Here is a 72,089-nt window from a genome sequence, read left to right as displayed (position 1 = left end):
CCTGATGTTCTAGAAGCAGAGGGCAAAATAGAAATGGAGAGAATCCACCGATCCCCCCGAGAAAGAGATCCCAAAAAACCAACCCCTAGGAATATTATAGCCAAGTTCCAGAACTCCCAAGTCAAAGAGAAAATATTACAAGCAGCCAGAAGGACACAGTTCAAATATCGTGGAGCTGCAGTCAGGATCACACAGGATTTAACTACAACTACAATGGAAGCTCATAGGGCTTGGAATACAATATACCAGAAGGCAAAAGAGCTTAGAATGCAGCCAAGAATGAACTACCCAGCAAGGCTGAATGTCCTCTTCCAGGGAAAAAGATGGACTTTCAATGAACCAGGGGAATTTGAAATGTTCCTTTTGGAATGGCCAGAGCTGAACAGAAGGTTTGATCTTCAGATACAGGATTCAGGTGAAGCATGGAGATTGGAGGAGAGGGGGGAAATATGAGGGACTTAATGAGGATGAACTGCATGTATTCCTGCATAGAAAAATCACACTGATAATACTCATATGAACCTTCTCAGTTAATAGAGCAGGTAGAGGGAGCTTTTATAGTTGAAGCACAGGAGAAAGCTGAATTCGAAGATAAAATATGGTGTAAAAATGGAGTCAATAGAAAAAAAAGGGAAATGGAATGGGAGAAAGAAAAAGGAGAGGGGGAATAGTCCAAGATATTTCACATAATAAGATTTTTTTATTACAATGAACTATTGCAATGATATGGAATTGGGGAGGCAAGGGGGAATGAGGGAACCTTTGCTCTCATCAGAGATGGCTAGGAGAGAAAACAGCAAATATACTCAATGGGGTATAGACATCTGAAGTAAGAAGGAGGGGGGAGCAGGGGGAAGGGGTGGGGATGTGAATAAAGGAGGAGAGGATGGACCATGGGGGGGACAGTGGTCAGATATAACACGTTTTCTTTTTTTACTTCTTGCAAAGGGCTGGGATTGGATGGCCTGCCCAGGACCATAGGGCCAGGTGGATTCTGGGCCTAAGGGGTGGTATGGGGGCTCAGGGCTTCTTGGCCCCAGGACCAGGGATCTGTCTGCTGCACCACTCAGCTACCCTACAGCAGAGTCAGAGTGAAAGGAGAGAGAAAATATAGTATATGGTAGTGGAGAAATAAGAAAGGAGGGAGTTGAGATCAGCAATGGCAACGTTGGAAAAATATGGAAGTAACTTTTGTGATGGACTTACCTTAAAGAATGTGATCCACCCCTGACAGAGTTGTTGGTGTTGGAACAAAGACTGAAGCACATTTTTTGTTATTATTATTTGGGGGAGGGTGAAGGGCAAGTGGGGCTGGGTGGCCTGCCTGGGGCCACATAGCAGGGTGATCTTTGGGTGTCTGGGGCCGGATTTGGACCCAGGTGCTCCTGGCTCAAGGGCCAATGCTCTGTCTGCCACCCAGCCACCCCTACTATTATTACTATTTTATTTTATTTTTGGTCTTTTTTTCCCCCCTTCTTTTTGGTTTTTGCAGGGCAGTGGGGATCAGGTGACATGCTGGGTGATTGTTGGGTTTACGAGGCTGGATATGGGCTCGGGTGCTTGTGGCTCCAGGGCTGGTGATTCCTCCATTGTGCCACCTGGCCATACCTACAATTATTACTATTGTTTTTTTTAATTTTAGTTTTTTTCTCTCCCCTTTACTTTTTTCGCCCAAGCAAGTCTATCTATATTCATGGGGGGAGGGGTATTTTGTTTACTTGTAAACAAGAATATTTTAGTAATGGAAAAAAAAAACATTTGTACAAAATGAGAATAAAAAAATAAATTATAAATTAAAAAAAAAAAGTAAGTGAGAGGGCCATTGAGGGGAGTGGAAGAAGAAGATGGGAAGGTGCAACAGCATTTATATAAAAGAGAAATGCCTTTTCTCTGAGTCTGATTCTCAGTCTTCCATATCTTCTCTTCATTCTTACCCACGCCTCCTCTAAGTACAGAGGAAAACATTGTGTCAACCCTAGAGGAAGAGGCATATTGCACCATCTCTGGATCTACAAGCCTACCAAAGCAAACCTCCCTAAAATGAGAATTGTAGGCAGCTTTACCCTCTGGCCTTGGAGATGTGCCCTACTAACTAACCAGCCCTTTCTAGACTCCTCCACTCCTGCCACTTTACCCCAATTCCTACCTTTTCTCAGGAAAGAGACTGCTTTGGGGCAAATTGAACCTTCCCATCAGAGCCAAACATTTGATTGGCTTTGAGCCTTGGCATCATCCTGGCATGTCAGCCCCCATCAGAGAATGTGGCAGAGAGGCTGCCTGGGGTTCCAGCCACATATTAAGTGAATTTAGTGTTTTAATTGCCCAGAATTCCAGGAAACCTTACTCAAAGGCAGCCCTCTGTTTCCTTAGGAGAAGACAACAAATCTTTTGAGACTTCCAAGGAAGGTTCTAAACATGGGCTCCACATTTGGAAAGCTAATAGGAAATCAGGTTTGATGAAGCAGGAAGATTCTAAAGAACATATTCCATGATATTTTCCTCATAAGGAGAAAAATAATGAACAAGAGTCCTTTAGTGTTGATGAAGTAGGGCTTCACATGAAAGGCAAGGTAGTTGAAAGGTGAAGTAGTTGAAAGAGTACTGAATTTTGGAAAAGAGAGAAACATGTAAAAGGAGGGTGGGGGAAGTATCGCCATATATACCAAGAAATAATCATGGCAGCTAACATTTACATAGTACTTTATGGTTTGCAAAGCACTCAACAAATTTAATCTTCATAACAACCCTGGGAGATAGGTTCTATTCTTATTCCCAGGTTAAAGGAAACAGAGATTCAGTGACTTGCCCATGGTCACACAACTAGGAAGTATCTGAGGCAGTATTTGAACTCAGGTCTTCCTGACTCTTACTTCATGATCTGTTCAGTGTGTTACCAGATGCCTTCAGACCTCTTTATGTAAAAAGTTATTTTGTAATGTCTCTTCAATTAGAATGTGAGCAGTGAACCAATTTAACTCTACATTGTCCTACTCTCTTGAATACCTGTCCCTTATCATATTACATCCTTATTAGAAAACTCGACTGAAGAGGGGGCAGAGCCAGGTTGGCGACATGAAGGGATCGAGTCTTAGGAGCTCTCTGATAAAAACTCATAAACTAAGGACTCTAACTAAACTTTCGAGAGACAGAACCCACAGAGGGACCCAGTGAGGCAGTTCTCCTACTACAGGTAACCTGGAAAAGAGCAGAAAGGCTCTGCTCCTGGGATCGGAGAGGCGGCCCGCCAGAGGGGTGGCCCGCCAGAGCCAAAGAACCTCAGCCTCCCAGAGGCAGCCCCAGGGTGCTGGGAGTCACAGCACACAGTAGTGGGGGAGTCTCCTGAGCTGCACCCCAAGGAGCAACGGGCATAAAGTAGGGCAACAGCGGGGGACCTCAGCCAGAGCGAGCACCTGGAGCCCAGCCCTCAGGGCACACAGCAAGCAGCATGGCCTTTCCCCAGCCCTGATCCAGGAGACAGAAGCAGGCAGAGCCTGTAAGCAGGAGCCCCAGGGCATGAGCCCATTGAGCTGAGGGAGGGGAATGAAGAGAGACTGCAGAGCTCTGTCCTCTGCCCCTGGAACAGGACTCTGGGGCTATGACCACATTCAGATCCTGATCCCAGTCTAGGCCCCCCCAATAGAACAGCAGAGCCCCCCCCCCACCTCAGCCCCGTGGCAGAGGGAGGCGCTTATGGTCATTCACAGACTAGGAGGGAGGACAGAGCCTCACACACTGAGACCCTTGTGGGAGTGTCCCAAAAGCTCAGGAAGCACCCCAAAATCAGGCCCAGGCCAGGAAAATGAGCAAGCAAAGAAACAAAAGGAAGACTATTGAGAAATATTTTGCTCATGAGCCCAAGAAGGACCAAAATACTCAGTCTGAAGATGAGGAAGCACAAGCTCCTGCATCTAAAGACTCCAAGAAAAACAGAAATTGGGCTCAGGCTATGACAGAGCTCAAAAAAGACTTTGAAAATCAAATGAGGGAGTTGGAAGAGAAACTGGGAAAAGAAAGGAGAGAGATGCAGGAAAAACATGAAAATGAAGTCTGCAGCTTAGTCAAGGAAATCCAAAAAAATGCTGAAGAAAATAGCATGCTAAAAACCAGCTTAGGTCAAATGGATAAAACAGTTCAAAAAGTTATTGAGGAGAAGAATGCTTTAAAAAGCAAAATTGGCCAGATGGAAAAAGAGATAAGAAAACTCTGAGGAGAACAAATCCTTCAGACAAAGAATAGAATTCAGGGAGACTGATGAATTTAACAGAAATCAGGAATCAATACTTCAAAACAAAAAATTAGAAGAAAATGTGAAATATCTCATTGAAAAAACAACTGATATGGAAAATAGACTTAGGAAAGATAATTTAAAAATTATTGGAATACCTAAAAGTCATGATCAGGAAAAGAGCCTTGACAGCATTTTCAAAGAATTACTACAGGAAAATTGCCCTGATGTTCTAGAAGCAGAGGGCAAAATAGAAATGGAGAAAATCCACCGATCCCCCTGAGAAAGAGATCCCAAAAAACCAGGAATATTATAGCCAAGTTCCAGAACTCCCAAGTCAAAGAGAAAATATGATAAGTTCCAGAACTCCCAAGTCAAAGAGAAAATATGACAAGCAGCCAGAAGGACACAGTTCAAATATCGTGGAGCTGCAGTCAGGATCACACAGGATTTAGCTACAACTACAATGGAAGCTCATAGGGCTTGGAATACAATATACCAGAAGGCAAAAGAGCTTAGAATGCAGCCAAGAATGAACTACCCAGCAAGGCTGAATGTCCTCTTCCAGGGAAAAAGATGGACTTTCAATGAACCAGGGGAATTTGAAATGTTCCTTTTGGAATGGCCAGAGCTGAACAGAAGGTTTGATCTTCAGATACAGGACTCAGGTGAAGCATGGAGATTGGAGGAGAGGGGGGAAATATGAGGGACTTAATGAGGATGAACTGCATGTATTCCTGCATAGAAAAATCACACTGATAATACTCATATGAACCTTCTCAGTTAATAGAGCAGGTAGAGGGAGCTTTTATAGTTGAAGCACAGGAGAAAGCTGAATTTGAAGATAAAATATGGTGTAAAAATGGAGTCAATAGAAAAAAAGGGAAAATGGAATGGGAGAAAGAAAAAGGAGAGGGGGAATAGTCCAAGATATTTCACATAAGATTTTTTTTTTATTACAATGAGCTATTGCAATGATATGGAATTGGGGAGTCAAGGGGGAATGAGGGAACCTTTGCTTTCATCAGAGATGGCTAGGAGAGGAAACAGCAAATATACTGAATGGGGTATAGACATCTGGAGTAAGAAGGAGGAGGGAGCAGGGGGAAGGGGTGGGGATGTGAATAAAGGAGGAGAGGATGGGCCATGGGAGGAGAGTGGCCAGATATAACACATTTTCTTTCTTACTTCTTGCAAGGGGCTGGGATTGGAAGGCCTGCCCAGGACCACAGGGCCAGGTGGATTCTGGGCCTAAGGGGTGGTATGGGGGCTCAGGGCTTCTTGGCCCCAGGACCAGGGATCTGTCTGCTGCACCACTCAGAGACTCTACAGCAGAGTCAGAGTGAAAGGAGAGAGAAAATAGAATACATGGTAGTGGAGAAATAAGAAAGGAGGGAGTTGCGATCAGCAATGGCAACGTTGGAAAAATATGGAAGTAAATTTTATGATGGACTTATCATAAAGAATGAGATCCACCCCTGACAGAGTTGTTGGTGTTGGAACAAAGACTCAAGCACATTTTTTGTTATTATTATTTGGGGGAGGGTGAAGGGCAAGTGGGGCTGGGTGGCCTGCCTGGGGCCATATAGCAGGTGATCTTTGGGTGTCTGGGGCCGGATTTGGACCCAGGTGCTCCTGGCTCAAAGGCCAATGCTCTGTCACCCACCCAGCCACCCCTACTATTATTACTATTTTATTTTATTTTGGGTCTTTTTTTTCTTTCTTTTTTTTGGTTTTTGCAGGGCAGTGGGGATCGGGTGGCTTGTATGTCATACGGCTGGGTGATTGTTGGGTTTATCAGGCTGGATATGGACTCGGGTGCTCGTGGCTCCAGGGCTGGTGCTTCGTTCATTGCTCCACCTGGCCATACCCACAATTATTACTAATATTTTTTTATTTTAATTTTTTTCTCTCCCCTTTACTTTTTTCACCCAAGCAAGTCTATCTATATTCATGGGGGAGGAGGGGTATTTTGTTTACTTGTAAACAAGAATATTTTATTAACGTAAAAAAAATTTGTACAAAATGAGAATAAAAAAGAAATTAACAAAAAAAAGAAAGAAAACTCAGCATTGGATCACTCTCACTATTTATCACCTCACTTATACCAATCCTGATTAATAAAGATGGAAAAATTTTTTTTAAAAATTAGAATGTGAGCAGAGACAGAAGGCAGAGACAGTGTTTTTGGCTTTCTTTGTATACCCAGTGCTTAGCACTCTGCCTAATACATAGTAATAAATGTTTATTTTATTAATGTTTGCTTGTGTTCAAGACCTAGATCTACTGCTAGAGTAGATGGGGTGGGGAAATCTGAGACAGCTGTGGTTCACTTTGAATGATGAAATCACCAGATTCTTTGTCTCAGGAGGCTAAGAAAAGTTTTCCCAGGTTGTTCAGGTTACTACAAAAATTTCACAAGTTAGGTTCTTTGGAGAAGCAGCAAGATAAAGAGTTTCAGTATTGTTGTGAGCTAAAGGGAAAGGGACTAAAAGGCAGGTCTTGATTAACAGAAGTGAGGGAAGGAAAAGTGAAGTGAAGGCAAGAAACCACTGATTCCTTATGAGAAAAAAGATTAGCTACATGGGGAAATATGCTTTGGTTCTTTAGCAAGGTAAAAAAGGAGTGTTTATAAGCTAATAAAGTTAAACAAAGAGAGACAGTTACTGGACTATGTTCTTTAAGAAGGTGAAGAAGGTGAATTTCCTAGGAGATAGTAAGGTTAAGCAAAAGGAGACAATTACAAGCTGGGCTGGGTTCTTTAAGAAGGTTAAGAAAGTTTGTTTCTAAGGAGATAGCAGGGTTAAACAAAGAGATGGTTACAACTTGGGCTAGGTTCTTTAACAGAGTAAAGCAGGTGAATTTCTTGGGAGATAGTAAGGTTAAGCAAAAAGAGAGTTACTGGGCTAGGTTCCTTAACTAGGTAAAGAAAGTGAGTTTCTAAGAAGATAGTAAGGTTAAGCAAAAAGAGACAGTTACAAGATGGTAAAGATTCTTTAAAAAGGTAAAGAAGGTAAGTTTCTAGGAAGATGGTATGGTTAAACAAGAAGAGACACTTGTAAACTGGGCTAAGTTCCTTAAGAAGATGAAGAAGCTGAGTTTCTAAGGAGATAGTAAGGTTAAACAAAAAGACATGAAGGGGAAAAAAGGGAAATTGCCACAAGATGGTACCTGACCTTAGATCAACAAGGAGGATCTAGCCACATGAAGCTGGGACCACATGGGCCCGGTAGCATGGAGCTGGGATCACATAGATTCAGCATGGAGAAAGGAAGGAGAAAGGAAACTGCAGCCTGGCAGAGTCACTTAGAAAAAAGGAAGACTAGAGAACCAGACCCTCTTTAAATACACTTCTGTGGTGGGAGGAAAAGGATGGTGTGGTGTAGGAATCTACTGTACATACTTCAAGGGCAGGCTTAATTAATACCTGGTGTAAGGTAATATTTACTGAATACGAATGGCCTCTGCTGTGCCTGCCCCAAGTCCAGAGTGGTTTAGGATTAAAGACACAGAGATAATTAGAGGAGTGTCTGTAGCTGGGCTTACTGGTAAATGGGGTTTGCAATGAACACTTTACCATTACAGAAAAATTACAAGATTTGTTTCCAATACAAAAGGGTTGTATTTCTCTATGTCAAGAGTTCCCCTACTTCAGCTTCACTGACCCCTAGGCAAATCACTATACTTGAATTTCCTCCCATGTAAACCAGAGATAATTATACTTGTACTACCAATCAATAGTAGAATAATAGGAGGCATAATGAATTATAGCACTGGGCCTGGAATCAGGAAGACCTCAGTTCAAATCCAGCCTCAGACATTTACTAGCTGTGTGACCCTAGGCTAGTCATTTAACTATGTTTGCCTCAGTTTCCTCATCTGTGAAATGAGCCGAAGGAGGAAATGGGGCAAACTAGTATTTCTATTAGCAATAACAACCAGTCAATCAAAAAGCATTTATTAATTTTCTACTATATGCCAGGCTCAATTTAAGTCACTGGGGATACAAAAAAGATAAAAATTAAATAGTTTATATGTTATAATTATCCATAATAATTTGATCACATAATCAAATAATTCACATTTATCAATAATACATACCTACCTCACAGGGTCAATGTGAGGAAAGCATGAAAGCAGGATTCTATGATTGTATATTAGAGTTGGAAGGGACCTCAAAAATCCTTAATCAGATTCCTTTGTTTTACAGAAACTGAGACCCAGAGAGGTTAAGGTGTTTGCCCAAAGTCATGCAAGTAGCAGAGTTTGGATTCAAAATTCAAGTTATCATTATGACTACTCAAAGCATGACCATATAGATGATGATAATTGGTTCCTTCTACAGAAGACTTTCCCCAACCTTCGATTGTTCTTCCTCTTTATTATTTCCTACTTTTCCTATACATAGCTTGCTAGGTAAATTTTTGTTTGCATATTATCTATCCCATTAGATTGTAAGCTCCTTGAAGGCAGGATTGTCTTTTGCCTCTTTTTGTACTTAGCATAATGTCTTGTACATTGTCAATGTTTAATGGTTATTGAATGAATGGATGAATAAATGGTTGTTCTCCACCTATCCTAAGACTTACTGCCAATCTTAAATTGTAAGAAGGAAAAAGGAATTATGAGAATTTGCTTCCTTTCCTCCTTTGTGGGTGGTGACTGGTAGCTCAGTGGATAGAGCAACAGACTTCGTAACTTTTTGGCTGTGGACTTTTTGGCTGTGCTTTAATTCATTGGAAAAGATACTCTGATATCTTTGACAAGAAAACCAGACCTTGCTTTATTAGGACAATTTCATGACATGATTATAACAGCCTCAGGCTTTTTTTGGTTTTTTTTTAAGTTTCATATATTAGGGTATATGCTGATAACAAAGTTTTCTTATTCCCCGAACAGTTAAAGACATGATAAAGAACCTGTTTGTTCTGAGCAGAGGTCACCAAAGGAAATGAGTAAAATCTTCCATAGAAACTTTTAAGAAGAGGGGTCAAATCATTAGCCTGAATTGGTTTAGCTACATCCCCCCCCCCCCCCTGCCCCAGACAGGGAGATAGATGGAAGTAAGACTGGAGAGTGCTTCTCCTTTCTATCAATAATTGAGAATTTGTTCAATGGGAAGGTGATGCTGTTTGTCTTTCATTCTTGAAGAAGACCATGACTATAGGGAGGTCATGCCATGACTTTTCTCATGAATTGGATTTGAGTGAGAGAGTGCTATGCTAAGTCACCAGCCTCACTTTCTCCTCCAGAGTCATCTGGGTGCAGTAGCCAGAAATGAATCAGGATGACTGGAAATGGCCCTGGATGCTGGGCAATTAGGTTAAGTGATTTGCCCAAGGTAAATGACAGTGATAGCTTTTGAAATGAGAATGTGGGGGTAATAACTTCAGGAAGACCTAGGTTTAAGTCCTGCCATTGATACTTACTAGCCATATGTCCCTGGACAATTCATGCTCTTGATATTCTAAATCCTCAACTGTAACTTCTAGAGGAGGGAAGTATCACCCTGGGAGTTCCATTAGTGATGATGTCTTAGATATGGATAGAAAATTAATAACTCATGTTTAAATGTTGTTGTTGATGCTTCATGACCCTGTTTGAGGTTTTCTTGGCAGAGATACTAGAGAGGTTTGCCATTTCCTTCTTTAGCTCATCTTACTGGTGAGGAAAGTGAGGCAAACAGGGTTAAGTGATTTGAACAGGATAACACAACTAATAATTCCTGAGACCAAATTTGAACTCAGAAAGACTTCAGGCCTATACTCTAGCCACTGTGCCACCCAGCTACTCTGACATTTAAATAGTGTCTCAAGGCAGCTACAGAAGGACCTGACTTCAAATCTAGCCACAGATACTTATTAGTTGTGTCACCTTGGACAAGTCACTTGTCCCTATTCTTAAAATGAGCTCTAGAAAGAAATGACAAATCATTCCAGTATCTCTGCCAAGAGAATCTCAAAAAGGTTCACAAAGAGTCAGATATGACTGAAACAACTCAGCAACAACAATATACTATCTCATTTGATGCTCAACCTGTCAAAAAGGTACAGTAAGAATTATTAGCCTTTCTGCCCACAGCTAGTAAATGCCAGAGGTAGAATCTAAGCCCAGCATTCATTCTGTTAAACCATGCTGCCTCTCTATAGGATAGAATGGACCTCTGGACATTCTTGTGTCACCCCATACTCTCCAAAGTGACTCAATCTAGGGAGAAATGTATTGGAAAGGAAATCAGGGGAACCTGAGTTCTAGTCTTAAGATTCTGTAACTAATTAACCTGGTCAAGACTCTTTCCTGCTATGGGCCTCTAAATCATAGGTGCAAAGATTTAAAGTTAGAAGGGACCAAGGGGATCATGTAGTCTAACATTTTCATTTTATCACCAATGATGAAAGTGAGACTCAGAAAGATTAGGTCACTTTCCCAACTTATTATGGCTGGTAACTAGAAGAGGTAGACTTGAACTTGGGTCCTCCTGACTAAGGCTAGCACTCTGTAGCATCCTGGTGTTGTGCACCAGGATGCTAGTCTATCTTGGTCCAAAATCTTGAGTCTCTGTCTTTTGCCTTGACAGAGACACACCTGTCCAGTGGAGTTGGAGAATTACAGTCAAAGTTTCATTTCCCTTTCTTAGCAAGAGGAAGCAACTAATAGAAACGAAATGATGGCAATCTCTACTTCATCGTTTCTGTTACAAAGAGCTATTTTCTGGAAATGAGAGTAGAGTCTGAGTCACTCATCACTGACCTCTCCCCCAGGAGACTTGGAAGAGCAGATTAGATACTTTGATAAGAAATGCCCAGAAGACCATACTAGGGCTCCAGACTTAATATATATATACAGTACATTCTTAATAAATGCTTTTTGTTCATTCATTCAAAGAAAAAGACTCAGATCAACCTAGTCTGTTTCTCAAGTAATTATGGTTCAAAGTTTATTTACCAGGATTTCAAAAGACACAGGGAATCTGTAGGATATAGAACATTATCAGTAAATGATGGGAGGAAAAAAAACCCTTACCTTGGCTCAAATGAACCTAAGAAATTTTCCTGAAGAAAACCAGACAAAGCTTGGAGCTTTTTGGAAAGTGGCCATTCTAGCCCTGGTCTCCTCAGCCTTCTGTAGCTCCACCAAACATCAACCCTACAAGAAAGTCCATGTGTTAATATGAAATGTTATCCCTAGGGCTGAGCTAAAAGTTAGGTGAAGGTTGTGGAATTAGGAAAATCAAGGAATAGTGGAAGAAAAGAAAAGGGAAGTAACAAAGTGGAATAAAGGGGAAGATTAGTGGGGTAAAAGGACATGGCTCCTAAGGTGGGGGAGGAAGGGAGAAGAGCAAATTCGAAAAGAAATCAATCCAAATGGTGCTGAATCAGAGACATACAGAGAAGAGGAGAAAGGGCTTCTTTGAAACAGCCCCAAAGGGAAGAAATGCAACCAGAGGAAACAGATTGACTGAATTTCCCAATTTCTTAAACTGACTAGTCAATGAGTGAGAATTCTCAATAATAACACACCTGAATTAGGATTCCTATTAAGGGAAAAAGAATAGGAAGCAATATCTGGTTTGGAATGTCTACTGTGGAGTGAAGTGTTCAGTGAATAAGGCAATCTCTTACACTTTATGAAATAGTGGTGTGGTATGGTCTGCCTAGTAGTACTCTCTGTGGACCCACAATTCATGACCAGTCATTCCTTTGCAAGACTATAAAGGCAAGGATATTTTCTCTAGATCACCATCAAAAGATCAAAATGCACATTTCCCTTCCTCTCTTGTCCCCCCTCATTTCCTGAGGAAGGGCAAGGAGAAGGTAAATGGGGAATTTTAGGGCATTAATATGGATTGTTGTTGTTAAGTAGTGTCTTGACACTTCATGACCCAGTAGACCATACTTGTCCATGGAGTTTTTTTCTGGCAAAGCTACTTCAGTGGTTTGCCATTTCCTTATCCAGTGGATAAGGCAAACAGAGTTAAGTGACTTTCCCAGAGTCAGATACAACTTGTAAGCATCTAAAGCTGTATTGGAACTTGGGTCTTGCTGGCTCCAAATCCAGCACTCTATCCACTGAGCCACCTAATTGATTCCTGAGCTAATACTTAAATTAACTAACTGTTCTCCAAAAGAAACTAGCTTTGAAGGAATGAAATATAAGACAAGTTTCAGTAACTGATGAGAATAGAAAACTGAATGAGATTACACTTTTGAGAGTGAAGAACTGGGGATGCCAGGTCAGGGAGCTCAGACTTTAAATAATCATAGTTTTAGAGCTAGACCATTTTTCAGATGAATGAACTGAGGCCCAGAGAAACTAAGTGACTTGCCCAGGGTCAACAGGGTAGTCAGTAGCATGCCAAATACATGAATAGAAAATGACATGGGACATAAGGAAACAAGTCAAAGGAAAACTCAGCTTCACAATTCATCACACATAATAAGTTGGTGTATTTGAATTCAATGAAAATTAAGAGGAAGACTTGTTCCTGGACCTGGAGTAGGCACTTAGAACCTGGGTGGGCAAGTTATATAGAATGTCAGAGCTGAAAAGGGCTCTAAAGGTAGTTTTGTCTAACCCTGCTCATTTGCTAGGGAAACTAAGGTGGAAAAAGTAGGACAGTGACAGGGGCAGAAATTGTAAGGAAAAGAACACTACACTTGGAGCCAGATGATTTCCTCTTATAGTCTCAGCCACACTCACTAGCTAGGTTTGAGCTAATCATTTAACTCCTCTAAATTTGTTTCCTTATTTGTAAAATAGTGTAAAAATTTTTAAATAATGCATTGTGTCCTGAGATAAAATTATCTGAAATAACTTTGTAACAGTAAGATGCTACATAAATATTAGAAATTATGGTCAGTGTTAGAACTTAGGTTGGTGCCCTTTCCACCATGCCATGTTGCTATAATCTCACCTGGAAAATGAACCTACTTACCTTAATAATCAGGATCACAGGGGGTGGCTAGGTGGCTCAATGGATAGAGCACTGGCCCTGGAGTCAAGAGGACCTGAGTTCAAATCTAGCCTCAGATACTTAATTATATATATATATATGTATATATATACATATATATATATATATATATAATCAGGATCATAGGACAGTAAATGATCCTTAAATGAGAAATCGAAAGTGAATGTTTTTTTAAAAGCTCTAGAGATGCAAAGCATTTGGATATTAACAGTCTAAATTGTATTGACTCCAAGTATACCTTTCAAATCAAACAGGATGGTTTGAAGGAGAAAGTCTGATGGGGGGTGGGCAAAGCTGGGAGAAGCTTCCATTTCCAAGAAACAGAAAGTGAAATGTGACTAGATCAAGGACCAGTTCCTATCAGCAGCTGTATAATTCTGTAATGGATTTTTTTTTTAGCAGAGAAAGACTGCAAATTGCTCTTTTCTAGAATAATTGGGTGGTTCTCTGTGATATCACAGCCCATCCTTCATCCAACCAACCCCACCCCTTTTCCTCTCAGTTTACACCAAATTACCAGAATTAGTTTTACCTCTTCCTTAAGTTCCTAACTCTTCTCCTTCTTTGTCTGTGAACACTCATTGTCCCAGGACTCATCTATGCCTTCTAGGTATCCTTTTCTTTAGACAAATAGGAAAATACTCATAATTAGAACATACTCATTATTAGAACCAAGGGAACACTCACTGAGAGAAGTTTCTAAGTGTTCCATACAGAGAGGAAAAGAGGAGAGCCCAAATGAAGCTATGTAGAAGAGAATATTAGGTATGATGTTGGAGAGATCTGGGTTCACCAGGATAGGGTGCCAATATAAATGACATGAGATACAAATGGCTGAACAGAGGTCCCTTATATGGTGGCTTTCATTGGCCACATTCTGGTTCTAGAGATTAGAGAGAGAATCTGGAGATCCCAGAATGATGGAATTGATCAGGAATGGAAGTACAATTTAACTTCTGAAAGTAAGCTAAAAAGGAAACGGCAATTTATAGCTTCAGAGACTTCTAGAATCTGTTGGCAGCATGTAGAGATGGTGAAGAGCTGCAGCTGGAATGATGACTCTAAGAGTACAAAGAGGGAGGGGCTCATGGTCACCAGTCAATGCACCATTTCCCCCAACATTGTGAAAGAAAAAGTTTCTTTTCCAGACTACTGTGCTGGGAGATGAAAAGCATAAATGTAGGGGCAGCTAGGTGGTGTAGTGGATACAGCACTAGCCCTGCAATCAGGAGGACCTGAGTTCAAATTCAGCCTCAGACACTTAATACTTAGTTGTGTGACCTTGGACAAGTTGCTTAATCCCATTGCCTTGCAAAAAAACAAAACAAAAAATAGTAGAACTGTATTCCCTCCAGGAATAGTTTCTAAGAGAGTTAGTAATCCTTCATTTTCATCTCTCTTTCAAATTAAATGCATTTAGTAATTCTATGTCATTTGCTTAGGTATGTATCAGTACAAGGACCAAGTGTCTCTACTGAAACAGATCTTACAGGTTCTCAGTTTCATTCTGGGGCAGGGTCCTTGAGTCATGTTAGATGTACTTAAAAGAACACACTATACCTATATACATACATAACCATAAACCTAACTCTGTGAGGAGTATGCTTACTGGCTCAAAGATAACATAAACTAAGAGCAAAGGGGTGATTCACATTATAAAAGGATTCTTAATTTTAGAAAAATATTGATGTTACTGAGCTAATAGCTAATGTGTCACAAATCTAACAGAATGTATAACAAACTGATTTCTACCAAGGTCTTAAAATTAAACAATAGGAAAAACCTGTATTCATTTCTTAACTTCAAACTGACCCCAAATATTGATTCTTTAATGACTTGTGAAATGAACCCAATCCCACTGAACTCATTCTGACTGGAATCCACCCACTCTATATCCCTAAAACTACTAAACAAGAGCAAAGTCAAAATGTCAAAATATTCTCTGTTTGCACTGCATAATATCTAATACATATTTTAAAATGGCACAGTAGAGTGTTAGCTCTGGAGACAAGAAGATCTGAAGTTAAATATAGCCTCAGACACTTACTAGTTGTGTAACCCTAGACAAATCACTTAATAGCTGTCTGCCTTAGTTTCCTTAATTGTAAAATGCAGATCATAACAGCAACTACTTCATATGGTTATAGTGAAGATTGACTACAATATTTTTAATGTGCTTAGCATGTAGTCTGAACTTAATAGATGCTTTTTTGCTCCCCGCCACCCTCCCTTGAATTAAAATGAAAGTGAAACTTCCTTATTTTTTTTAGACAGTCCTTACAGGAAAAAAGAGAGAGCCATCACTACATTTTATCTCAAAGCACCTAATAATGTTCTGTTTCCTGTGGATAACTAGTCTGGCTTCATAAAAGTTCAGTAATAATATCATAAAAGATGGGAACCTCAAAGTTCATCCACTTCAACTTGTAACTAACCAAGAATCCCTTTCTACAATATCTCCAATAAATGGTTTAGATAGGCAGTGAGGTGATTGCACATATATACCTTAAATCAAATTGCTTACTATTTTAGGGAGTGGGGAGATGAAAAAGAGAGAGAGAAAATTTGGAACTCAAATTTTTTCAAAAAAATGAACGTTAAGGGGCTGCGATGTAGCACTGTGAATAGAACACCAAATGAGTCAGGAGGACCTGAGTTCAAATCCAACCTCAAATCCAACCTGTGTGATGTTGGACAAGTCACTTAATCCCCCAAAACTGAAAAAAAAAAAAACCCCACTATTTGAAAAGAAAAAAAAGATAGGCAATAAGGGTAAGCCCATGTTTTCAGGAGCAGCACATACCTCTTTGGGATAAATAATGGTTGGGAAGTTTTTCCTTTATATCAAATCTAAGTCTATTCCTTTGAAATTTCTACCCACTTCTCTTATTCTGCTCTCTGTGTAATCAGATGTCTAATCATTCTTCCATATGATAGTCCTTTAAATAATCAGCTAAACATCCCACTCTATATTCTCTTTTTCAGGCCAAACATTCCCTAGTTTTTAATCAGACCTTACATATCAAAAACAGCATGAGAAGAAGAATATAAAAACATGAAAGGAGAACAGGAAGGAAGCATGAGAAGAACTGTTCTTATCAGAAATAGACAAAAGAGGATTGAATACACACATGTATTATTGTTATTTGTTCCTTGTTTTTTGAAGAGGACCAGTGACATCACAAGGGTGAAGCTTTAATTCGTGGAAATAATGAATAAAGAGTGGTTTATTCCCCAGGGCATTAAAGGACATGCTTTTTAAGAAGCTTCCTTGGTTGATGATTTGCCTGCAAATCTACATTGATGTTTTCTTGCAGCTACCTCTTTTCTGCAATATTAGAATGATTTGAAGTGTCTTCAAAATTTAATTTTTTAGGGCGGCTAGGTGGCACGGTGGATAGAGCACTGGCCATGGAGTCAGGAGTACCTGAGTTCAAATCCAACACATCAGACACAAATCCGACAAATCAGACACATAATAATCACCTAGCTTTGTGGCCTTGGGCAAGCCACTTAACCCCGTTGCCTTGCAAAAACTAAAAAAACGAACAAAATTTAATTTTTTAAACCATTCCTTTCTTCTTGGACCAACATCCTCCAAAGAACTTTAGCCTATAGGATCCAACTCTCTTTCCCAAACTGTTTAAAATTGTTCTTCCAAAAATCTACTTTGCATATCTGTCTTCTTTCAACCTTGCTCTCTTCATCTCTATTACAAATTACATAATAAAGTGGTCACTGCCTCCAATATACCTACCATTTTCCACTTCAACCACCAGCAAATGAGGTTCAGAACAGAAACCCCTTTTTTACCTCCTTGAAATGTTGAACAAAATTATCATTAAGGGAAACCAAGAATGAATCAATTGTTTTGCTTTCTGCAGAGACAAAGTTAAAAAGACAGAGAGACAGAAAGTTTCAATACATTTACAGATAGACTAAATGCCTCATCACCAATATATCATGCCTCTGTCTTTCCCAAACTTTTCATCTATTTTCTTCTTCTGTCTAGGTGGGCTATAGTATATTCCCATAACCATATCACCTCTGTTTCTCCTTACATTGATCTTTACTCAAACACTACCTAACTTATGGTTCCTAGACTTCCCAACACTAGTAAATATTCTTAATAAAGAGGATTATCTTGCACACACATCTCTTTTTTATCTATGCTGTTCCTTTAATCATGTGTACCCTTCCAAAGACTTATTACAGTTATAAGTCTTCTCTCACTAATTCTCACTGATATATGAAGAACAATTTGCTTCCTTGTACAAGGAGCTCTAGTTCATCCTATTTATTACCTTGTGCATATTCAGCTGAGGCAGTGGCTTTTATTGCTAGTTCCTTTCTTGGATTATACGTCCTATAAATTACTGGACCTCTCTCTCCTGCTATTCTTCTTCCTATATTGTAGCTGCTATTCTCTATGCTATTTAGTTTGGCAGACTTATGGAGGCTCCTCTGAGCCCATTTCTTTTTTCATTTTAAAATCTTTTTGAACAGATCTGCAAGACTCCAAATATATATTTATAAATTGGTTGCACTACAATCCTGGTCCAAAACTCCTTGTTTCCATATTTTAAATTATGAACCATAAATCCAAATCTTGTTCTTAGATATATTCTTTTTAAAATTTACTTGTCTGCCTGTCTCTTCTGAAGCACCTACCTTCAAGTAGCAGCTATGGGCTATGTCTCAGAAGTCCTTAATATCTTATCCAAAGAATTTGTGATCTCTTGCATTGTTTTTCATGTTTCCCTGATGAAGTGAGAAGTGATTCTCAGATTTCATCAGTCTACAGATACTTTTTGATATATGCTAGATTTGTGTCCCTCAAGGAATTCATTATTAGCATAATTTTAAAATAACCTACTTTGGTACTTCATGGCCATATTCATTTTTTCTTTCTCCCCCATGTCCATTTCTGGGTGATCACTCTTCTTAAGCCTCTCACTGAACCACATCATCATTCCTTGAAGTATAAGAAGATATTCCCTCACTTATGAGAAGAGCTTCAGTCATTTTATGTATTTGGTGGTGAAGATTAGCATTTTGATCAGGCTTAGCAACAGTACCTGGTATTGCCAGAAAGACAAAATACTCCTTGGAGGTCATTTTACTCATTATTTGCTGAAATTGAGAGCCTATGTCTTGTGTTGTCCTTGCTTGAGGCTTTAGTGGCCGGTTTCCAATTTACCTAGTGGCTACCCCTATTTATTTGCCAGCCAGGTTGGGTTCCCGTTGCTGTCCCAAATCTGCCTCTGAAAATAGACTTAAGTGAACTACAGAATGATCAAAGCTGAAATTTTACCCCCCCCCCAAAAAAAAAGATCCAAAGAAATGAAGCTTTAAATTAAGATTTCTGGACCTCCATTCTTCCTCCTTTCTTTTTTCTTCCCTTCCTTCCTTCTTCCTCTTTTCCTTTCTTTCCTCCTTCCTTCCACTCCCTTCCTCCCTTTGTTTCCTTTTTTCCTACTTCCTTTTCTTTCTCCTTTCTTTCTTCCTTCCCATCTCCTCCCTTCCTCCCTTCCTTCTTCTCTTTTCCTTCCTCTCTTCTTAGAATTTTTGAGCACTTACTAGGTGCCTAATGCTGTGCAAGGTGACATGGAAAAGACAAAACAAATAGGAAATGTAGTCCTTGTTCTCAAGGAACAAGCAATCTGATTATAAAAAAAAAATAATTGAGAGAACAACTTAAATCTTTGTACAGCCACTCCAGTGGATATAGTCAGCATAGTATTGGTTTCCATTCCTTATGTACTGTTTCTGATAGTGAATGTACAGATTCACTAACTCTCACACCAAGCTTCCCACATTCCCATGGGGCTCATTAAGAGAATGTTGGTTTACTTCCTATTTCTTCCCATTTGAACCTTTCTTATTTGAAGCAGGAGGATTAGAGACACAGTGCTTATATTCCAGGCATATCCTGTGGATCAATGTACCTCAGTTTTCTCAACTATAAATTTGGGTTAATCATAATACCACCACCCAGGAGGATCACATGAGATAATAATTTGTAAAAGGCACTTAGGCTAGTTGGGGACACATAGTAGGAGCTTGCTCCTTTCCCTTCCTTTCCTCTTCTCTGACAGAATCTGAGTGGAATGCTTCCCTCTCCTCCCTTCTAATAATGGAATGTTCATGCCTGAAGAATTCTAAAGGCGATTTCTGTCCCTAGGTCCTCCCAGCGCTAAGGAAACATGGCCAGGCAATTTATGACCCTAGAGAAGCTGAAATTTCACAAAAAGATATATGGGCACAAAAGTTGCTAGTCTCAGCAGCTGCAGTCTGAGATAAAGACGAAAAGGAGTCAATGGCCCTGAGCAAGTGATTTAATAATCCAGATGGGCCATTCACAGCACACAGGCAACAGAAAGGCTCTCACTCTGTGGATACCGATTCTTCTTATTGCTTCTTCCAAGTAGCTATAACTGGAGCCTATTAAATGGCAGACAAGTGCAGTTATAACCCCAGGTGACCTAGTATCTCCACCTGGGCTAGCAGAGCCCTCAGGAGTGGTCAGGTCCTTGGGAAAGTCTCTCCACAGCAATATAATACCCACAAAACCTAAAAAGGAGGAGCAGGAGAAGGAGATAGGCAAACACAGACATATGGAGACATGTTTTGAGATTCCAAGGGGCTGAGACAAACCTGCTGATGAAGGATCAGTTATGTGTTTTTAGCACTCCATATATTTGAAACAGGACTAGCCAGTCAGTAATTAATCTGCCCCCCTCTGTTATTATTGCCAACCTAGGGAAAACAAGAGGATTAACTAACTATATATCTAAGAAAACAGAGAGAATGGAAAGCAAGCTTGGGAGCAGACAAAAACTCTTACCTTGCAAGGTTAAAGCTCTGAGATTTATCCTGGCCTAAGAATGACTTGCTCTTCCCTCCACTCCCTCTCAAACAAGGATGGGAGAGGGAGGATTCCCAAATAATGAGGCAAAATGGGCCTCTTTTCCTTTATTATCTCTGCTTTTATTTGATTGAGCCAAGTGACTGATGCCCATTTCCTCTTTGAGAAGACCACTCTCTGAAATACATATAGTCTTATGAACAACCCGCAAAGCTTTGTTTTTAAAGCATGTTCATTATCTCACTTAATCTTGGCAACAACTCTATTAAGTCAGTCAGTTAGGTATCATGATCCTGTTTTGTTTTTTAGGTGAGAAAAAAGAATCCCAGAATAGTGAAGCAATTTGTCTTTGGTCATTAGCAGAGCTTGAGTTAGAGACCAGTTCTCCTGATCCCCTGAAAAGTTATCTCTCCACTATGGAGCCAAGACCAGTTCAGCTTGGTTGCTCTGGGTCCAAAGCTGAGTAGACTGAATCTAGAAAGAGTTTACAAAGCCTAGCTCACCTGGTCTAGTCCATGAGCTCCAGGCAGGAGTAACTTCTGATTCTAGCATAAACTAGGTAAATAAGAATTTTGTGGACCAGAAGTTATTTTCCCGTCCCAGGAGAACCCCACTGTGTCCCTGGCTGGGAGAATTAGGTGTTTGACCTACAGTGGAAGAAGAATGAAACCACTTTTCATAGACAATGATTTTATAATGTCAAGTTGAGTTGAAAGTTACAGATAAGATTCAAAGCCTCCAAGATGGTTTCTACCCATTGGGAGGTGGTAGGGTACATGATAGCCAAACCCAGAGGCGTGCAGCTAGTTGGGAGTCCCAGCCTCCAGAACCAAAGCTGGTTTCTACCCAATGGGAGATGATAGGGTGCATGATAGCCAACCACAAAGGGGTGCAACTAGTTGGAAATTCCTCAACCTCTAGAACTATAGCTGGCATAGGCCAAATGTTTCTTTCACTCCCCTCAGTGTCCCTCTAGCTACCAGTTACTGAGTTTTCTGCTGGCTAACCTCCTGGGCAGGGGGGTAGCAGATGACTTCTTATATTCCTTCCAATGAGTGTGTCTGTATTTTAATAAGGAGTTCAGAATTGCCATTGGTGAATTTACAAGATTCATTTCAATCTATGAGAGAGGGATAGGAAAGGAGAAAGATGGGAGGTGACCCTGCCCAGAGGAAACCACATTATCTTCTTCCCACTCTAACTCCACACAGAGTCATAACTATCCTGGGATAAATGGAAATTTGCCCCAGGGTACCATCATGGAGGAGAGGAAGATGGAAGGAGTGATTATCCTCAAGGTGATTCTCAGGTTCCTCTTCTGACAAGTCAGTACCTTTATCATAATGATGCAGCTTACTCTAGTGTCAGGACATCTCTTTTTTAAAAAGTTTTATTTTTTAATATTTTAATTGTTTTCCAATTATATACAATAGCAGTTTTTTGTAAAGTTTTTTTATAATGTTTTGAATTTTACAATTTTCCTCCACCCTCCTTCCCTCCCCCCATCCCCCCCAGAGAAGGCAGTCTGATAATCTTTACATTGTTTCCAGTGTTATGACATCTTGATCCCCTCTCCCCTCTCTCCAGGCATAGTATTCTATGCTTTTCCTGTCTATTTTACCTGTCCTCAGGCAATAGAACTTCTAATTATAGCCCTGATATAACCAGTCTTGCTTGGAACTCCCCTGTTAAAGTGAGCAAGGCCTGTGAACATATTTTTCGCTATAGAAAAGATGGAAGGAAAGAGGTTGGCCTACCTGTCTGTTTGCTCTAAATCTAGACAGGATTAAGCTGTATGGTATAAAGAAGAGGTTTTTAACATGGAGTTTGTAAGCTTGTTTAAAAAAATTTTAATAACTTTTTCAATATAATTGGTTTTATCTGTTATCTTATGTATTTTATTTGCACTTTTCAAAATATGAGTCTGAGAAGGGGTCCATAGGTTTCACCAAATTGCCAAGGGGGTCTGTGATGCAAAAAAAATTAATATTTCTAATATAAAGCTCTATTTTTCTCTTGGAAAGAATATTGAACTTTGAAACCAGGTGGCATAAGCAGTTGGATGACATCTCTCTGAGCCTCTGTATTTCCATCAGCAACATGAGGGAATAAGAATAATATGGGATATCTTTAAGGTCTATCTCTCATTTTCTATACATTCTTCTTGAAAGGGCACCTATAAAATAGAAATACCTATAAACTCTTCCTCTCTAATCCTTATTGGCTATGTGTAGCACTCTGCTCTTCTCTCTAAAAACATTTAAATTCAAAGCTTTTATTAGTTCCCTTATCTGTACGATGAGGGCAATAATATTTGCACTACGTAACTCACAGGAAAGTACTTAGAACATAAAAATGTAATAAATATGAGTTATTGTTGTTGATCTACTTCCAACTCCACCCTTCAATTGATCTATAACCTTGGACAGAACCATTTCAAATTTCTAAGTCATAATTTCTTCAGAGTCCAACTAGATTCTAATCATTTGGATGACCACACATTTATAGAATGTAAGCTTCTTGAGAGCTTACTCAATTTTTTCTTCTCCTTAGCATAGACATTCAATAAGTCCCTGTTGATTAATTGATTTACTTCTAGCTCCAAGAGCTCCTGGTTGATGATCTAAAGTCTCCATATTGATCTTCAGTTCCCTCTTGAGCACAGTGTGAATTATGTTAAACAGTCCAAAAATTTGGAAGAACTCCAATACTGAAGGGAAAAATCCAATAACAAAAGCCATAAGCAACCTTCAGTCTGTCAACAGTCATATGTGTACAGAACAATTCCTGACCTCCACTCTACACTCAATGGGAAAGTGAAAGTAAAACCACCTCTTAGAGTTTCTCTTTCTTAAGAAACCAGGCTTTTTAAGTTTCTGAGAGAGCTCCATTCTGAGTCACTGCCAGTCACTTAATTGCCATCATTAGAGTAGATGGAGCCAGAATGTAGATTCAAATAATCCATGAATGCCTCCAACAACCTAAGGCACATGTGGGATGTGGAGATGGAGCAATGAGTCACCTGTCCTGGAGAGAGCTACCCCATCTCCTCAAATGAGTTGATTATAGCAGAATGCTTACCTTTTTAGACCAGTTGCTGGGCATGTTAGTAGGAATTTAAAATGGTTAGTCCCTTCCTCTGGTCATCTCTTCCCTAGACTAGAACCCAGAGAGTGTAATGAATATTGAAAAAGAGAAAATAGATATGAATAGCTGGAAATTTAGAGAACTGGCTTAAAATGTCACCTATGACTGGAATCAACTAGTTCTATGTTAGACAAGATCACTTATCTCTCTGGGTCTTCTGGAGAAAAGAAGATTCAGATTGTTACATTACAGTTGTCTTCAAACATATGAAGGAATGTTTTCTGGAAAAGGGATTAGATTTATTCTGTTTGGTCCCAGGGGTTGGAATTGGGAGCACTCAATTAATAAAGCCTATCATCCTAGGCAGTGGAAATACAAAGACAAAAATGAAACTGTCCTTCCCTTTAAGGGGTTTCCATTCTATGAAAAGAAAACCACATGCTCAAGTAAATACAAAATAGAAAAGTAGTCTCTCAGAGAGCTGGTCTCAGAATCAGAAAGGTCTGAATTCAAGCCCTGTTTGTGACTCTGGTAATTTGAGAGAGATCTCAATTTTCTGGGCAATTCTCTGAGGCAAGAGTGTCAGCTTGTACTGGTAGAGAGAGTTTTCTCATCTAAGAGATGCTAATGAAACCACAGGCCCATTCTCTGTAGCCTATACACAAATAAATACAAGATAATTTTGGTCAGGTGATTCCAGCAGCTGAGGTGTTCTTTGCAACTCTGAAATTCTCATGCACAAAATGAGAAAGGGCCTTTTTGATTTAAAATGATCACTGTGCAAAAAGTTATAAGATTGCAGTGGTTGCTCATCAGTGTCTGCAATATAATTCAGTCATGATGCCATCATACCCATATTAGGCTCACCATGAATTGTTGTTGCTGATAAATAGGTAGTACAATGACTGCTTTGGGCTCACTCCACTCTTCCTCCCTCCATTTGCCAATGAGTAAACAATGATCTCATTGCTCATCAGAGTAAGTCTATGGCTGCCCTGTTTCTGAAGCTTTGGGTCATTCTTTGGTTTTAATTCAAGGATCAAATAGTTGTTCTCATCATCTCTTCCTTCACTAATACTGTCTGTTCTCCATTCTTGAAGAACATCAACATCAGGGGAGGTGATGCCATAACAAGCACAGGAATTGGATTTGAAGGGATGTTGTGCTAAGTCATCAGCCTCACTTTCTCCTCTAGAGCACTCTGAGTACAGTGGCCAGATATGAATTGGGATGACTGAAGCTATGACATCAAGATTAAGTGACTTACTCAGGATCACATACATAGATAGTAAGAGTCAAGTGTCAAAGGTTGGATTTGAACTCCTAACCTCCTGATTCCAAGGCCAGTGCACTGAGCCACTAAGGCAGGGGGGCTCTGGAGCAATACAAACAATACAGTACCTGACAACAAACATAGTATGACCTAGTAGAACAGGAATCTATTGTCAGATAGTCCAAGATTCCCCTCCCTATTTCACTACTTAACAATTGCATCACCTTGGAACAAATCACCTAATTGCCCTGGGCCTCAGTTTCTTCTTCTATAAGGATGAGAGGAATGGACAGGATGGGGAGGGGAGGGGAAGTATTGTCTATTGGAAGGGATGCTGGGTTTGGAATCAGCAGACCTGGGTTGGAAGAGCAGATCTGTTCCTCATTTACCTAGGTGACCTGAGCAACTGGCCTCTCAGTCTGTTTCCTTCTGCAAAAATGAGGAGGAGATGATGGATCTGCAATGCCCTCTCCCAGCTCTATTATCTTATGCTTCTGTGACTTGCTAACATCCCCAAGGACCAGACTAATTTAAACAAGGATGAAACACTATGAACTATCTGCACTGAATAGTTTACTCCTGACTCTAGCCTGAGTCTCTTCTACTCATTTCTCCTAATACTTGTTCTTATATTTTATAGGACAGTTAAACCCAAGACCCACGAGCCTTCTTCTGGTTCTTCTAAATCCCCAGGCAAAGTGAATGGTGAAAACAGTCTCAACTGTTTCAACTCCAGGCAATTCCAGTTTATCTGGTCCTTCATGGAGGAATTTTCCTTGGGCAAAAATGGTCTTCCTTTTTACATCCTAGTGCCTCCATTTTCTTTAAATAGAGGCAACAGTGGAACCCTGATGGAAAGGAACAAAGAACACATAACTAAGGGAGGGCACGAGTTGGGGGGGGGGGGGTAGGGGGAGAGACACAGTATCAGAATATAGGACTTCTGGGAAAGGGAGAAGAGAATCATCCTTGATTGGAGGGAAGGGGTGGGGAAGTCTTGGGAAGAAAGGTGATTATTTACATTCTCCCTACCCTTTTTATCCAAATAGAATCAAACTGAGTCAAAAATTAAAGTCAAGGATAAGCCTTGAAGAGAAAAAAAGAATAACAAGGATGTGGGCATGTATGTAATAGGTATCATTAAAGAACATCAAACTGACTGAGGGATGTGATAAAAGGGAAAGAAAGGAGACAGGTGTTGTTGCCAGGCAGCCAGAACCAGTTTTGCCATGATCAACTTCATGATTGACTGAGGGAATAGGTGAAGGAGAGTTCTATGATAAATTTTAGTTTTATAGTGGGGTCTTTTCAGTGTTGGTTTAAAAAAATTTTTTTTAATATTTTATTTTTGTCCCAATTACATTTGTTAACAAGGCAATGGGGTTAAATGACTTGCCCAAGGTCATACAGCTAAGTCATTAAGTGTCTGAGTTCGGATTTGAACTCAGATCCTCCTGATTCCAGGGCCAGTGCTCTATTCACTGCTGCTCCACCTAGCTACCCAACCTAATTACATTTTAAAGCAATTTGTAATATTTGGGTTTTTAACTCTTCTATAGCAACAGGGGTTCCCCCAAATCAGAAACCAGAGGATGATGGACAAGGCAAGTGGCCTTAATTTTTAATACCCAGGTTCAAATCTGATGGAAATCTACAGCTATGTTACCTTGAACAGGTCCTTAACTATTTTATGTCTATTTCCTTATCTATTAAAACAGGAAAATGATTTGATGCCTCTAGGGTCCCTTCCAGTTCTAATCTATGATCCTTTGATTTCTAAGGGTCACTTTCAGATTTAATGTTGCATGAATCAATTTTCCACAACTTTTTTGGACCAGAGGCCATTGTAGATTAGGGCTTCTGGAAAACATGTCCCAACTCTGATACATATTAAGTTGTGTGACCATGGGCAAGTCACTTGACCTCTTGGTGTCACAGACAACTTAAGAATTCATTACAATTGGGGGAACTTGCAATAAAGTTGTGAGAATTTCCATATTGGAAGTTACTGTACACTGATACACTGATTTGGTCTCAATTAAAAGTTAAAAGTTGAATCTTGGGGCAGCTAGAGGTGGTGCTTTGGATAGAGGACCGGCCCTGGAGTCAGGAGTACATGGATTCAAATCTGGTCTCAGACACTTGATAATTACCTAGCTATGTGGCATTGGGCAAGCCACTTAACCCCATTTGCCTTGCAAAATCCTACAAAAAAAAAAAAGTTGGACCTTAAGGACAGTTCTAAGGAGAGAGTTCTGTCCCAACAAAGACTTCACTTAGTCTTAGTAATTTTCCCTAAGAATTTGCTGGTTCCACCAGTGAACCCTTAACTCATGCTCTGGGAGAACAGCCAGTATCAGCCAGTCCCCAGCCCAGTCATTCCATTTTTTAAGTAGGGGGACAGCTCTCAGTCTCTAGGATCAGTCAGTTCCCAGCCCAGCCATTCCATTCCCCTGACTAGGGTGACAGCTCTTAGTTCTTTCCTTCAGTTGAATTCAAATAATTTTAGTTTTTAGCCCTGATTAGGAGGCTAGAAGAGATGCCAGAAACCAAGTGGATTGAGGTTTGGTGAATGCTGTACCCAGAAACTGGGCTTCTTACATAAAGAGAAGAGTTCCAAGGAATGATGACTACAATAAATGACCATTCACATCTGAGAAGCAGTTATGATATAGTGTAGATTAGGGAACCATCCTCTTGTAGCCAGAAGACCTGAGTTCAAGGCTTACCTTTGATATATGCAGGTTGGGAAATCACTTAACTTCTCAGTACTTTAGTTCATTTAAAAATTGCAGAGAAGGTGCCAAACTGTATTAATAAAAGTTTTCTAAACTGAGAGTTCCCTATACTAGTAAAAATACAGGTACAGGACTCAATCCAGGTCTTCCTGGTCCCATGTTAAACACTATCTGACATGCCATCTAAAAACTCCTTACCCACATTTTATTTAAGACTTCTCCCAACCTCCAACCTTTTTTGAATACCACACACACACCTAAAAGGTACTCTCACAGTAGTTATCTTCTCTATACATTTGGCATTAATCTTGGTCTGCTTTGTGACATCTCTAGGATTATTGCCTTATACTGTTAACTTTTCACTCCCCTCTCCTCCCCTTTCCTCCCTAAACCTACCTCTCAAACTATAAGGTTCTTTTAAGGCCTGAACCATGTTTTACATTCATTGTTTTTGCCACTATGAGGAGCCTGAAATTCTTTTACAGGAAAAGGGTCTTATTCCCTGATTATTAATAGGAGTCAGCCCTACAAGACTAATCCTCACCTTCCCCCAAAAGGGGACCTTACCCTATGATTTATGGTCAAACTAAGAAGGAAAGAGAGAGCTGGTTTAGAGAAGTCTTCATAGTCTGAAGGAGGGTGTGGAAGATAAACTAGGGCAACTTTATTGGTTTTGGGTCTTTTCTGGGTAAGTCTTAGGTGGGTGGATGGTATTTGGATAAAATCTTAGCTGTACTTGCAGTTAGTTTAGCCACTTTAGGAAGAATTTAAAACCAACTGTATGTTGAGACTTATGAGTCATTCAAGTAAGATTTCACCTGTATCTCATATATTTAATACAATTAAAATGTTTTTTAGATTTTTTCAGTTCATCTATCTTTTCATTAATTTTTACTGGTGTCTTTTGTTTTATCACCTTTATATCCATAGATATCCATATATATATATATCCTCTAGCCAGAGAACCATTTCCTTTTTGAAAAAATAATTTTTAAAAAAGAGGGAGAAGAGAAAAGCATTTTAGTAAGGCAAATCAAAACAATTGAATTTGACAGCATAAGTGATTTCCACAATCATTCCCCAACTTCTGAAGAGAAGAGGAGGAATGGAGGAAGGTATGTTTTCTCATCTCTTCTTCAGTCAAGCTTCAATCAACATTTACTAAGCTCCTCCTATATATTCCAGGAACTTCAGATACAAAGATAAAAATAAAAAACATGAGAACAGTCCCTACCCTCAAGGAGCTTATACTCTACACAGTTATAGTCAGTTGTACAGTTAGAAAATTTCTGCCTCCCTTTATGGTCTCAGGAGGGCAACCTCTAAATATTTGTTTCTATTTCACTGTAATACTGTAGACATCTCTACCACCCTGTAGTCATTGCTTGCGTCCCAGTGGAGTAGAAGACAACAAATGCAGCTCTTGTGACCCAAAGTAACAAGATATCCTAGTAGTGCTTTGGGAAAGAGGTCAAAGGAATAGTATCATGCTGGATTGGAATTCAGCTCAAGCTTTTTCTCCCTAGAGTTGTGGGGTAAATGTTTGTGAAATAGACATTAGGCTTGAATGAACTGCCAAACCAAGAACGTTTTTAACATATCTCCTGTACTCCACATACCTATCAGCTACTAAGTAGTAGTCCTGGCATTTCTGTTTTCACCATATCTACCACATCCAGCTTCACTTCAGTCTTATTTTTAAAAATTCTAATCCAAACCTTTTCTTCTGTACAGTTGTCAATAGCATGAACTTCCTCCCTTCAGCCTACACTCCCTTAAAATCATCTTTCATACCCTTATAGAAGCAAATATCCTACATTCTGGTCATGTCACTTCACTACTCAAAAATCTTTAATATCTTTCTACTGCATATCAAGGACAATTAACTGGTACAGTGGATAGAGTGCTGAAACTGGAATGGAAGAACTGAATCTGAACTTCAGACATTTCCTTGCTGTGTGATCCTAGACAAGTAACTGTTTGCCTCAGTTTCCTCATCTGTAAAATGAATTGGAGAAGGAATTGGTAACATCATTCCAATCTCTTAGACGAGAAAATCCCAAATGGGATCATGAAGAGTTAGACCCAAATGAAACAAATGAACACAACATTGTATATCAAATAAAGAATAAACTCCAGATTCAGGTATTCAAAGTTCTTCACAGTTTCTTCAACCTGCCTACTTATAATTTCTATTAAATACTTCCCCTCAAGTTCTCTTCTGAATCCTGTTTAAACTGGACTATTTACTCCTTTTCTTGTCTTGGCCTTCTCATGACCTCTGGAAAGCCTGGAATTGTCAATCAGCCAATAAATATTAAGCACTTACTTACTGCACATGCCAGTCACTGAGCTTACTACTGAAGTCCCTTCCTGCCCTTCCTTTAAGATTCCACTCAGGAGACACCTCCTCTATAAAGACCCAACCTAGACACATACACCCAACCCCAGGGTGAAAATGAATTTTGGGGATCACTCTCGATCAATTAATCCATCAGTCAATCCAATCATATAGTCATCTTCTACTACAGTACAATGCGATCTCACTCTTGCTAATGTATTAGTTAGCTATGTGTCCCTATTTGAATGTAACCCTTTGAGAGAAAGAGGCATGTGGTATATATTTTTAGATCATGTAAGTAGGGGTTTAATATTTCTTTATTGAATGAATCAATATTAAATTAAGAAGTAGTATTAGATGGTCATTTCAGATATGAATGCTATAGGCTCTATAATTCCAAATGTAATCCCTATGAGTTTTTCCTTTTTTTCTTTTTTTTAGTGGGGAAGAGGAGAAAATAAATGTTAATTTAAAAAAAGTAAATTTAAAGATTGATTTAATATTCTTTCTTTTTTTCTTTGCCTCCTTCTCTTTGTCCCTAAGGTTGGCACATTATGTCTAGGGAAACTAGGGCATCGCTGTTTAGGGTTTGGCTTTGAATTACCCTACAATGTCTCATAATAGTGAGAGTCAGTGACCCAGTGGTTGAAGGGCAACATAGTGGGGGAAATAATACAAAATTTAAAGAATACTTTAGGCACCATCCTAGGATGGTGAAGCAAGGATTGACTCAAGGAACTAGGGATATATATGTATATATATATATATATATATATATATATATATATATATATATATATATATATATACATATATAAAAATACAGAAGGGACTTAGAGAAGAAATTATGGCAGTTTTAAAGGATTTGAAAGGCTATTAGTGGGAGAAGGATTATGCTCCTGCCAAATCCCAAAGGGCAGAAAAGGAATCCCTAGGAGAGAACTGTACAAAGGCTGATTTAAAGTTTAGGAACTTTCTTTTGTATATTTTTAACATTTTATTTGTTTTCCAATTATATACAATAGTAATATGCACCCATCATTTTTTTCAAGGCTCTGAATTCTACAATTTCCCCCCCCTCTCCTCCCTTCCCTCCCCCCCCAGAAGACTGTCTGACAGTCTCTACATTGTTTCCATGACATACATTGATGCAAATTGGATTTTATAAGAGTAAACATAAGAATAAATATAACCCCCCCCCCAAGAAGATGGAAAACCTCAAGAATATAGAAGGAGAGAAAGAAATATACTTTAGTCTGTGTTCAGATTTCAATGGCTCTGTCTCTGGGGTGAGTTGCTTTCTTTATCATAAGTCCACCAAAGAAGTTGCCTCAATATTTTTCCTTCAGTTGCTATTACTACCTGTCCTCTACTTTATTTCTCCCCACTTGCATTTATTCTATTCTCTCTCTCCTTTCATCCTGGCCCTGTCCAAAAGTGCGTTGCATCTGAGTACCCTTTCCCTCCATCTTCCCTCTCTTCTATCACCTATTCGCCCCCCTTCCCTCCCCCGATTCCCCCTCATCCTGTCCCTTTCCACCCATCCTTCTCTAGGGCAAGACAGATCTCCTCACCCTATTAAATGTGTATGTCATTTCCTCTAAGTGTTTAATCCATTTCTGATGAGAATGAAGGCTCATTCATTCCCCCTTGCCTTCCCTCCTTACCCTCCATTGAAAAAACTTTTTCTTGACTCTTATGTGAAATCTCTCAGCTTCTTCTTCATCTCCTTTTTCCTTCCTCTCAGTACTTTCCCCCATTGCCCATTGACTCCATCCTGTTACCACATCATACCGTTTTATTCCACTCCTTCCTATATCCTGTCTATATACTCCTTCTAACTGCTCTTATAAATGAGAAAGTTCATGAGTTATCAATATAAAGTTCCCTGTTTCATTGAAAGTCCATCTTTTCCCCTGAAAGAGGATGTTCAATTTTGCTGGGTAGTTGATTCTCAGTTGTAAACCAAGATCTTTTGCCTTCCGGAATATCATATTCCAATCCCTACAAGCCCTTAATGTAGATGCTGCCAGATCCCGTGTTATCCTGACTATGGAGCCTCAGTAGTTGAATTGATTGTTTCTGGCAGCTTTTAGAATTTTCTCTTTGACTTGAGAATTTTGGAATTTGGCTATAATATTCCTGGAAGGTTTTCTTTTGGGATATCTTTCAGGGGGTTACCTGTGAATTCTCTCGATTTCTATTTTACCCTCAGCTTCTAGGATCTCAGGACAATTTTGCTGTGTTATTTCTTGAAAAATGAACTCTAGGCTCTTCTCCTGGTCATGGTTTTCAGATAGTCTAATAATTTGTAAATTATTTCTTCTGGATCTGTTTTCATACTCAGTTGTTTTTCCAATGAGATATTTCATATTTTCTTCTAATTTTTGGCTTTTTTCTAAGAGTTTTATTTCTTCCTGCTTTCTTGCAAAGTCACCAGCTTCCTTTAGTTCCATTTTGCATTTGAAGGAGTTATTTTCTTCAGAGAGCTTTTTTATCTTCTTATCCAGCTAGGCAGTTCTGCTTTTTAAGTCATTCTTCTCATCTGCCTTTTGTTTTGCTTTTTTCATTAGGCCTAAACTGGTTTTTAACATGATTTTCATCAATATTTTTTGTATGCCTTTCTCCAAAATTTTTGATATGGTTTTCAAGAATTTTCTGCATTGCTCTCATTTCTCCTACCAATTTTTCCTCCTCCTTCCTTAATTGCTTTTCAAAGGCTTTTTTTGAGATCATTCATAGTCTGAGCCCATTTTCCATTGCTCTTCGAGGTTTTGGATACAGAAGCTTCCATTTTGTCATCATCTGAGTATGTGTTTTGATCTTCCATGGGACTGAAGTAATTCTCTATGGTCAGATTCTTCTTTTTCTGTTGTTTACTCATTTCCTCAGCCCAAGGCTAATTTACAAGGCTTTGGGGTTGTTTTTGGGGGGACGTCCCACTGGAACCTTTATTCCTCTAAGGTCTTAGGCTCTCTAGCCTATGCTTTGATATGGAGATGGCCCAGTACTTCCCTCTGACCTGGAGCTATAAGGAGGGATGCAGGTATCTTAGTATGGAAGCCCAAATGGCAATATGTGAGTATAGGCAAGCAGAGCAGGGAAATCTCTACAGACTCCCCTTACTGTCTCTGGGGGAGCAGGCTGCTTTCTCCAGAATCATGCTACAGGTTCTGTGGCCACGCTCCTCCTTCCACACTCACCCAGGTGCAGCAGAGTTTTCTCACTGCCCCTTCAAGATGGTTGTGGGTGACCTCTGGGCTATGCTGGGCTGTGCTGGGCTATGCTGGGCTACCCAGTGGCTTTTTTCCAACCCCTAGTCCTGGTGAAGCACACCTTTCCAGCGGAACTTCTAAGTTATCTTGGACTGGGAAAATGTATCACTCAGTCTTTCTGTGGGTTCTGCCCCACCAAATTTTGGATAGAGCCATCCTTTGTTGGTTTTTGGGGGGTTTGGGGGATCAGAGTTCTCCTAGGAATGCTTTCTAACAATACCTGCTATATGTCATGGTTTAGAAAGCTGTGGAGTTTCATTTTTAGTTTTTACCATAAGGACTACCTCAAGAGGGACTTGGTTGCTCTTTTCCTGTAGCTCTTCAAGCAGAGAGCAGGTAATCCATTACTCCAGGATATCATAGAAGAATTCTTGTTCAGATACAGTTTGGATTCGATGACCTTTGCAGTTTACAGATTCTATGATTCTATGATTCTATAACTGAAGTTCCTGGCTCTGACAGTTTCTGGCCATAAAGCCTTGGGTAAGTCACTTTTACCCTTTGGGTTTCCCCAGTTATAAAATTTGTTTTTAGATTATTTAGATTATTAAATATTCTTTCTTTTTGCCCTAAGGTCTAGTTCTGACTACCTGGTAACACTTTTGAACTGTTTTTCAATTTTGATGATGATCAAATAAAACATCCTTTCCAAAAATAATTCTACAGCAGATATAACTCATAGGGGCTACCTGGACCTAATCATACAAAGGGTGAGCGCAGATTCTTTCTGTCTTTCTCCCAGCTTCTGCTAAAGCCTGCCTCACTCCTTCCCTGGGCTGGGATTTTGTTCTTTACCATCAACCCAAGGCTGCTTTGAAACCACTCCCTGGGCTAACCATCATACTCATCAATGACTAATGGCTATTTCTCCCTATAGAGTTTACTGGTTCTTCCCTATTCCTGGGAGATGAGGAAAAGAAGAGTGGGGTTATCAACTGCCTATATTCCCCTTTTGAAGATATATGTGCCTGGATATCAGGTGCAGAGATGGTTTATCAGTCACCAACAAAACCCATATACATTTAAAACATTGAATCCTAAATGCAGGAAATTGTCCCACTTTGCAGAAGACTGGTATATTCAAGGAGATAGCTAGTAGGAAGAAAGGAAATTGCTTGTATTGTTGTTAGTAAAAGAGAAGATAAGTTCATATTGAAAATAAATCTGGATTCTGGTCCTTTGCATCTTAAACATCTAGTTATAGGATCTTAGAATGTATGTCATTTAACTTCTGTGGGCCTCAGTTTCTTAATCTGAAACAGGGGTATAGCAATATTTAGCTATTTCATAGGATTCAAACTATTTCATGGGATTTACAGGGAAGACATAATGAAAATAAAGTATAGAAGTGTTTTATAAACTATTAAAAGCACAATATAAAATCAGGGGCTGCTAAGTGGCATAGTAGATAGAGCACTAGAATCAGGAGTACCTGAATTCAAATTTGACCTCAGACACTTAATAGTTACCTAGCTGTGTGGCCTTGGGCAAGCCACTTAACCCCATTTGCCTTGCAAACCACCACCACCACCACCACCACCACCACCACCACCACCACCACCAAAAAAAATATGGTCTTTTTTTCTTTCTATTTTCATCTCCAATACTTAAGAGTGCTAGATGTTTAATAATACTTTATAATTGATTGTTTTGTCTGATGATTATAATGATAATGATAACATTAGTCAATAACATTTATTGCTTTCAACAAAACTACCCAGTGAGGTAGGTATTATAAGCATTATTCCCTCATCAGGACTATAGCCCTCTCCTTTTTCCATCGGTTGCTCTTATATGGACATGAGCAAGGATGATATCCCCATAAGGAGCCTATCAGGGCAAGGCCATTGGGAAGCATCACAATGCCTCTGTTGCCTATAAGAGAGACAAGGGTGCACCCTGACTCAGAAGCCCACACACCTACCACCAGGTTACAGGTTGGCTGGCTCAAGCCCACAGTGGTGCTCCCCCTGCTGTGAACCATAAATTAAAAGATCTTAACCTTAACCACAACCATACTCAAAAATGGCAAGCTATAGAAACAGCAGGAGCCGGAGTAGGAGCAGATTTCGACGCCAGAAAAGAGGAAGAAGCAGAGCTCAAGGCAAAGAGCCAAAACAGGGGAAAAGCGGCAAGAAGAAGAGAAGAGGGAAAGGAAAATCAAATTTGAAAAAGAAAGGTAATACTGGTTTACATTCACTTAAATTTTCCTTACAGCCTTCTTCTCAAAAATGCGGAGACAAGATGCTCCGAGTTTCTTCTAGTTTAAAATTTAAACCTCCCTTTCATTCCTCTCAGGGCGTCGCAGTGGTTCTGGCAAGAGACAAAAATCCCAAGAGAGCAAATAGCAAAACTCCATCTGAACTCCTGCTTGAGAATTTTACCAAATCCATCCGGATCTTCTGATCATCCTGAAACAAACAGCAAAATCATTTCCATCAAGATGCATACCTATGGTCACTGCCACAAGACAACAGGAGCCTACTACTGAACAATGCCACCTGCCAATAAAGTCTGAAAATTCAATCTTTTGACCTTATCTGATTTCCTTGGCTCATGGGATAGGGAGAGAGGGGCCTACAAAAGGGGAAGATTCAAAATCCTTGGGGAAGAGATGACCATGGGAGGGGAAGAAGAGGAAGGTTCAGAAATAAAATGTCGTCCTTTATTCCCACTTGCCCAACTTTATTGAATAATCAATAAACATTTAATGCCTAAATTTCAGGCACCATGCTGGGGATTAAAGAGGCAAAAAACAAATCTCTGCCCTTGAGAAGCTTTACAAGATGATGCGGATACAAAATTTACAGTCAAATATATATACAAAGCAAATTTTATACACAGGACATAAATGACAAACTAGATAAATTTACAATCTCAGGCCATCTCAAGCTAACAAAAGTTGCCATATATGCCCGGGATTGTTTTATTTCTTTTATACAGGGACCCAATAAAACAAAAAATCAGCTATATCCTGAGTCAATTTCCCCCTCTGGACTCCCTTCAAGGAAAATGGAAGATCACTGAAGGCTTATCTGATCAGATTTTGGATGTGTCATTAATGGTACACCTCAAAACAGCAACTCTGTCAAGTTTGCCTCACAACATCTTTAAATGAGTTTTTAGAACCAATCTTTATGTGTATTTTAGCTTGGGGGAAGCAGGGTAGGAGGAGCAAAACACAAAAACATTATCTGAAATTTAGTAGGTTCCAGATAAGGTCCTAAGGAGCATAAATCAATTCAGCTGATTTTTGTTGGACTTATTTTCCTGAAAATCCAGATAAATTTAGTGTTGCTCTTCTGGAACTGTTGCCAACACTATACTTTATAATCCTTTCTTAGTCCTCCCCTTTTTGTTATTAAACATTATCCAGCTTTAACAAGGATATTGATGAAGGCCACTTATGTTAGAGTAACTTGGATTTTCCCAGTTGTTGATTCTGTGCCCCAAATTTTGGCTTAGTATTTAATTTTCTATATAGTTTTCTTATTGGAAAGCAGTAGTAGCTCTTTGAAGGCTGGGAAGGGGGAGGATCTGGTTCTCTGTTGATCTCATTACCTGATAAAACTAATGGGTTTATACCAGTTTTGATCTTATTACACAATGTAGGGATATCAGAGTAATTTGTTTTTCAAAGGAGGAGATAAGAATAAAGGAAATGAGGATCCAGGAATCTCTTTACCTATATAGCAGTTTGAACTTGGAAGGTGGAAAATGCAGTATATTTGTGATCTCATGGAAGAGATTGTTTAACTTGTCTCATATATCTAATATATATATATATATATATATATACAAATATATATATATATATACAAATATATATATATACAGATATATATATTTGAGAGTTATATTTTGACTATTTTAAAGAGTCAAGGCCCACTGAGATTCCACATTGAGGGAGTAACTGTTGTAGCATTCCTGTTATCTGAAAAATCCAAGTAAACTTTTTTGGCCCTCCCTTCCTCTATACCAGAGAAGTCTGAATTGATTTAGTATTAAAAGATAAAATGTTATTAAATAATACATACACTTTTTGCATTTTGAGTTCAAACTTTTTCTGTGTTGCTTTCTGGTCTTCACATGCCTATGACTTTCACAAAATTGTCCAGAAATTCCCATTTAATTTCTTATGCTGATTCAAGATTGAAGATCCATTGAAATCATGATGGGGGGAAGTATTTGGAAGGGAACTATATATGATTTTCATGATCTTGAAGTGAAAGTAGTATAGCTTTCCAGTTATTTACAGAAAAACATTTTTTTTTTACATTTTTGCAAGGTGAATGGTGTTAAGTGGCTTGCCCAAGGCCACACAGCTAGGTAATTATTAAGTGTCTGAGACCAGACTTGAACTCAGGTACTCCTCACTCCAGGACCAGTCCTTTATCCACTATACCACCTAGGCGCCCCTAGAAAAACATTCTTGATTGTAAACTCCTTGAGGAACCAGGACTACTTTGTTTTGTCTTTGTAATCACATAGGTTCAGGGGAAACACATATAATTTGCTTTATACATATACTTGGAATTGAATCTAATTGAATTAAGGAGGGTAATAGTTAATAAAGAACTCTTACTGTGGAAAATTAGAGGGACTGGATTCAAATCTGCTAAGGATTAAAATATTTACATGACCTCAGGCACCCAGCTTCCCTAGCCACTCTGACCATCCTCACTCAGTTTTCTCATCTCAACTATAAAATGTGAAGGGATCTGGTGTAGATGGCTTCAATCAATGATCTATGAATCCTGTTCCTTTGATGATCCTTTGAACTGAATTCAAATGAATCAAATCAAGACTTCAGATTCTGTCCTTTGTATACAAAATGTGTAAACTACAACTCTTACCTCACATAGGGTTTTTGATCTGTTGTATTGATAGAGATACCCAAGGGGGATCAAACCACCTATGAGCTTGAGCCTAGCAATGATGTTATTTTTAAAATCAGTGATCTATAATTTTTTATAGTACCTGGCACCTGATTTTCTTGTTAATAAATCTGAGAAGTTGCTTGGGTCATTGAGGTTATGTAACTTCTTTAGGATCACACAGCAATGTATGTATCTTGTAATCATTTTGTTTGGTGAAATTTTGAATTCAGGTCCTTCTTACTTTAAAGCGAATTCTTTATCAACTATAGTTTGGATACAGACTGACCACCTCAACATGATTGTATTATGTACCTATTTGCTAGACTGAACTGGCAAGCCACTTGATTTCTGTTATCACCTTCTACCTCAGACTCAGCTGTAGGTGCTTTCAGCTAGCGTTACTCTACTGTACTTTAAGTGGGGGAGAAGGAGATATGGAATTAGCAAGGAGTCTGTCCATTATTCTCTTGGGGGCTCTTAGCTCTAAGTTTTTGGCAAGAAGGGCAGATGGGATTGAGTGTGGGGAAGGTAGTGGGAGGAGAGTGGAGGTATTTGATATTTTTTCTTGGTCCAGAGCTAGTTTGAGACCCAGCTCTGGAGTAAGAAAAATTATGAAATACCTCCTTCAGTCCAATTTTATGGTGAACTTTTCACTTTTCTGAAGTCAAAAGAGATTAACAAGAAAAACAACTAAATAGTCTAAAAGTATAATTTTGTATCCAAAGAAAACATGAGAATCTCATGCCTCATACCCTCACCTGCATTCTTATTCCCTATTTTGTAGAGGGGTGTAGACTATGGGTAGGTATAGAGCTCTCTATAAAATCTCAACTTGATGTTTTATTTTGCTAATTTTTTAAAAAAACTTTTGTTATAAGGGATGTCTCTGAGAGAAAGGGATATATATGTATATGAGTGTATACATTATGCACATAAATATTGTTCAGTTGTTTCAGTCATGTCTATTTCTTCAACCACCTTATTTCTTTACCACCTTTGAGGTTTTCTAGGCAAAAATATTGAAGTGTTTTGCCATTTCCTCAAGGAAACTAAGGTAAACAGGTTCAAGTTACTTGCTCAGGGTCACCAGTAAATGTGGAGGTCACATTTGAATTCAGTACCTCCTGACGTCAGATCCTAACCCCTTCTATCTACTGTACAATTTAGTTGCCTACTTATATCTGCCTATATATGTATATATTGTGTTAAATAATGTATAATGGGTATATTTGAGATGCAAAAACATATCAAGATATCTATATAATGCATTTTTTAAAATAAAGGATAAGTTGAGCTTTGGATGGTTTCTGATTGTCTTCTGAGGTCCCTTCTACTCTATAGCTAATGATTCTAAAGCAAAGGAAAGTTTTAGTAAAAATATTCCATCTTTTTCTACTCTGTGTATAGGAACCACTTCCCTTTTTTCCACCACCAAATCCTTGTCAGGCATATGAGCTCATCATTCGGGAAAGGACTGTGAAGTTACAGTGTTAGTAAGAGACCCACCCCACATGGGTCATAGTGGACAAAACACCTTTATATATTTGCTTGGGAGGAGAACCCCATTTGGACAAAACTATAGTAACACCAGGAACAGCAGGTTGGCAGCTTCAACTCAGCCCCAAAACAGCATAGCACCTGGCACTACAAAGATTCATTGGGAGCCTGAATCCAAGCCAAAACTCATTCACACTTTGGAGAAGGAGAGGCCAAGAACAGTGGAGAAGCACCCAAATCTTTGGGAGAAGTGAACGACTCTATGGGAGCAGAAAGGTTCAGTTCCAAGGGAGGTAAAGGAGAGGTAGTATGTCCATTAATTTCTAATTCTCAATCATAAAGTCTTTGATTGCCCAGATAACTTGAATAGTTTAGAAGCTAGCTTGAGGGCCAAAGTTCCTCACTAAGCACTGTGTATGTTTTACTTAGGAGGATATAGAAGGCTTTCTGATAGGAGGAGATAAACTCACCATAACAGATGTTACTTCTTGGGAGTCAAAAAGCAAAAACAAATCTTCATTCCGCTTCAAGTTATTCAGTGTACAACAACAACATCAAAACCCCCAAGATTTCCACTCAGTGACTAAGGTCTGAGAGAAGCTAATGAATCCAAGTAGCCAAATGTCTGTCATCTGTCAATAAATCCTGAATATCACTCATTGTCAGACCCACTTTATATGTGCATCTGCACCTAAGAAGCTTTCTCAGTCACCTTAACTTGCCTGCTTGAGCAAGGACAGTGGATGGTTCAGAGTTTTTCCTAGGCAAAGAGAGATTGAGATAAAAAAGGTTAAAGGTTAGAGCCTAACCTTCAGGGTAATCTAGTAAGGACAAAACTAGCCTTTGATTTTATTTTTTCCTCATATTTTAATTGGGTTTCTGTTCCAAGCTAAGGAAATGGAACCACCAAATTCTAAAGATCTAGATTCAGCTTCAGTTTTCAAGTCTCTTTGGGAAAAAGAGGTGGAAAATCAATGGATATTTTTAGCAGGAAAAAAAGTTACCTCTGATCTTCATCATATTAGCCAAAGGAATAGATCCCCCCAAAAGGATCAATGTTAAAGACAGTTGAATTTTAACCCCCCCGCAAGATTTCTCTCTCCATATATTCCACAAAAAAGTTCAGGATAAAAGCATTGTTTTTAAAAGTTCTATGATTAGTTTGGTATCAGAGCACCAAATGTTACAGGGTCTTCAAACTGTCATTCTCTACCCTATTTCCCTGAATGTATCATGCACCAGGCTAGGGGAAAACAAAAGCAAAACACCTTTATTTTTCATATATAGAAGCATCATGAAGTACCAATGGGTTCTGGAATCAAAGAACCTTGGTTCAAATTAGTGCCTCTAATACTTAATAATTATACTCAATATAGCCAGACACTCTGCTAAGTTTACAATTTATCTCATTTGATCCTTACAATAACCCTACTATTCATATTTTGTAGGTGAAACTGAGGCAGGCAGAGAGATTGTGATTTTGTCCATGGTCAATACATTGGATAACTTTGAGACCAGATTTAAGCTCAGGTTTTCCTGACTTCGATCCTATTCCCTATGCTACATAGCTAAGCAAGTGTAGATACTATAGTCAACCAACCTTTAATTAACCTTATCTGTTCAATTGAAGGAGTTAGAATAAGATGGAGAAGTGGAAGTATTTCCTACTTTTCCTCTCCCTTTATCAGTGATTATAATGAATTCACCTTTTAATATTAAGGTTTCAGGCAGCTAGTTGGCACAATACATAGAGCACTGGCCCTTGGAGTCAGTGGGACCTGAGTTGAAATCCATAGTCAGATACTTAATAACTGCCTAGCTGTGTGACCTTGGCAAGTCACTTAACCCCATTGCCTTAAATAAATAAAATTTTTTAAAAAATCAAGGTTTCAAAGTTTTACAGAATGTTTCATTTGAACTTTAAAAGCCAAGATGTTGAGTATTTTTGTCTGAAATGCCAGAGGAAAAACTGTAAGACCTTGTTGTATTGCTTTGCATATTTCCAGATAAATTTTCATATGAACATCTTTATACCTTGGAAATCACAAATGGGCTACAAATTTGGTGTTTTTGTGGTTGATGATTATCATCTTAGTCTTAAGAAAGAGATAGAGAATAACACATGAACAATACAGATTAAATTTACAAACCTTTTGTATTTTGGCGGGGTTTTTTTTTTTTTGGTAATTTTCCTTTTTGGAGAGCTCAATTGTTGAACATTTTACCAGCATACTCTCCTTTTCCCCAAACAACTCTTCCTCGTCCTACCTTGTACTTTGGGAGAAAAGATCCAGAAAAAGAAAACAGTAACTCTGATGCTCTTAGAAACAAAACAAAATTTCCTAGACTGCAAAGACATTTATACCCAGAGCTTTCCTTCAACGGGGATGGAGGTAGAAATTGTTTTTTTTTTTAATTTCCCCTAATTTCATTTCAATTCAATCCTTGAAGCATTTCCTAAGAATTAGCTAAGAAAAGTAGGTCATATTAGTAGAAGCCTAAAAGAACTCACATTTCTATGATTATGTTTATTTCTCCAATGATACCTATCTAATGTATTTGTCTTATGGAATTGATCTTGATCAAAAATTAATAATCATTATAGGTAGCAATTTGGTGACTATTCTCTCTGAACCTAATGGGGACATTTCTTCAAAGGCATCAGAAAGAATATCATCCAAAAGATAAAGTATATACTCTTTAACATAGCAGTCTCTTTTATAGCTTCATTTTAGACTAGCATAACCTCCTTCCAAAAAAGGTCCATGCATGCACACATAATGACAGACATCAGAATAAATTTTAATGGAGGCTTTATCATATACAAATTTGGTGGTTTGTTGTGTGAAAAAGATTCCCCAATATTAGGAGACCTCACCAAGTTTCAACCTGTTGGAAATTTGTTAATCTTCAGAGTTTGTCCTAATCAGGGACAAATGTCACCAGAGGGTTTTGGCCTTAAAAGCAAAGGTAATTAGATTAACAGCACATTTGTTATTTCTCTTAAGTTGAAGCCTTTGTCAAGGTTGTGTTTGTGTGTGTATTGGTGTGGGGTGTATATGTGTGTGTGTGTGTGTGTGTGTGTGTGTGTGTGTGTGTGTGTGTCTAGCTACAGAGCCAAACATTTCCAAAAATGGATGTCTACTGTTGTCCTTAAATAACCTTGTCCATCAGAATGTGTGATCTGAAAGGTCATCTTTGGTTTGTCCAATCTAAGAAGGGGATGGCCACCCCCCCTAACCTAGGATGGGGGGGCAGCAGTCTGGCAAAGCATATATGAAGGGGTTCTTGAATGGGTTTAAGAAGGTAAGCCACTGTTCTGTTTACAATTAAGGGATTTGTAAGCTTACTTTTTAATTGCTAAATTTGTCTTCATTAAAGTTAAATGTTAGTGAAAGCTAGATCTCACCTTCTATTCTCTTTAAAAGGCTTTAAGGGAAAGGTGAATTTCCAAGCACTTGTTACAGGAATAGAAGTTAAATACATACATATATATATATATATATATATATATATATATATATATATATATATATACATTAGAAGGGGCAAAATTCATTCTCCACAGTTGAGAAAATGAGAACAAGTTTGTTATTTTGTTGAGATGAGATGAGGGAGTTATCTGAGTAGTCATGAGAAGTAGAGCAAAGGTGAGTGAGAGAGAGAAGCAGATCACTTTAATTTGTGATGTGGGTCTTTCATACCCCTCCCTCATATTTATTGCTTTCCTCCTCCCATTATCAGTTCAAGCTCCAGGGAAAATCAAGAACCATCCTTGGAAGAGGTGGTAAGTTGATTTAGCTGTAAGTGAGTGATGGACTCCAGCTGTACAAGCTAGGGATTATGCAGGGCCAGAAATATAAGTATTCCCTGAAGAAGTTGTTGACCTGTGTCTTTGAGGAAAACTTTTCTTTGTCATCATCATCATCATCATCAGAGGAAGATCAGAAAGATCTTCCAAAATTCAAAGGAAAACTTCTCCTGATGGAGGAGACCTCCCCAGAGGAATTGCTGTTCTACTAGTCAAAAGGAAGACCAGATTCCCTCCAAAGGTATAGCAGTCTACTTTTCCCAGCCACAATTTGACCGACCATCAGAGTCACCCAGAACTGAAGAATGGATGTAAATTGTACAAATAAAGAAGAAACCCATTCTGGAAAACAACAATAAAAGACTTCTCCAATGAATTTCATTGCTCACGCACTTCTTGGCCTGGTTAAAAACGAGTCCCTATGGACTTTGGGGTTCAGAAATGAGCAGGTCAAGAATAAGACACTACCTGACTGGAGATGAGTTAGAGCTCTGGGCTTTCTTTGCTAGGGCTTTGCACTGTGTGTGTGTGTGGTGGTGGGGTGTTTGTGTATGCAGGGGGGGGGTATTGCCTTGTTCCTTGGGGATTGGTGAATGCTGTTTTCTCTTCATGAGATTTCAGAGACTATCATCCTGGTGCCTCATCATACCTGAAATATCATTTGCTGGCTTCTTGGACCTCGGGCAGGGGAGGTTCCACTTGTTGTGATACACCCCTTCTTAGGGTCTATCATTCTCTCCATCCTCTAAAAGGTCACACTAGATCTAGAGAACAAATATTGATATCCTTTTGGTGTGAAATTTCACCTATGGGTCAGACTTTTCCTCTTCTATCACTGTCATGATACTCCTTCCTTGTCCCTTCTTGAATTTTTATCCAAGCTAAAAGTTTCTAATTATAGCTTTTCAAGAGAATAAGAGTCTACATGACACTTAATATGTACCCTAGAAATTAAAAAAACAAGGTCCCAGATGAGTCAAATGGGCTTATAGTGCCCATTTCTGGATATGCATATATAAGTGAGTGAGAGATAAGAGGGAGCCACTTTTTAAAAGCTGTTCAAAGAGATTCCACTTTTCCCCATGTAAAGAAACTAATTCATTGTTTAACAATTCTGCATGCCAGCTTTTATCTGACTCAGATTTCCCTACCCACAGTCTCCTCCCTTTTATTCTTATTGCAAGAGTTTGCCCTTAGAAATGAATAGCATAGAAATGAATGTGTTGACAATAGTCATTTCCTTTTATAAGCAAGTTCCTTTTCTGGGAAGGAATCCATATCCTAGTGGTCAGTGTTACCGATGGGATTTGGGGTGGCCGATTAAAGATAGAAATCAAGGGTTACTGAAAGATGACAGGAGAGAAATTTTAACCTGTTTAACTTTGCAGTGTTTTATAATCTTGAGCAGTTTTGAAATCCCAGGGAGCACACAAATTCCTTTGTCTTTCGGTAACCCTCAATTTTGATCTTTAATTGGTGACCCCCAAATCCCATACACTACAAGAGCCTGTAGAGGGAGATAGACAAGTGGATGGACTTGCAGAGAAAGAATGAGACAGAAGCTGGAGGCATGGGGGTGTCTGGAAGCAATAAGCATGGGAGGGCCCTTAACTCTTTTGTTAGTCATCTTAGTCATGTTTGAATCTTTGTGATTCCAATTGGAGTTTTCTTGGCCAAAATCCTAGGGATGGTTTTTTATATTCTTTTCCAGATCATTTTATAGTACAGATAGGGAAATTGAGGCAAGCAAGATTAAGTGGATTTGTCTCCCATAGTCTCAGAAGTAGTAAGTGTCTGTCTGAGACTGAATTTGAACTCAGGTCTTCCTGGCAACTCTAAATCTTGTACTCTATCCTTTGTGCCACTTTCCCTGACCCTAATATTCCACCATGCTTTTTAAAGTGTACTCAAACACTATTTCTCCCTTCTAGAACCAAATAAGAATTACTCATACTTTTGATGACAGGAAACACTTAGGTGGTGCAGTGGATAGAGCACGAGCCCTGGAGTTAGGAGGACCTGAGTTCAGATTTGATCTCAGACACAGTGATTATCTAGTTCTGTGACCTTGAGTGAATCACTTAACCCCATTGCCTGCAAAAACAAAAAAAAGAAAAAAAAGGATTATATCTAAGTTGTCCTTACCAGGGAAGGAAGAGAGATCATTTTGATTAAATGGTGGAGAACCTGAGGTAGAAAAACAAGAGGTACCACAAAGCTTTAGAGTCAGAAAAAAACTTTATAGAGCTATAGAACCACTTAGTAAGAGACAAAGGCCTAGAGAGAAGTTGGAGTAAGTGGCTGAGAAGGCAGTCTGTCCTCCCAGAAGGGCCACTCTACTATAAATTCAAATGGGAAGACACAAATGTCCTAAGGGCATAAAGGCAAAATAAATAGCAAGACCCAGAACAGTTACCTAGACAGATTTGTAAGGTCAGAATTTGGGGGGGTTTGGGGGTAGAGGCAAGCATCAACCTAGAGAACCTTAGGAGGCAGTAGCAGAACAATTGAACTGGTAGTTCAACATATATCATCAGAAGACATTAATTTGACTCCTATCTCATCTAAGCTATAAGAATGAACAATCAACTCATCAAGGTAGGGGAAGAGGAGGAACATACCCTAATGCTTGTATCTTCCTTCTGGCCCTGACTGAAACCAAATGGATGTTAGGATGATTCAAGGACTGGAGAAAGGGGAGTGGCCCCAGGGAGAACAAGGGTAGAAGGGTCAGGGTAACCCTTGGTGACCACCAGGTTTTTCTGTGCAAGGGGGTAGGGATGGTGAACAACCTATGTTATGTTCCTTAATCTTTTCTATTCAGCAAAGATTATACCCTAATGATAAAATATTAACATGCTTATGTTTCTTTTATACCAGAGATAGTGATGGTAGGCCCAAGCTCTGATGCATTGAAGAGCAGGCCTGTAAAAGTTGCCTCGACAATCTAGTCCCTTCACTTGCTGTTTTGTTCAGATTACAACCCTAGAGATAAACATTTTTCCCCTAAATGGGGACATGACCATTATTTCTCATCCTCTCAAGACCCATGCCTTTCTCTTCCCTCTACACCCTAAGCCCCTCTACTTTCCCCATTGCTCCAGCTGCCTGGTGCCCACCTCCACCTTCCCACTGACATCACAATCCAGGCCTCTTTCCTGGCTAACAATGGCCCTCAACTATAAAACTCCAGTCCAACCTCTAGTCCACGCAGGAACTAGCATACTGGGACAGCACAGTCCCATTGATCCTCATCCCAATCCCATTCCCATATTCAGTCCCTCTATCATTCCCGTTACTCCAGAAGTTGTCCTAAAAGAAGAAAGGCAATGGGTAGCAAAAAAGAAAGCCAAGAAAGGCAGGTCAACATATGGAAGAAAGAAGCAGGTACTGGAGGGGCTAGCTACTCTTGATCTCCTCATCCAAAAAGGTTGGTGTTCTATATCTCTTTCTCCTCTCCTACTGTCTTAACCCTTGGCCATCTTACCTCATTAAACATTTTGAGGATTCCTAAAGGAAATTCAGGCCTTGGTTTTCAAGACCTAATCTTGACCTTCAAGTGGCACCTGTGCCTCTCTAGATGTATGAGACTTATCTATTATGTCTCACTATGTAGATCTATTTTTCTGGTTGTGTCTTAAGTCAATGGAGAAGCCATGATGTTGTCAGGTCCCTAAATTTATCAATAAATATCTACCTCAAAGTTCATTTATATAAAGTAAAAAAAATAAATAAATAAATAAAATAGAGAGAGAGAGAGAGATAAGAACCTGGAGATTGTGTTTAGACCTGCTTTTTTGGATTCCATCTCAGTCCTGAGGAGACTTGATCACCTATGCCCATTTTGTAATGAGAAATATTCTAACATCTTACCTCACCCCCCCCAGCCCACCTCTGCCCCCATCCTATTGACTTGGTTTTCTGTCTCTGGACCAGGGAAGAGTTGAACCCTGGGAGGCTGTTCCTGTGCCTTGGCTTCAACACTGATGAGAAGACCAATTTGAAAGCTAGGAAGGAAGAAAATGAACTTTTTACAGGAACACATATCAATGGTGATTTCTACACAGCATCTTAAAATATATATGGAAAATGGAAGGTTAACCTCCCTTGATGATTCTGGCATTTCACTTCAACCCCAAGATAATAAAGGTCACTATTGTGAAACCAAGAAAATCACCATTTTGTTTTTTGGGGGTTTTGTTTGTAGGTTTTTGGGGTTTAGATATCCTCTCTTTCTCCCACTCAAAGGGGTCAAAGATATCAAAAAGCAAAATTGTGTTTAACAGGTATCGAAAATATTAGATAATTAGTAACAAATTATTCCTTAAAATTTACCCATTATCTCACCAATCAACTAAGGAGTTTTTTGAATTAAAATTTTTTCATTTCAAGATTCACTTCATATTGTCCCTCTGACATATTTTCTATTATACACAAAGCATAAACATGAGTATAACCTGAACCATATTAAAATGTAAGTGGGAAATAAATTTAGACTATATTAATAAATGGATAAGTAGCCCAAAGACATAATATTATGATTCAATATCCCTAGTTTTTTTGTAATTTCCCCCAATTACATATTAAAACAATTTTTGAATATTTTAAATTTTCAAATTCTCATCCTTTCACTCACCTCTGCCTGAGAATGGTAAGCAATCTGATATAGGTTATACATGTGCAATCATGTAAAACATTTCCATATATGACTTAGAAAGATTCCACTTAAAAATTTTAAGTCAAATTTTAAATGTTGGTAAAAATATTTTTAAAAAATCATGTCAGATTCAGACTTTTCAACTTTATGAAACATCACACATTAGGAAATAAGAAAACTAATGAATAAAGAATTTCAACAAATTTTCCCCTTTTCTTAGTCCATACATGGTATGGCTTTCACTAATTTTGGTCAGAACTCAAAAACTCTCTCCCTCCCATATGAGAAAAAATAGCAAATTTTAATATAATGTAATATATATTAGATTCACATGGGGAGGGAGAATCCAAGAATGCAATCTTAAGGAAAAATTATATAAAATATTAAGAATTAGAATGCTACAAAGGAAGATATTTTCATACATCCAAACACATGGAGGAATTATATGTATAGAGAGAATTTAAAAACCTGTATGTTGAATTGGATTATCAAATATGTGGTCTGCCTTACAAAAAAAAAAGCTTTCAAGAAAGTAAAGCAGATATCTGTCAGAACTAGGTAAGACTCTTGGACTTCTAGGATGCTAGGAGTGTTAACTGTCTGGTGTTGCCCACTATTGCTGAACATACTTTGAAGGATGGCGAGAAGGGGGGGGAAATGCAGAGAAAAAGACAACTCCTAGGGGTGAAAGCAAGGAGAAAATGATAGAGGAGACTGGCAAGGACAGAAAAAATCAACCCCTTAAGGGTCTTCTGATGTGAGCATTTCTAATCTTATTAACTACAATTTATAACCCACCAAGGCCAAGTTTAAACTCCCCTGGATAGGCAATTGTTTTCACAAAGATGAAACTATTACTTCAATTTAATAGGAACTAATGAAAGTGTCAAGCCCTAATGACAGAGTAGAAGCTTAAATTATGAGCCTAAGGATTCAAGAGCTGACACTGTGACCGGTCAAAGTATAAATATATTATGAATAAGGTACTTCTTCCTTTTTCTGACCTTCAAATTTGATTGGCACCATGGTATCCCTACCTAACAGAAGCATCTCAAACTGCCTTCTCAACCACAGGGTGAAAGGATAATGTGACCCATACTACACAGGTTGTTCTCTAAGTAGCTAAATTGAAAAAGACTTGGGGGGAGGGGGGAAGGTGTCAATCCTTGACTTCTAAAGTTTATAGAATCTGCTTTTTAAGGATAGTGACTCTACTGACCTGGCAAACATTGCAAGTTGACTTTTCTAGAACAGTGATTGTGACTAATTGTATTCAAATTGCCTGTCAGTCAAACTTAACTCCTTAGAATCTTTTGATTTGTCACTGATAATCAAGAATTAAAAAAGAAATACTTAGGGGGAGGCAGAAAGGAGAAGAGAGTCTAAGAGTGCTTTTCCTCCACACTATGCTCAATCATTCTCTTGACAATAGGGTTAATGCAGGCTAGCAAGTATATTTTGTACAATTAACCTTCAAAAACTTTCCAGGGGCAATGGATGGAGTACTGGCCCTGGAGTCAGGAGGATCTGAGTTCAAATGTGACCTCAGACACTTAATAATTACCTAGTTGCGTGACTTTGGGCAAGTCACAACCCCAGTGTCTTTCGAAAACAAAAAACAAACACAAAAACTTCTACTTCCAGCTCCAGCTGAAAGGTATAAAATTAAGTCTTACTCAATTCAATAGTTAGCATCTGGGAACTGGATTAAATTTTCTCTGACACATAATAAAATAAGCAACTTAATACTTTTCTTAAACAGAATTATAATTTATTAAAAATCAGTATATGCATACTTTGAAGATACGAAATAAGGTGTGGGCTCTGTCTTGGCAAGGAGGGGGAAGGGGAGAGGGGGAAGAAAAGAGAGAAGAAAAGAAGAACCAGTATTGCATAAACTTTTGTGGAACAGTAAGATGTGTGAAAGTTCTATCTGAAACAGATGATGGATGACCCCTTAGGGAAGGAAGGGGGAGGAAGAAAAGGAGGAGGCAGGAAAGAGAGGGCAACAGGAGGAGGTAAGGAGAGGGGAATAGGAGGGGGAGAAGTAGAAAATGGGGAAGAGAGGAGGAAAAGAGAAGATAAAAAAGGAGAAAGAAAAGAGAAAGAAGAAAAAGAAAGGGAAGGAAGGAAAGAAGGGAGGGAAAAGGGCAAAGGGAGGGAAGAAGGGGGAAAGGGAAGAAGGAAGGGAGGAAAGAATCTAGTTCATTCAAGTTCTATTCTCTTATATACTGGCTATGCTTGAAGCTTTGTAATTGCTAACAAAGCCACAACTTCCAGTACTAGTAGGAAAACTATACATGTATTATAAGGAAAATACTGACTTGTTTGGTGGCAGTTTGGTTTTGGAGTTCCCTGTATTGGAACCACATCTGCCCCTATTTTATGGGGAAATTAACTTTGCCCTGGACTTGTACTATATAAAGTGTATTAAGTCTTCTTACTTACTTGTCCAGGGAAGGCTTTGTGTGTGTGTGTTTGTGTGTGTGTGTGTTCAAACTTTTCCCCAAATCTCAAATGTATGTCATCCTTAAGGCCAGACATAGATTTAGTGATTACTTAACTTGCCCCTTAAGTAGAGAGCTTGTGAACAGCTTCTATAATCCCTATTTTGTAAAAACTTATGGAAAGTTTATCTTTGTCTCATAATGTACAGTATGATTTTTATGATTATATAAAAATATATTGATATATATATATATGATATGTATGAGTGTCTTTCTTGCTTTTTAGATATCCCCAAATCAAAAAATCATACTTTCTCTTCCCTACTTCATGAAGCTCCATTAAGAAAGTTATCAAACCTCTTCCCAAATTCCTCAGCAGTGATACCAAACAAGAATTTGGTGATTACTTTATTAATTAATAATTACATAATTAATTTGGTTGCTTTTTAAATAAAGATGGGAGAGGGAACAGAGGGAAGTAGCTTCATAAAAAAATAAGTTGTTTAGGTGAGCAAATTGAGCACAAAAAATAAATTGTAAGGAAACATTCATTCTGATAGCCATCTGCTATGAGAAGTAGAAAAATAGAATCATTTTTCAGGGTGGAGTGCTACCAAGAAGAATTTTATCCATTCAGTCACCAGGAAGATGAGTTTTGAGCTAATAGAAAGCTTGTTCTACTTGTGTTATCCTCTTGTCAACATGCCCCACTCATTTCTTCAATGACAAAGTGGGGTTCTCCTAGCTTCTGACTTATCGACAACAGAAGTTTCAAAGGGACTCAAGTCCCAGGGCTTGGCATTTTATCCTGACCACTGCACTTTGGATCTTCTAGCAACCTGTCTCCAGTCACTTCTAAATCTAAATTCAAAAAGGCAGCAGCAAAACAAGCAAACTCTAAGAAGAAAGTCAATCTATTCTCTACTTTTTTGCAGTCCTATTCCTCCATGAGATTTAAAGCCAAGGGATTTGTGTAAATATGAAAAATCAGAACTTGTCCTGATCTTACAGTTCTATTAAGAAAGGTAATTATACAGTTATACAAATAACTATGATCCAAAGCACAGTTTTAATAAAATAAAAATAAAAAGAGAAGTAAAAGGAGAACAGAGGGGTGAAAAGTCCAGGAAAGAAGATTTTTGTAAAAAGTAAAGAATTAGGAGACAAGGATAGAAAATGCACTTGTTTAAATACTTGGAAGTACTGAAAGAACTTTGCAATGGCAGTTTTGAAAGATAGACCAACCTTGAGTAGCTGAAGTAAAAAGAAAATAGAGCCACAGGAGTTGAGATTCAAGAAACTGGAAACAAAGGTCATCATCAATGTCATTGAGATATCTCTGAAAGATAAGTGGCAAACAAGAAAGAAGAGGAAAACCATGAGCTTTATGCTGACAGTCATTGAGACTGGTTGTATTCTGGAAATAAATAGAGAAGTAATAAGAAATGAAGAGGGAAAATCAAATATCATGAACTTCAAATGAGGAGTCATTATGGCATGGAAATAGGCCATGGAGAGATGAAGTCTGCCACTTCCTCCTTAAGTATGGTCATATGGAAGATTTGAGGATAGGAGAGGGGAGAAAGCAAACAATTTAGAAAGACATAATCCTTATCCCTCAAGGGGAAAAGCCAAGTTTGAATTTATTCAAAAAAAGAGGAGGAAAGGATAGAAGATGGAGAGTTTCAGATGCCATTTTCAAAGGTCTGAAATCTGGGAGGAGAAAGGTAATGACTGGAAAGGGAAAGGATGGTGACTGAGGAAGTGATAGGGGCTAGGGTGAACCCAAAGTTTCAGGGGAGTTAACAGCAAGAAGAGAGCTGTACTGGGGAGGTTTGGACATCTAGAGTCAGGAGACTGAACAAAGAGGTAAACTGGAAGGGCAATGTTAGGGAATAGGAGCAAGGGATCGCCTAACCTCCTACTTTAGCCCTCTTAAGTGAGGTTAATAGCCATGCAATGTTTCTTTGTAGAATTTAGTAAGCCTTATATTTCTAACCCAAGTCCCTCTGCAGGAACCAAGATTTTCAACTCAAAGGCATCCTTGATGTCAGCCAACATGTTTTAGATCAGAGAAAGGACACAGACAACCAAGAAGAAAACATACTAAGTCAATATACAGATTGGTTAAATAAAATTACAGGACCCCTCCAGTCCCAAGTAAAGCAAATGCAAACAGCCTTGGGAGGTAATCAATTAAACTGTTCTACCAATACTGAGAACCACCTCCCCCCAGGTTTCTTATCCTCAGCAAAGGGGTTAAGTAACTAATAAAATAGCTGAGACTGATTCTTGGACCACAATATTTAAAACCCCTTGAGGTACCATCCAGCTCTGAGATTTTGTGAGCCTGAGAGGAGGCAGAGGTAGATGTTAGTATCTGGAAGGGGATTCAGGTCAAGTCATGAAATCTCAAAAAGGTTAGAAGAGACAAGAGGTTCAAGATGCTGGCCTATCTGGCAATAAGGTTTGAATCAGATAGCAAATAAGCAGCTTCAATTTGTCCCATTTACCAAGCTTCAGAACTAGCAAAGGCTTCACTACTCCTCTGTCCTAATTCCTTTCACAACTCACTATTTCTGACTACTACCCTCTTTCCATGGAATCAGCAGGTCACAGCTGCTTCCAGAGTTTAGATCAGACCTGCTTCCATAATTCAGACCTGTGATTCCCTAACATTGCCCTATCTTTTTAACCAGATGTCCACAATCCCCACCCATTGTCCATTCAAACTCAGAACATTACTGAATTCTTCCATCTTTAGATCCATTACCCTACTCTTTCACTTCTGTTTCACATTCACAGGGGTGCCTCTGCCAAGTCCTTTGACCTTCCTGTTTGCCTTTTATTTCTGACTAGGATAACTATAGGTAGCTGTTTATGATAGGAGATTTCAGAGGCTTTTAGAAGACTGTCCCTGTTTTCCCCCAAACTCCTGGGAAATAGGTTTTCTTTTGTGAGTGAGAAAAGAAAACCAAAAAACACCAGGGGCTTAGAGGATAAGGAAAGTTTGACATTTAGAGGAAATCAGTTTTCCAGGACCTATCCTGATTTTGAGGCAAAGACCAGGGAAAAGTCAGTCTACTCCAACAAGTATTATTGTTCCATTAAAGCACGCATCTTCTGCTGGACAAAATGTAGTGGTAATACATAACAAAATTAGTACACAACAAAATGAAAACTAACCTTTGACCTCAAGGAACTTCCCAAAGAAACAGAAACCTATTTAAAGAAATCATTTTGCAGAAGGTTTACAAAAGTACTTTGTCCACAAGAGTTTGTCTCTACAGCACTGTGGAGGGCTGGTGATACACTAGTTACTATTATTCCTATTTTATGGGCCATACAACAGGGGTCCTTTACTGGCACTGCCAATACAAGCTCCAGAAATGAAACTATCCCTACTGCCAATGAGGCAACATTCTAAAAAGAAACAGATATAGGGGGCAGGGGAAGTGCTTGGGTTGGGGGGCAGCATGGGAAAGAGGAGGAGATTATTCTCTGGAGTTGAAGTGGGGGTGGAAAGGAGACTAGGGGAAAGAATGAGACCTAAAAGACTCTGACTTCATTTTGTCTCTCCTCTCTCTCTCCCCTCCTGGTTTTTGACCTGTCTTCTGTCCAGCTGCTCTTAGAGCATCAGATGCCTCTGCACTTGAGTGTGGGCTGGCCTCCCTAACCACAGTCAAGGCTGCCCATGATACAGCTCCAGACCTAGGCTGCAATTATATCAGTAGACTGGTTTGCAAAACTCGGACAACAAGAGGGCCACCCACAACCTCAGCCCCCGGCTGCAGCAGGTGACTCATAATCAGTTCTGAAGCTGGGTCTAGGAGGAAAACACCCACAGTTCTAAATAGTTATATCCCAAGAAGGCCAATCAGTCACTGAGACCTGCCCACTCCCCACCTCCAAGCAGGAGGAGTCTGATGGAAGAGGGGAATTGCCCTTCTTCTTAATAATCTTTATGAGTTAAGTGATGAAATTCTCTTGATCTCCTCCAGTGGCTTCCCAGTCCCTACAACAGTGGTGTCAGACTCTATTAGAAATCTGGGTCACTAAACCATATATAAGAATTGAGTATTGGCTTAGTTTGAAAAAAAAGTAATATCTATCTTTTGTGTTTTTATTTTGTTAAATGTTTCCCAATTGCATTTTAATCTGGTTTGAGCCATACTCAGGAGAGTTGTGACATGAAGTCCATGGATTGCTTGAGTATTTAACAAATCTGTCCTAGACAGTTATGTCTAGGGCAGAGATGTCATGGCATAACATAGACTATGGTAGAAACTGAACCCATGATTTATAACTAACTCCTTCGTGAGGAAATTTCATCCAGTGCAGGTCTGCATCTAACTCCTAGCCCAGAACATTGAGCATGACTTATCCAGGGTCACACATAGCCCATGTGTCAAAGACTGTACTTGAAATATTTCCAAGGCTTGCTCTTAATTCACTATGCCAAGCTGCCTTCATTATAAACTCATAAAAAGGGGTAGCTAGGTCCCATAGTGGATAAAGCACCGACCTTGGAGTCAGGAGTACCTGGTTACAAATCCCGTCTCAGACACTTAATAATTACCTAGCTGTGTGGCCTTGGGCAAGCCACTTAACCCCATTTGCCTTGCAAAAAACCTAAAAAAATAAAATAAAATAAAATCATAAAAATCACAGGACATTAGAACTGAAAGAGACCTTAAAGATGAGTTAATACAACCCTCAGATGAAGAAACTGAGACCCTAGTGAGATGCCTAAAAGGGTGCAACGTCAGAATCTACAGTCAAGTTTTCTTAACTGATTTCTGTGCTCAAATGACTGAAAAATAATTAATTCAGGGTTGAATAAATAAAAGATCCTCAAAATACATGTTGATAGAGGGTCATGAATGGATGGATGGTTGGATAGATGGATGGATGGAAAGATGATTGGATACATCATGGATGGGTGGATGGATCATGGATGAATGGATGGAATAACTGAATACCTCTTATCAGAAGGTAGGTTAAATAGAGCACTGAATTTGGGAGTCAAGATAACTTGAATTCAATCATTGGAAATTATTATGTGCCTTTGGGTAAATCATTTATCCTATGTCAGCATAGTTTTCCTTATCTTTAAAAAAAAGGTTGAATGAGATGATCTTTAAAATCATTTCCAGCTCTAAATGTAAACAACATATTAGTTCCTAAGAAATAATAAGCCTTTCAGAAGGTTTGCTATTGAACTTAAGGAGGTAGTGTTGGAAGCAGTATTGTTCAATATGGCTTATTGTGTAAAATCACACAATTTTATATATTTGATTGACCTTAAATTCAATAACCCTATTTTATAGAAGAGGAAACTGAATATTTAACTTACCCAGGGTCTGTTACTAAGTTAACTGCAAATTCTGAAACAGAACCCAGACTGTTTCCAGTATTCTCATTCCATTGAGTGGTGAAGCAAAGATGGTAATAGGGAAAGGAGGGAAATTGTCAGAAACCAGAATACAGCTTTCAAAATCCCTCTTCCAAGTGTATTTGAATACTTCTCAGACCCAGATTCACAGTGGGGGTCTGAAAGGGAGCAAATAGGGTATTTTTTCTTTCTTTCTCTATTAAATCCCTTGTCTGGAGAGAATAGATAGGTCACCTCCAGAAGCTCTCTCCTCCTTCTCAGTGTCTAAGTTTACCATCAAAGTTGGCTATTTCCTGAACTCGGGTTTGTAACCCAGCTTCTCTCTCCCCCACCTCCACCTCTACCTTCCCCCTCCCTTTTCTGAAAGAATGAAACTGTGGTTTGAGTTTTTTCTCTATGTCTGTGTTTGTGTATGTTTGTGTGTATGTGTGTTTGTGTGTGTGTGTGTGTGTGTGTGTGTGTGTTCTCTTGGGTTTCAGGACTTTTTTTGTTGTTGTTAAGTCTAAGAGTTGACTCCGTGGAAACTGAATGCGTGTATGTGTGTGAAACTGTGAGACATGAAGGAATATGGATAACTGTGTGGTAAGAAGTCTGCCTGTCAGTGAAGTCAAATCCTCTGAATTCCAGCTAATTTGCACCTTTCCACTAAGGGGATATGTGTGTGTGTGTGTGTGTGTGTGTGTGGGTTGGGGGGGGTCAGCTTGGGGAACACAAAGGTCATTTAGCAACTGAAGAAGATGTGTGGGATCCAAAAGAATGGTACCATAATGGAGTGCTATGGAGGTTATGGGAAAAAATAAAAAGGTAAACTCTGGAGCATGGGAGGCCCTAACTTGTGTCTTCCATTTTAAGAAGCAAAGTCCTTGGAGGATCTAGTTAAACTTTTTTTTTTTTTAATGAGGAATCTGAGGTCCAATGAGGAGTCTGAAATGATCAAAATTCACTCAAGCAGCAAGAAACAAAGCCAGGGCTTTTGACCTGAAGTATTATAATGTTTCCATTATGTAAAGAAGGTAGGGAAAGACCACCTTTTATCAGTGGGCTCCACAAGACCCCAGAGTAGGTCCAAGATTATAGAAACCCACCTCTTCCCTCTTACTTTGCTCTTCAACACAATTCCTGTAGGAGCCAGCAATTAGCCAGTTAATAAATATGTATTAAGCCCAGCATTCTGCTAATTGCTAAGGATAAAAAGAAAGGTAAAAGTAAGGTTTTCCTAACTCTCATGGAATCCACAATCAAATGGGAGAGGCAACATGGAAACAACTATATAGACCAACAAGTTATTTAATTAAGGGAAGTCACAAGCATTAATTGGGATCAGGAATCCTTCCCATGAAAGATGAAATTTTTGTTGGAATAGGAAGGAAATCAAGAGACCGGGGAAAAAAAGGAGATGAGAAGGGGTCATATTCCAGGCCTGGGAAAGAATCAATGAAAATGACTGGAATCTAAAGATATAGGCTTGTAGGAACAGGCAGGAGATCAGTGCCACTAGATCACAGAGTATATGAGGGACAGTAAAAGGTATAAGAAAATTGGAAAGTTAGGAGGGAGCTAGGTTGTGAAGACTGAATGCAAAATAGAGAATTTTATGTTTGTTTCTAGAGGTGATAGGGAGCTACTGGAATTTATCCTGTATTTGTTTTTGTTTGTGTGTGTGTTTGTGTGTGTGTGTGTGTGATATGCTCAGATCTCTACTTCAGGAAGATCAATTTGAGGATGAACTAGAGAATGGAGAGATTCATGGGAGGGAGACCAATTAGAAAGCTATTTCAATGATCCAGGAGTAAAGTGATAAGGATCTGCCCCAAGGTGGTGGCAATGTAGGAGAAGAGATGAGGATGTATATGAGATATGTTACAAAGGACAATTGGGCAATAAATTGAAAATGGAGTGTGAGAGTGAATAAGGAGTTGAGGTTGAGACCCTAGTGGTACCTCAATAGTAATTATGAAGTCCAGAAGAGGGGGAGATTTGGGTCAAAAGAGGATATTTAGTTTGGACATGATGCTGAATTTAAATGCTGAATTTATGACATATACAGTTTGAGATTTCACTTGAAGTTGCAAATAAGGAAGTCAGAATAAGTAGATCTGAGAATTATCAACATAGTCATGATAACTGAAATCCTAGGAGCTGGTGAGATCATCAAATGAAATAGTATAAGACAAAGAAGAGAAGAGGATCCAGGACATGGTTAATGAGTATGACCTGGATAAAGATCCAGCAGAGGATACAGAGAGGGAGAAACAGGCTAAAGTAGCATCATGGAAACCTAGAGAAAAGAGGGTGTCAAGGAGAAGAGGATGATCAACAATTCAAAGGCTTCAGGGGAGGTCACAGAAAATGGGGCCTGAGAAAGGACATTTGATTTGGTAATTAAGAGATCATTAGTAACTTTGGAGATAACAGTTTTGATTGAATGATGAAGTTAGAAATCAGAGTATATGGCAGTTAAAAAGAGAGTGAGAGAAAAGGAAGTGGAGGTACCCAGGGTAGCTGGTCTTCATGAGGAGTTTAGTCCTAAAAAGGGAGGAGAGCTATTGAGGATGGATGAATCCAGGAAACCTTTTGGAGGATAGGCGAACCACAGATATATTTGTTGGCAGAAGGGAAGTAGTCAGTAGACAAGGAGAGACTGAAGATTAAAAAAAAAGAGTGGATATGTTAGAGGCATCCTACTAGAGAAGACAGATTGGAATGAGATCACTTGTGCACATAGAACCTTGGCAAGAAAGGCCTTCTTTTCAAGTAAGACAAGGGTCAAGGAGAAGATAACAAGTCTTCTGAGTGATGTTAGATGGGGGAAAAAGAGGGAACTCTCTATAAAACTCAATGTTTTCAGTTTTATATATAAGAAAGGGTTCTCAGTTGAGAGGACAGGAGCAGAATAATCATGGGAGGTTTGAGGGAGATGATGAAAAAAAGTTTAGAAAAATCACAATTGAATTTACATAGCACGGGGGTGGCAAAGTGGATAGAGCAGCAGCCCTGGAGTCAGGAGTACCTGGGTTCAAATCCAGTCTCAGACACTTAATAATTACCTAGCTGTGTGGCCTTGGGCAAGCCACTTAACTCCATTTGCCTTGCAAAAACCTTGAAAAAAATTTATATAGTACAAATGTGGTGGATCCAGTCAATACATTTTTGTGACTTTTACAAGCTTTGTTCAGTAGCATATGTGTAGTACTAAAAGCAGTAGATGGCAGGAATGACCCAAGGGATGAAAGCTACAGCACCCTCAGGGAAATTGGGAAAAATTTTTGATAACCTCCCATTTCCAGAAATCCCTATTTTCTCTCTTGGTAACTAACCCCTTTCTACTACCACGAAGTGCCCAGAATTTCTTACTGCCTATAAGCTGTTGTCAAAGCTCAAGAAGACCTTAATGGGTCAGAGAATATATATTTCAATAGAACCATCCAGAAGAGGCAAAATATTCCGGAATGAATCTCTATTGGAGGGATTTTAAGTATTAGAAGTAGGCTACAGAGGAATATGTATGGGGGAGGAAGTACCGAAAGGCTTTTTTATCAGTCCTCAGTACATACGAGAGGACATGATTGCCTATCCCATATATAAAGATAATTTTGGCCAGTAGTACTGGTAAAGTCTCATAAAAAGTCTTCACTTCATACAGTTGAAGATGAATGAATTAGATGTAGATGGGTAAAAATCATGTGAGGCAGCTAGGGATGAATAGCCAGAAGAGTAGACCAAGGATGGACATGATTACTGCCTTCAAATATTTGCAGTGCTACTGTGTGAAAGAGGGATTAGGTTTGTTCTTTCTGCTCAGTGCCACAGGACAGAATCAAGAGCTATGGATTTTGACTTGAATTAGGACTAGTGGTTTTTGGATGAAATTTTCCTGTGATGACTTCCTCCCCAAACTCTACCTCATTGGGTTCCAGTTTCTCTGATGCAGTTTTCTGATCAGGGAAATAAAAGATCCCAGACGACTGTAGTCCATCTTTTTCAATATCTAAGACTGCACAAGTTACCATATCCTGATGACTGACTGACCAGATTACTTTCCAGATGTAAATGAAGTAGGGGTCTCATCCAGAAAAGCTAATTACTACCATATTCTTGATGCAGAACTATTTAAGGACAAAGTAAATCTCTACTATTGTTTTATACTCAGTGACTTTCAGATTTGGTTCCAACATGGAACCTGATTTTAAAAGAAATTCGCTTTATAGTTGTACCTATAACAGATTCCATGATAAGAAAACCTTAGTTAAAATGCAAAAAATGTTAAAAAATTGAATAGGATTGCTTTGGAATATCTCAACTTCCCTACAATGCTGTCTGTAAATGGTAGGCTGAATGACCCCTCCTTCAATTACAAAAGAGGAAATTCTCATTTGGGTAGGGATTGGGCTAGATGCATTCTGAGGTTCTTTCTAGTTGATCAGATAATAAGCATTTATTAAGGACCTACTTGTTCCAGTGTAGGAAGCACTGGGGATATAAGGAAAGGTAAACAATAGCTCCTGACCTCCAGGAACTCATAATCTTCCAATTCAGGGATTCTATGATTCTGTCAAATTCCTTTCTCCTGAGACTGAAAAGCTAGAGTTATCAGGAAGACCTGAATTTCAAATTGTACCTCAAATACTAAATAGCTGTGTGACAATAGGTAAATCACTTAGCCTCTGCCTCAGTTTCCTCATCTGTAAAATGAGAACAATAATAGCACCCATTTCCCAGGGTAATTGGGAGGAGCAGTGAGAAGGCCCACAAAGTGAGGCAATTTTAATCCAGTCAATTTAGCAATTTAAAAGTGTATTTAATGGAGAACTCCCACAATTGTAACTAGAATAAAGCTTTGCCTTCTTAGTGCCTCCTGATATTCCTTCCCCTCTTTCTGAGTTTTCTTCACCTCTTTCCACCTTGCCCCTGCTCTATCCTACTGGGGGGTGGGGGTGGGTGGGGGTAGGGAGCAATAGCCTTCCTTTATTGGAAAAGATTAAGGTAGTGCTTCAGATCACACTTTTTGATGGTCAAGTTATTTAAGGGTAAATAGTAGGCCTCTGTTCTGGTGAATTTGGCTCTCCAGCTAGGATCTCTCCCCCTCCACCCCTCAGACCTGTGTAATTCTTAGAGAAATATCAATAAATATGCTTGTTAATCTAATTCTATTTTACTCTTTCTTGAGGTCCAAACCTAACCAGGACAAATTCTACTAAGGTTAGCACATTTATTTATTTCCAACAGGCCTGAATAATGAGGACCTCCCCTCATTTTCCAGAGTCTCTTTCACAATATTCACTCATTTATCATTCAACTCATCCTAGGCCCAGAATAAAATAGCAAAGCTGAGTGGATTAAATTTGACACAGGTGGAGGGAGGGACAGCAAATGGTGCAGGGGATTTGGGGCTGAGACTAAAATTAGGAAGCCTGAGTTCAAATGCAGTCTCAGACACTGCTGATGTGACACTGGACAATCTCTGCCACAGTTTCTTCATTGTAAAATGAGAATAATAGTATAGAGTTGTTGCTAGGATCACTTGAGATATCTGTTACCACAACAACCCAGTTGTTTAGCATGGTACCTATCTCATGGTAAGCACTACATTAATGTTTATTTTAGAACTTTCCAAGATCAGGTTCCCTAGGTGGTTTTCAAGCCAGGTAGCCCCTGATTTTTAAGTGGCTTGCTGAAGGGAATTGAGGCCCCAAGATGGGAAAGGACTTGCCAAAATTTATTGAAGCATTAAATATTTAAAGTTTTGAACTCAGATCCTCTGATTCCAATTCCAGTGACTGTGTTCCTTGGCTTCTGAAGAATTTTCCATTCTCTCCTAAAAGGGGTTGATCTACAGACACTTTCATTCTGCTTCAGGCCTGGAGCAAATTCAAAGTATTCAATTACTTTGAAGTATAAAGTACTTAGTAATGAGGATAGAAGAGAAACTGAAGTTTCAGTTCAAGTTTGGCCACTATGTGTATGGCCTTGGACAATTCACTGGACTTCTACTTTCTATTTTCACATCAGCAAAATGAGGACTAAAATGGTTTAGTCTAATTCCCCCACCCCCACCCCTCCTGACTTTCTTATGAGGATCAAATGGGATAATTATGTAAAAGTGCTTGAGAAATGAGCTACATCATCATCATTACCATGACAATGATCAGGTCTACATCAAACCCTCAAGTCAGACTGGAAGTTATAGAACTTAAGAAGAAAAAAAAAAGAGAGGGAAGATTTGTTTTGTTTTGATGTGACTTTATTTTATTTTTAATTTTGTTGATTCAGTCTTCCTATCTTACCCATCCTGGAAGAACATTCACTCAGGCTGATAGCTTTGACCTGCTCTGACTTCAGCCAGAGCCACTTAGCCTCCCTTTAAGGCAGCTCCATGCTACTCTCACCAACTTGCTCTTACCAAGTTGGTACTGGTCTTGATGGGTAGTGAGGTGATGCAATGACTAGCATATTTGAATTTGGATCCAGAATAGACTTTGACCTCAGATACTTACTAGCTGTTTGAGCTTGGGGAAATCATTTAAACTAACACTTGTCTCAGTTTCCTTGTATGTAAAATATGAACAATTATAGCATCCAGAGTTGTGTGGATCAAATGAGATGATTATTGATAAGTGTTTACGGGGGCAGCTAGGTGGCACAGTGGATGGAGCACCGGCCCTAGAGTCAGTAGGACCTGAGTTCAAATTTGACCTCAGACTTAGCAATTGCCTAGCTGTGTGACCTTGGGCAAGTCACTTAATTCCATTGCCTTAAATAAATAAAATTTTAAAAATGCTTATCACAGTGCCTGTTACAATGTGAGCATTATATAAATGTTACTGTTATTTTATTTTTTCCACATACATGGAAGGATAGTTTTCAACATTCATCTTTTTGAAAGATTTTTCTACCTGTCTCCCTTCCTTCCCTCTTCCCCATGACAGCAAAGATAATAAATGTTATGAAGAGGAGGAGGAGAAGGAGGAGGGAGAGGATACTTGATATTCTAAATGGAAATACGGAACTTTAAATCTCAAACATTTCAACAGATTCAGAATCACCAGTAACCTGAGGTTAGTGGAGTCAGGAGTACCTGGGTTCAAATCAGACACTTGATAATTACCTAGCTGTGTGGCCTTGAGCAAGCCACTTAACCCCATTTCCTTTGCAAAATCCTAAAAAAAAAAAAAAGTTGGACCTAAAGGACAGTTCTAAGGAGAGAATTCTGTCTCAACAAAGACCCCACTTAGTCTTAGTAATTTTCCCTAAGAATTTGCTGGTTCCACCAGCCACCCCTTAACTCATACTCTGGGAGAACAGCCAGTATCAGCCAGTCCTCAGCCCAGTCATTCCATTTTTTAAGTAGGGGGACAGCTCTCAGTCTCTAGGATCAGTCAGTTCCCAGCCCAGCCATTCCATTCCCCTGACTAGGGTGACCCTCTCAGTTCTTTCAACATTTACTAAGCTCCTCCTATATATTCCAGGAACTCCAGATACAAAGATAAAAATAAAAAACATGAGAACAGTCCCTACCCTCAAGGAGCTTATATTCTATACAGTTATAGTCAGTTGTAGAGTTAGAAAATTTCTGCCTCCCTTTATGGTCTCAGGAGGGCAACCTCTAAATATTTATTTCTATTTCACTGTAATACTGTAGACATCTCTACCACCCTGTAGTCATTGCTTGCGTCCCAGTGGAGTAGAAGACAACAAATGCAGCTCTTGTGACCCAAAGTAACAAGATATCCTAGTAGTGCTTTGGGAAAGAGGTCAAAGGAATAGTATCATGCTGGATTGGAATTCAGCTCAAGCTTTTTCTCCCTAGAGTTGTGGGGTAAATGTTTGTGAAATGGACATTAGGCTTGAATGAACTGCCAAACCAAGAACGTTTTTAACATATCTCCTGTACTCCACATACCTATCAGCTACTAAGTAGTAGTCCTGGCATTTCTGTTTTCACCATATCTACCACATCCAGCTTCACTTCAGTCTTATTTTTAAAAATTCTAATCCAAACCTTTTCTTCTGTACAGTTGTCAATAGCATGAACTTCCTCCCTTCAGCCTACACTCCCTTAAAATCATCTTTCATACCCTTATAGAAGCAAATATCCTACATTCTGGTCATGTCACTTCACTACTCAAAAATCTTTAATATCTTTCTACTGTATATCAAGGACAATTAACTGGTACAGTGGATAGAGTGCTGAAACTGGAATGGAAGAACTGAATCTGAACTTCAGACATTTCCTTGCTGTGTGATCCTAGACAAGTAACTGTTTGCCTCAGTTTCCTCATCTGTAAAATGAATTGGAGAAGGAATTGGTAACATCATTCCAATCTCTTAGACAAGAAAATCCCAAATGGGATCATGAAGAGTTAGACCCAAATGAAACAAATGAACACAACATTGTATATCAAATAAAGAATAAACTCCAGATTCAGGTATTCAAAGTTCTTCACAGTTTCTTCAACCTGCCTACTTATAATTTCTATTAAATACTTCCCCTCAAGTTCTCTTCTGAATCCTGTTTAAACTGGACTATTTACTCCTTTTCTTGTCTTGGCCTTCTCATGACCCCTGCAAAACCTGGAATTGTCAATCAGCCAATAAATATTAAGCACTTACTTACTGCACATGCCAGTCACTGAGCTTACTACTGAAGTCCCTTCCTGCCCTTCCTTTAAGATTCCACTCAGGAGACACCTCCTCTATAAAGACCCAACCTAGACACATACACCCAACCCCAGGGTGAAAATGAATTTTGGGGATCACTCTCGATCAATTAATCCATCAGTCAATCCAATCATATAGTCATCTTCTACTACAGTACAATGCGATCTCACTCTTGCTAATATATTAGTTAGCTATATGTCCCTATTTGAATGTAACCCTTTGAGAGAAAGAGGCATGTGGTATATATTTTTAGATCATGTAAGTAGGGGTTTAATATTTCTTGTTTTTTTTTGTTTTGTTTTTTCAGGTTTTTGCTAGGCAATGGGTTTAAGTGGCTTTCCCAAGGCCACACAGCTAGGCAATTATTAAGTGTCTTAGATGGGATGTGAACCCAGATACTCCTGACTCCAAGGCCGGTGCTTTATCCACTGTGCCATCTAGCTGCCCCAGTTTAATATTTCTTTATTGAACAAATCAATATTAAATTAGGCAGTAGTATTAGATGGTCATTTCAGATATGAATGCTATAGGTTCTATAATTCCAAATGTAATCGCTATTAGTTTTTTCTTTTTTTCTTTTTCTTTTTTAGTGGGGAAGAGGAGAAAATAAATGTTAATTGAAAAAAAGTAAATTTAAAGATTGATTTGATATTTCTTTTTTCTTTGCCTCCTTCTCTTTGTCCCTAAGGTTGGCACATGATATCTAGGGAAACTAGGGCATCGCTGTTTAGGGTTTAGATTTGAATTACCATATAATGTCTCATAATAGTGATAGTCAGTGACCCAGTGGTTGAGGGGCAACATTGAGATGGAAATAATACAGAATTTAAAAAATATTTTAGGCACCATCCTAGGTGCCTATATATATAAAATACTATCCTATATATATAAAATACAGAAGGGACTTAAAGAAGAAATTATGGCAGTTTTAAAGGATTTGAAAGGCTATTAGTGGGAAAAGGATTATGCTCCTGCCAAATCCTAAAGGGCAGAAAAGGAATCCCTAGGAGAGAACTGATTTAAAGTTTAGGAAATTTATTTTTTTTAATTTTTAACATTTTATTTCTTTTCCAATTATATAGAATAGTAATATGTGCCCATCATTTTTTGCAAGGCTCTGAATTCTACAATTCTTCCCCTCTCCTCCCTTCCCTCCCCCCAGAAGACTGTCTAACAGTCTCTCCACATTGTTTCTATGCCATACATTAATGCAAATTGGATGTTATAAGAGTAAACATAAGAATAAACATAACCCCCCCCAAGGAGATGGAAAACCTCAAGAATATAGAAAGAGAGGAAAAAAAATGTACTTTAGTCTGTATTCAGATTTCAATGGCTCTGTCTCTGGGGTGAGTTGCTTTCTTTATCGTAAGTCCACCAGAGAAGTTGCCTCAATATTTTTCCCTCAGTTGCTATTACTACCTGTCCTCTACTCTATTTCTCCCACTCTCATTTATTCTATTCTCTCTCTCCTTTCATCCTGGCTCTGTCCAAAAGTGTGTTGCATCTGAGTATCCCCTCCCTCGATCTTCCCTCTCTTCTATCACCTATTCTGCCTTTCGCTCCCCCCATTCCCCTTTATCCCATCCCTTTCCACCCATCCTTCTCTAGGGCAAGACAGATTTCCTCACCCTATTAAATATGTATGTCATTTCCTCCCTGAGCCATTTCTGATGAGAATGAAGGCTCATTCAATTCCCCCTTGCCTTCCCTCCTTCCCCTCCATTGAAAAAACTTTTTCTTGACTCTTATGTGAAATCTCTCAGCTTCTTCTTCATCTCCTTTTTCCTTCCTCTCAGTACTTTCCCCCATTGCCCATTGACTCCATCCTGTTACCACATCATACCATTTTATTCCACTCATTCCTATATCCTGTCTATATACTCCTTCTAACTGCTCTTATAAATGAGAAAGTTCATGAGTTATCAATATAAAGTCCTCTGTTTCATTGAAAGTCCATCTTTTCCCCTGAAAGAGAATGTTCAGTTTTGCTGGGTAGTTGATTCTCGGTTGACCTTTTGCCTTCCAGAATATCATATTCCAATCCCTACAAGCCCTTAATGTAGATGCTGCCAGATCCCGTGTTATCCTGACTATGGAGCCTCAGTAGTTAAACTGTCTGTTTCTGGCAGCTTTTAGAATTTCTCTTTGACTTGGGAGTTTTGGAATTTCCCTATAATATTCCTGGAAGGTTTTCTTTTGGGATATCTTTCAGGGGGTTACCTGTGAATTCTCTCGATTTCTATTTTACCCTCAGCTTCTAGGATCTCAGGACAATTTTGCTGTGTTATTTCTTGGAAAATGAAGTCTAGGCTCTTCTCCTGGTCATGGTTTTCAGATAGTCCAATAATTTTTAAATTATTTCTTCTGGATCTGTTTTCATGATCAGTTGTTTTTCTAATGAAATATTTCATATTTTCTTCTAATTTTTGGCTTTTTTTTCTAAGAGTTTTATTTCTTCCTGCTTTCTTGCAAAGCACCAGCTTCTTTTAGTTCCATTTTGCATTTGAAGGAGTTATTTTCTTCAGAGAGCTTTTTTATCATCTTTTCCAGCTAGCCAGTTCTGCTTTTTAAGTCATTCATCTTCCTATTTGCCTTTTATTTTGCTTTTTTCCATTAGGCCTAAACTGGTTTTTAACATATTATTTCCATCAGTATTTTTTTTGTATGCCTTTCACCAAGCTTTTGATATGGTTTTCATGATTTTTCTGTACTGCTCTCATTTCTCCTACCAGTTTTTCCTCCTCCTTAATTGCTTTTCAAAGGCTTTTTTTTGAGATCATTCATAGTCTGAGACCATTTTCCATTGCTCTTCGAGGTTTTGGATACAGAAGCTTCCATTTTGTCATCATCTGAGTATGTGTTTTGATCTTCCATGGGACTGAAGTAATTCTCAATGGTCAGATTCTTCTTTTTCTGTTGTTTACTCATTTCCTCAACCCAAGGCTAATTTACAAAGCTTTGGGGTTGTTTTTGGGGGGACGTCCCACTGGAACCTTTATTCCTCTAAGGTCTTAGGCTCTCTAGCCTATGCTTTGATATGGAGATGGCCCAGTACTTCCCTCTGCCCTGGAGCTATAAGGAGGGATGCAGGTATCTTAGTATGGAAGCCCAAATGGCAATATATGAGTATAGGCAAGCAGAGCAGGGAAATCTCTACAGACTCCCCTTACTGTCTCTGGGGGCGCAGGCTGCTTTCTCCAGAATCTTGCTACAGGTTCTGTGGCCACGCTCCTCCTTCCACACTCACCCAGGTGCAGCAGAGTTTTCTCACTGCCCCTTCAAGATGTTGTGGGTGACCTCTGGGCTATGCTGGGCTTTGCTGGGCTATGCTGGGCTACCCAGTGGCTTTTTTCCAACCCCTAGTCCTGGTGAAGCACACCTTTCCAGCGGAACTTCTAAGTTATCTTGGACTGGGAAAATGTATTACTCAGTCTTTCTGTGGGTTCTGCCCCACTAAATTTTGGATAGAGCCATCCTTTGTTGGTTTTGGGGGGGTTTGGGGATCAGAGTTCTCCTAGGAATGCTTTCTAACAATACCAGCTATATGTCATGGTTTAGAAAGCTAAGGAGTTTCATATTTAGTTTTTACCATAAGGACTACTTCAAGAGGGACTTGGTTGCTCTTTTCCTGTAGCTCTTCAAGCAGAGACCAGGTAATCCATTACTCCAGGATATCATAGAGGAATTCTTGTTCAGATACAGGTTAGATTCAATGACCTTTGCAGTTTACAGATTCTATGATTCTATGATTCTATAACTGAAGTTCCTGGCTCTGACAGTTTCTAGCCATAAAGCCTTGGGTAAGTCACTTTTACCCTTTGGGTTTCCCCAGTTATAAAATTTGTTTTTAGATTATTTAGATTATTTAATATTCTTTCTTTTTACCCTAAGGGCTAGTTCTGACTACCTGGTAACACTTTTGAACTGTTTTTCAATTTTGATGATGATCAAATAAAACATCCTTTCCAAAAATAATTCTACAGCAGATATAACTCATAGGGGCTACCTGGACCTAATCATACAAAGGGTGAGCGCAGATTCTTTCTGTCTTTCTCCCAGCTTCTGCTAAAGCCTGCCTCACTCCTTCCCTGGGCTGGGATTTTGTTCTTTACCATCAACCCAAGGCTGCTTTGAAACCACTCCCTGGGCTAACCACCATACTCATCAATGACTAATGGCTATTTCTCCCTATAGAGTTTACTGGTTCTTCCCTATTCCTGGGAGATGAGGAAAAGAAGAGTGGGGCTATCAACTGCCTATATTCCCCTTTTGAAGATATATGTGCCTGTATGTCAGGTGCAGAGATGGTTTATCAGTCACCAACAAAACCCATATACATTTACAAACATTGAATCCTGAATGCAGAAAATTGTCTCACTTAGCAGAAGTCTGGTATATTCAAGGAGATAGCTAGTAGGAAGAAAGGTAATTGCTTGTATTGTTGTTAGTAAAAGAGGAAATAAGTTCATATTGAAAATAAATCTGGATTGTAGTCCTTTGCATGTTAAAGATCTAGTTATAGGATCTTGGAATGTATGTCATTTAACTTTTGTGGGCCTCAGTTTCTTAATCTGAAACATGGGTACAGCAATATTTAGCTATTTCATAGGATTTAAACTATTTCATGGGATTTATAGGGAAGACATAGTGAAAATAAAGTATAGAATTGCTTTATAAACTATTAAAAGCACAATATAAAATCAGGGGCTGCTAAGTGGCATAGTAGATAGAGCACTGGAGTCAGGAGTACCTGAATTCAAATCTGACCTCAGACACTTAATAGTTACCTAGCTGTGTGGCCTTCGGCAAGCCACTTAACCCCATTGGCCTTGCAAAAACCTAAAAAATATAAAAGTAAGCAAAACGTAATATATAACAAAGAGTCTTGGACCTGCTATACACTTCAAATCTCTGGTTTTATCCTTTTTTCAAATGAGTGGATTGAATTGGATATTCAGTTCTAATACCAGATGATTCTACAATAAATCATTGAATCAGCCTTCAGATTACAAAAGGAATCACACTAGAATATATTTGAAGAGCAACCTCTTTTGTGCATTTAAAGCAGCATTTTATTGATAAAAAGGTTTGATTTACAATCAGTAACACTGAAGGTTAACTCAAAGTACAGTTATTTACTCCATTGGTAAACAAATAATGCCAGGAGGCCTAGAAGAAAGCTCCTGACATGTTTGGTTGAGTCTTTGTAGAATTTATCCAAAGATGAGAATTGCACAGGATAAGAATATGTGGATTGATTACAAACTGCATTCACTGTTGAAGGTTGTTTACAAGTTGATGAGATTAAAGCATCATCAATATATTGAAGAAAGGTTTCATGGGATAGCCAAATGGATCACTGGTTCTGGGAGGGGATCTGATTTCAAATATTACTGCTAATAACACTACCTTATATAACCTTGAAGTCACTTACCCTCCTTCCTGGATCTCAATTTCTTCAACTCACAAGCAAGTGATGGGATGAGAATGGTCTCTGAGGTCCCTTCTGGCTTTAAATCTATAATGATCTATACTTCTAAGTATTATTTAACATGAGACTCTTTCAATTTCTATAGCTGAACCCCCAATATCTTTAGGGCTGAGGCTACCCTACCAGTTCTATAGAGGCCTCAGAAGAATTTTATCAGAGGTCCTTAATTTTGCTCTTGAAAAGACAAGAAAACAATCAAATTCAAAGCATTGTGGATTCCACCTCATTTCTTACACACATCCTCAAGGATTAAGAAATATTTTAAAAAGGCATTAATTTGGTTTTTTTTTAATATAGCTTCATATCAGTAGCAGAAAAGATTTCCCTCCCTTATTTTTCAGATACACACATGTTTTCTGTGGGTGTTAAATTTTCAATCAAGTTTGAAGCAAGCTGGTATATCTTTTAAGGGATCATACTTAGAAAGTACCTGTCCTAGAGTATCAAGGCAAGGAGGGTTCCAACTGAGGTCATCTCATCTACTATGCCATCTGGCTCCTTAAAAGTATGGTCTTTTGGGGCAGCTAGGTGGTCCCATGGGGTGGCCAGGTGGCGCAGTGGATAGAGTACCAGGCCTGGAGTCAGGAGTACCTGAGTTCGAGTTCGGCTTCAGACACTTAATAACTGCTTAGCTGTGTGGCCTTGGGCAAGCCACTTAACCCCATTTGCCTTGCAAACCACCACCACCACCACCACCACCACCACCACCACCACCACCAAAAAAAATATGGTCTTTTTTTCTTTCTATTTTCATCTCCAATACTTAAGAGTGCTAGATGTTTAATAATACTTTATAATTGATTGTTTTGTCTGATGATTATAATGATAATGATAACATTAGTCAATAACATTTATTGCTTTCAACAAAACTACCCAGTGAGGTAGGTATTATAAGCATTATTCCCTCATCAGGACTATAGCCCTCTCCTTTTTCCATCGGTTGCTCTTATATGGACATGAGCAAGGATGATATCCCCATAAGGAGCCTATCAGGGCAAGGCCATTGGGAAGCATCACAATGCCTCTGTTGCCTATAAGAGAGACAAGGGTGCACCCTGACTCAGAAGCCCACACACCTACCACCAGGTTACAGGTTGGCTGGCTCAAGCCCACAGTGGTGCTCCCCCTGCTGTGAACCATAAATTAAAAGATCTTAACCTTAACCACAACCATACTCAAAAATGGCAAGCTATAGAAACAGCAGGAGCCGGAGTAGGAGCAGATTTCGACGCCAGAAAAGAGGAAGAAGCAGAGCTCAAGGCAAAGAGCCAAAACAGGGGAAAAGCGGCAAGAAGAAGAGAAGAGGGAAAGGAAAATCAAATTTGAAAAAGAAAGGTAATACTGGTTTACATTCACTTAAATTTTCCTTACAGCCTTCTTCTCAAAAATGCAGAGACAAGATGCTCCGAGTTTCTTCTAGTTTAAAATTTAAACCTCCCTTTCATTCCTCTCAGGGCGTCGCAGTGGTTCTGGCAAGAGACAAAAATCCCAAGAGAGCAAATAGCAAAACTCCATCTGAACTCCTGCTTGAGAATTTTACCAAATCCATCCGGATCTTCTGATCATCCTGAAACAAACAGCAAAATCATTTCCATCAAGATGCATACCTATGGTCACTGCCACAAGACAACAGGAGCCTACTACTGAACAATGCCACCTGCCAATAAAGTCTGAAAATTCAATCTTTTGACCTTATCTGATTTCCTTGGCTCATGGGATAGGGAGAGAGGGGCCTACAAAAGGGGAAGATTCAAAATCCTTGGGGAAGAGATGACCATGGGAGGGGAAGAAGAGGAAGGTTCAGAAATAAAATGTCGTCCTTTATTCCCACTTGCCCAACTTTATTGAATAATCAATAAACATTTAATGCCTAAATTTCAGGCACCATGCTGGGGATTAAAGAGGCAAAAAACAAATCTCTGCCCTTGAGAAGCTTTACAAGATGATGCGGATACAAAACTTACAGTCAAATATATATACAAAGCAAATTTTATATACAGGACATAAATGACAAACTAGATAAATTTACCATCTCAGGCCATCTCAAGCTAACAAAAGTTGCCATATATGCCCGGGATTGTTTTGTTTCTTTTATACAGGGACCCAATAAAACAAAAAATCAGCTATATCCTGAGTCAATTTCCCCCTCTGGACTCCCTTCAAGGAAAATGGAAGATCACTGAAGGCTTATCTGATCAGATTTTGGATGTGTCATTAATGGTACACCTCAAAACAGCAACTCTGTCAAGTTTGCCTCACAACATCTTTAAATAGTTTTTAGACCTAATCTTTATGTGTATTTTAGCTTGGGGGAGGCAGGGTAGGAGGAGCAAAACACAAAAACGTTATCTGAAATTTAGTAGGTTCCAGATAAGGTCCTAAGGAGCATGAATCAATTCAGCTGATTTTTGTTGGATTTATTTTCCTGAAAATCCAGATAAATGTAGTGATGACCTTCTGGAACTGTTT

At 39.0% G+C, this 72,089-nt stretch overlaps 3 long non-coding RNA genes across 6 annotated transcripts; 2 read left to right on the top strand and 1 right to left on the bottom strand.

Annotated features, from left to right (window-relative positions):
• Nucleotides 1-33,249: 33,249 nt before the first annotated feature.
• LOC141495264 (uncharacterized) lies at nt 33,250-35,307 on the top strand. 2 transcript variants are annotated; one of them, XR_012470717.1, is made up of 4 exons: nt 33,250-33,264; nt 33,356-33,491; nt 34,538-34,960; nt 35,080-35,307. It is a non-coding gene; the product is annotated as an uncharacterized LOC141495264 (long non-coding RNA). The 2 variants fall into 2 exon arrangements; XR_012470716.1 differs by lacking the exon at nt 33,356-33,491.
• A 4,398-nt stretch (nt 35,308-39,705) lies between these two features.
• On the bottom strand, nt 39,706-46,035 carry LOC141495263 (uncharacterized). 2 transcript variants are annotated; one of them, XR_012470714.1, is made up of 5 exons: nt 45,847-46,035; nt 45,115-45,156; nt 43,619-43,733; nt 41,309-41,432; nt 39,706-39,918 (listed from the first exon to the last, which is right to left on the bottom strand). It is a non-coding gene; the product is annotated as an uncharacterized LOC141495263 (long non-coding RNA). The 2 variants fall into 2 exon arrangements; XR_012470715.1 differs by lacking the exon at nt 45,847-46,035 and adding an exon at nt 45,591-45,756.
• Nucleotides 46,036-67,914: 21,879 nt separating this feature from the next.
• On the top strand, nt 67,915-71,302 carry LOC141495262 (uncharacterized). Of its 2 annotated transcripts, XR_012470713.1 has the most exons (4): nt 67,915-67,929; nt 68,021-68,156; nt 70,533-70,955; nt 71,075-71,302. It is a non-coding gene; the product is annotated as an uncharacterized LOC141495262 (long non-coding RNA). The 2 variants fall into 2 exon arrangements; XR_012470712.1 differs by lacking the exon at nt 68,021-68,156.
• The last annotated feature ends 787 nt before the right edge of the window (nt 71,303-72,089 follow it).

The sequence above is a fragment of the Macrotis lagotis genome, chromosome 8 (assembly GCF_037893015.1).
Source record: "Macrotis lagotis isolate mMagLag1 chromosome 8, bilby.v1.9.chrom.fasta, whole genome shotgun sequence".
NCBI classification, from domain to species: domain Eukaryota; kingdom Metazoa; phylum Chordata; class Mammalia; order Peramelemorphia; family Peramelidae; genus Macrotis; species Macrotis lagotis.
The sequence above is the reverse complement of the archived record's forward strand: the minus strand, read 5'-3'. Positions and strand labels throughout refer to the sequence as shown.